Source organism: Nomascus leucogenys, chromosome 4, assembly GCF_006542625.1.
Source record: "Nomascus leucogenys isolate Asia chromosome 4, Asia_NLE_v1, whole genome shotgun sequence".
Classification (NCBI taxonomy): domain Eukaryota; kingdom Metazoa; phylum Chordata; class Mammalia; order Primates; family Hylobatidae; genus Nomascus; species Nomascus leucogenys.
Window position 1 is genome coordinate 85,149,262 of NC_044384.1, and position 60,948 is coordinate 85,210,209.

The 60,948-nt window shown below is 55.2% G+C and overlaps 3 protein-coding genes across 9 annotated transcripts; 1 reads left to right on the top strand and 2 right to left on the bottom strand.

Moving 5' to 3' along the window:
- Window positions 1-4,082: 4,082 nt before the first annotated feature.
- LOC115834773 (small nuclear ribonucleoprotein G-like) lies at window positions 4,083-4,597 on the bottom strand. The gene is made up of 2 exons (XM_030811193.1): window positions 4,578-4,597; window positions 4,083-4,245 (listed from the first exon to the last, which is right to left on the bottom strand). Exons 1-2 carry the CDS (start codon window positions 4,595-4,597, stop codon window positions 4,083-4,085), a joined length of 183 nt encoding a protein of 60 aa, XP_030667053.1.
- A 10,557-nt stretch (window positions 4,598-15,154) lies between these two features.
- On the top strand, window positions 15,155-28,782 carry SCYL1 (SCY1 like pseudokinase 1). 2 transcript variants are annotated; one of them, XM_030811200.1, is made up of 18 exons: window positions 15,155-15,353; window positions 15,663-15,803; window positions 16,010-16,132; window positions 16,213-16,439; window positions 16,872-16,962; window positions 17,051-17,206; window positions 20,721-20,879; window positions 21,660-21,767; window positions 22,794-22,907; window positions 25,319-25,474; window positions 26,046-26,234; window positions 26,355-26,430; window positions 26,682-26,846; window positions 27,083-27,225; window positions 27,889-27,960; window positions 28,047-28,262; window positions 28,350-28,404; window positions 28,522-28,782. In XM_030811200.1, the coding sequence occupies exons 1-18, from the start codon at window positions 15,243-15,245 to the stop codon at window positions 28,644-28,646; spliced, it is 2,427 nt and encodes an 808-aa protein (XP_030667060.1). In that variant the 5' UTR covers window positions 15,155-15,242; the 3' UTR covers window positions 28,647-28,782. The 2 variants fall into 2 exon arrangements, with proteins under 2 accessions (XP_030667060.1, XP_030667061.1); XM_030811201.1 differs by having other exon boundaries at window positions 27,892-27,960.
- On the bottom strand, window positions 28,639-48,756 carry LTBP3 (latent transforming growth factor beta binding protein 3). 6 transcript variants are annotated; one of them, XM_030811194.1, is made up of 28 exons: window positions 48,012-48,755; window positions 44,459-44,788; window positions 44,109-44,311; window positions 43,834-43,939; window positions 43,573-43,665; window positions 43,269-43,391; window positions 42,660-42,818; window positions 42,384-42,569; window positions 41,960-41,976; window positions 41,814-41,886; window positions 41,538-41,636; window positions 37,999-38,124; window positions 37,762-37,893; window positions 37,511-37,639; window positions 36,866-36,988; window positions 36,502-36,624; window positions 33,461-33,583; window positions 33,140-33,259; window positions 31,646-31,774; window positions 31,174-31,341; window positions 30,919-31,002; window positions 30,548-30,676; window positions 30,307-30,444; window positions 30,075-30,215; window positions 29,783-29,944; window positions 29,613-29,693; window positions 29,393-29,524; window positions 28,639-29,296 (listed from the first exon to the last, which is right to left on the bottom strand). In XM_030811194.1, the coding sequence occupies exons 1-28, from the start codon at window positions 48,328-48,330 to the stop codon at window positions 29,145-29,147; spliced, it is 3,900 nt and encodes a 1,299-aa protein (XP_030667054.1). In that variant the 5' UTR covers window positions 48,331-48,755; the 3' UTR covers window positions 28,639-29,144. The 6 variants fall into 6 exon arrangements, with proteins under 6 accessions (XP_030667054.1, XP_030667058.1, XP_030667057.1 ...); XM_030811198.1 differs by having other exon boundaries at window positions 48,016-48,284; XM_030811197.1 differs by lacking the exon at window positions 30,075-30,215 and having other exon boundaries at window positions 48,012-48,754.
- Between the last annotated feature and the right edge of the window lie 12,192 nt (window positions 48,757-60,948).

Consider the following 60,948-nt stretch of genomic DNA (forward strand, 5'->3'; position numbering starts at 1 on the left):
CTACAGGCACGCCACCACACCCAGCTAATTTTTGTATATTTAGTAGACGCGGGGTTTCACCATGTTGGCCAGGATGGTCTCGATCTATTGACGTCATGATCCGCCCGCCTTGGCCTCCCAAAGTGCTGGGATTACAGGGATGAGCCACTACGCCCGGCCGACTGCTGTTAATAATATGAACAAGCCCCAGGCATTCCCCATATGTACTCCTCCAGTTGTACACAGGGACCTCAGTTTTGGATTTCTTTTTTTTTTTTTTGAGACAGAGTCTCGCTCTGTCACCCAGGCTGGAGTGCAGTGGGGCAATCTCAGCTCACTGCAACCTCCACCTCCCAGTTCAAGTGATTCTCCTCCCTCGGCCTTCCGAGTAGCTGGGACTACAGGCACACGCCACAACGCCCAGCTAATTTTTGTATTTTTAATAGAGACAGAGTTTCACCATGTTGGCCAGGCCAGTCTGGAACTCCCGACCTCAAGTGATCTGCCTGCCTTGGCCTCCCAAAGTACTAAGATTACAGGTGTGAGCCACCGATCCTGGCCCACAGTTTTGGATTTCATCATCCTGATAATCCTGAGTTCAAGAGGCAGCTCCACCATTCCCCAACCCCTTCAGAACCTACCCTCTCAAGCCCCTCAGACCGAGGATCAGGGGCTGGTTGGTATGGACCTGTGTGAGATTTGGTTTGTTTTTGTTTTTGATACAGGGTCTCACTTCGTAGCTCAGGTTGGAATGCAGAGGCACAATCTCGGCTCGGCTCACTGCAACCTCTGCCTCTCAGGCTCAAATGATCCTCCCATCTCAGCCCCGGGGTTGCTGGGATTATAGGAACACCTACCGCCACACCTGGCTAATTTTTTTTTTTTTTTTTTTTTTTTTTGAGAAGCAGTCTTGCTCTGTCACCCAGGCTGGAGTGCAATGGTGCAATCTCGGCTCACTGCCACCTCCATCTCCTGGGTTCAAGCAATTCTTCTGCCTCAGCCTCCGGAGTAGCTGAGGCTACAGTTGTGCGCCACCACACCTGGCTAATTTTTTTGTATTTTTAGTACAGACAGGGTTTCACCATATTGCCCAGGCTGGTCCCAAACTCCTGACCTCATGATCCGCTGTTTTTTTGTTTTCGTCTTTTTTTTTTTTTGAGATGGAGTTTCTTTCTTTTTTTTTTTTTTTTTGAGATGGAGTCTGGCTCTGTCGCCCAGGCTGGAGTGCAGTGGCGTGATCTCGGCTCACTGCAAGCTCTGCCTCCCAGGTTCACGCCATTCTCCTGCCTCAGCCTCCCGAGTAGCTGGGACTACAGGCGCCTGCCACTACGCCTGGCTAATTTTTTTTTTGTATTTTTAGTAGAGACGGGGTTTCACCATGTTATCCAGGATGGTCTCAATCTCCTGACCTTGTGATCCGCCCGCCTCGGCCTCCCAAAGTGCTGGGATTACAGGCTTGAACCACTGCGCCCAGCGGAGTTGGAGTTTCGTTCTTGTTCCCCAGACTAGAGTGCAATGGCGCGATCTCCGCTCACCGCAACCTCTGCCTCCCGGGTGCAAGCAATTCTCCTGCCTCAGCCTCCTGAGCAGCTGGGATTACAGGCATGTGCCACCATACCTGGCTAGTTTTGTATTTTTAGTAGACACTGGGGTCTCTCCATATTGGTCAGGCTGGTCTGGAACTCCCGACCTCAGGTGATCCACCCGCCTCAGCCTCCCAAAGTGCTGGGATTACAGGTGTGAGCCACCACGCCTGGCCTAATTTTTGCATTTTTATTTATTTATTTATTTATTTATTTATTTATTTATTTATTTATTTATTTTTGAGACGGAGTCTCGTTCTGTCGCCCAGGCTGGAGTGCAATGGCGTGATCTCAGCTCACTGCAACCTCTACCTCCCAGGTTCAAGCGATTCTCCTGCCTCAGCCTCTTGAGTAGCTGGGATTACAGGCACTCACGATGGTGCCCAGCTAATTTTTGTATTTTTAGTAGAGACGGGGGTGTCCGCCATGTTGGCCAGGCTGGTTTTGAACTCCTGACCTCAGGTGATCGCCTGTCTCGGCTTTCCAAAGTGCTGGGATTACAGACTTGAGCCACTGCACCTGGCCCAGGCAGAGTACTTCTGACTTCAGGAAACGGATGAAATTACCAGAGAGAGGACTTAGGGGAAGGGGACAGTGTGGGGAAGAGATCTGGGAGGGTTCTCATTCATGGGTTGTTGATTTGGAAGACCAGAATCCTGGCTCTGACAAAGCAGTGTTCTTTACGCCTCTGTTTTCCTATCTTTAATTGGGGACAGTGCTCTGTCAGCTTACTGTGACAAGCAAGAGTAGCCACAGTAGATGCACCTGGAAGCAACTAGCAATGACTTGGCTCTTGCTGCCATCTAGTGAACAAATTGGGCATTGCATGCGTTATCTTTGGAATACATTGTAACACACTTGTTCAACAAGCTTTTTTTTTTTTTTTTTTTTTTTTTTTTTTGAGACGGAGTCTTGCTCTGTCACCCAGGCTGGAGTGCAGTGGCGCAATCTCGGCTCACTGCAAGCTCCGCCTCCCGGGTTCACGCCATTCTCCTGCTTCAGCCTCTCTGAGTAGCTAGGACTACAGGCGCCCGCCACCACGCCGGGCTAATTTTTTGTATTTTTAGTAGAGACGGGGTTTCACCATGGTCTCGATCTCCTGACCTCGTGATCCGCCCGCCTCGGCCTCCTAAAGTGCTGGGATTACAAGCGTGAGCCACCGCGCCCAGCCTCAACAAGCTTTTTTTAATCTTTTTTTTTTTTGAGACAGAGTCTCACTCTGTCACCCAGGCTGGAATGCAGCGGCGCCATCTTCACTCACTGCAACCTCCGCCTCCTGGGTTCAAGCAATTCTCCTGCCTCAGCCTCCCAAGTACCTGGGATTGAAGGAGTGCCCCACCACGCCTGGCTAATTTTTGTATTTTTAGTACAGACCGGGTTTCACCACGTTGGTCAGGCTGGTCTTGAACTCCTGACCTCAAATGATCCACCCACCACAGCCTCCCAAAGTGCTGGGATTACAGGCGTGAGCCACCGTACCCAGCCATTTTGTGTTTTTTTTTCCTTGCCATTGTTGTTGGCATTTTTATCTTTTGTTGAGTTGTAAGGGCTTTTACATATTCTAGATAGAAGTCCCTTGTCAGATTTTTTTTCTTTTTTTACTTCTGTTGTATGTTTATTGTTTATTTTGTATTTTTTGAGACAGAGTCTCGCTCTGTCACCCAGGCTGGAGTGCAGTGGTGCAATCTCAGCTCACTGCAACCTCTGCCTCCCGGGTTCAAGCAATTCTCCTGCCTCAGCCTCCGGAGTGGCTGGGATTACAGGCACGCACCACCACGCCCCATTAATTTTTGTATTTTTAGTAGAGACAGGGTTTCGCCATGTTTGCCAGGCTGGTCTCAAAGTCCTGACCTCAAGAGATCTGCCTGCCTTGGTCTCCCAAAGTGTTGGGATTACAGGCATGGGCCGCCGCCCATGCCTGTTTTATGTTTAGATATATGTTTTGCAAAAGTTTTATCGCAATATGTGTGTTTCTTTTCATTTTTTTGTAACAGTGTCTTTGAGGAGTAGAAGTTTTAAATATCTCTCTTTTTTTTAATTTTTATTATTACAAATGTTTACTTAACAAAAAGCTTAATTTAAAAATGTACGTGGCCCAGGCCGGGCGCGGTGGCTCATGCCTGTAATCCCAGCACTTTGGTAGGCCGAGGCGGGCTGATCACGAGGTCAGGAGATCGAGACCATCCTGGCTAACACGGTGAAACCTCGCCTCTACTAAAAATACAAAAAATTAGCCGGGCGTGGTGGTAGGCGCCTGTAGTCCCAGCTACTTGAGAGGCTGAGGCAGGAGAATGGCATAAACCCGGGAGGCAGAGCTTGCAGTGAGCTGAGATTGCACCACTGCATTCCAGCCTGAGCGACAAGGGGAGACTGTCTCAAAAAAAAAAAAAAAAAAAAGTACATGGCCCAATTTTTACATCACAGTGAAACAAGTCCTTTGGAGAAGGGACTTGGATTTCTCTGCAGAGCCGCCATTGCTTATAGTCGTTCCAAGGCTTCTAACATGAGGATGCTTCTCCCTCATCTTACCACTGTTCCAGGACTGCTCTGTTGTCCACTAGTTGCCATCTTCACGCTTTCATCTATCACAAGATTCATAAAGGGATCAAATCCCCAAAATATTCCTTGGACACATCTGCCATCATTTAATTTTTTTTTATTTTTTATTTTTTTGAGACAGAGTCTCACACTGTCACCAGGCTGGAATGCAGTGGCTCAATCTTGGCTCACAGCAACCTCTGACTCCCTGGTTCAAGCGATTCTCCTGCCTCAGCCTCCAGAGTAGCTGGGACTACAGGCATGCACCACCACACCCAGCTAATTTTTGTATTTTTAGTGAGATGGGGTTTCACCATGCTGGGCAGGATGGTCTCGATCTCTTGACCTGGTGATCCACCCGCCTCGGCCTCCCAAAGTGCTGGGATTACAAGTGTGAGCCACCGTGCCCAGGCATCATGTGATTCAAGTGTGAGCCACCGTGCCCAGGCATCATCTATAATTTTTATGCTGGAGGGCAGGGGGTGAGCTTTGCTCATAGCGTCTCAAGGTTTTAAATCTTGAACAAACTACTGATACACCAGTAATATATAAGAATTTCAAAAGATGTTGAGATTAAAGAAACCAGTTTTTAAAAACTATTAGTTTAGTGAAAAGTAATTGCAGGTTGGGTGTGGCAGCTCACGCCTATAATCCCAGCATTTTGGGAGGCCAAGGCAAGTGGATCACCTGAGGTCAGGAGTTCAAGACCAGCCTGACTAACGTGGTAAAACCCCGTCTCTACTAAAAATACAAAAATTAGCCGAGTGTGGTGGGGCACATCTGTAATCCCAGCTACCGGGGAGGCTGAGACATGAGAATCGCTTGAACCCGGGAGACAGAGGTTGCAGTGAGCCATGATTGCACCACTGCACTCAAGCCTGGGTGACAGAGTGAGACTCCGTCTCAAAAAAAAGTAATTGCAGTTTTTGCCATTAATACATACTGCATGATTCAATTTATATACAAATCTTTGTATTTTTAGTAGAGACGGGGTTTCACCCTGTTCGTCAGGCTGGTCACGAACTCCTGACCTCAAGTTATCCACCTGCCCTGGCCTACCAAAGTGCTGGGATTACAGGTGTGAGCCACCGCACATGGCCAAGAGCATTTTTTTTTTATAGAGACAGGATCTTGCTATGTTGCCCAGGCTGGTCTCAAACTCCCGGGCTCAAGAAATCCTCCTTCCTCAGCCTCCCAAAGTGCTGGAATTACAGGCATAAGCCACTGTGCCTGGTCTCTGAGAGCATTTCTTGTGAAGTGCACTGGAAAAGCACAGAAGCAATGCTTTTTAACAAATTAATTAAATTAATTTATTTATTTTTATTTCTTTATTTTGAGACAAGGTCTCACCCTGTTGCTCAGGCTGGAGTGCAGTGGTTGAATCACGGCTTACTGCAGCCTCAACCTCCTGGGCTCAAGCAATCCTTCTTCCTCGGCCTCCAAAGTAGCTGGGACTACAGGTGCACGCCACCATGCCTGGCTAATTTTTTGATATTTTGTTGAGATGAGTGTCCTACTCTATGGCCCAGGCTGGTCTTGAACTCCTGAGCTCAAGCGATCCTCCCACCTCAGCCTTCCGAAGTGCCAGGATTACAGGTGTGAGCCATCTTGCCAGGCTAGAAGCAATGCTTTCTGCCTGAGTAATTCAGGGAAGGCTAGACAGAGCAGGGGACATTTGGAGCGAGATTCAAAGAATGAATAGGAATTTGCTGGATAGAAAAGACCAGGGCAGCCTTCCTCCAGAGAGAACAGCTTGAAAGTGAGAAATGTGGGGCATTGCAACCTAGAGTGGCTGGAAGGGAGGCTGAGAGAGGAGTGGGAGAAGGGGAGAGAGGAGAGGAGAGGGGAGGGGAAGGGAGGGCAGGAGAGGAGAGGAGAGGGGAGGGGAGGGGAGGGCAGGAGAGGAGAGGGGAGGGGAGGGGAAGGGAGGGGAGGGGAGGACAGGGGAGGGGAGGGGAAGGAAGGGGAGGACAGGGGAGGGGAGACAGAGAGAGAGAGAGGCAGAAAGAGGAGAAGAGAGACAGATAGAAAGGAGAGAGAGAAACAGAGACAGAGAGGAAAGAGAGAGGAGAGTAGAGAGAGAGAGAGAGAGAGAGACAGAGGAGAGAGAGAGAGGAGAGAGTAGATAGAGAGAGAGGAGAGAGAGAGGAGACACAGGAGAGAGATAAAGGGAGAGAGAGGAGAAAGAGAGACAGAGAGGAGAGAGACAAAGGAGAGAGACAGGAGAGAGAGGAGAGTAGAGAGAGAGAGAGACAGAGGAGAGAGAGAGAGAGGAGAGAGAGTAGATAGAGGAGAGAGAGAGGAGACACAGGAGAGAGATAAAGGGAGAGAGAGGAGAAAGAGAGACAGAGAGGAGAGAGACAAAGGAGAGAGACAGGAGAGAGACAGAGCAGAGAGAGGAAAGAGAGAGAGATGGAGAGAGAGAGGAGAGAGAGAGAGATGGAGAGAGAGGAGAGAGAGAGAGATGGAGAGAGAGAGAGAGATGGAGAGAGAGAGGAGAGAGAAAGGAGAGAGAGAGACAGAGAGAGGAGAGAGAGACAGAGAGAGGAGAGAGAGAGAAGCTGGGGTATGTTGGAGGGTAGCTAGGCCCTGGGACAGCAGATGAGTTAGGGGCTTGCCCCTGGGGAACAGATGGTAAGACTGATGATTGTGGCTACAATGTGGGGGATGATCACACTCAGTTCTAGCCACGTGCAGTTTGAGGAGGCTGGGCTGGGCGGGGGTCTAGGCCATGATGGGGGTGTAGCTGATTTCTGAGTGGGAAATTCTGAGAGTCTTTGTTTGAAATATCTTTATTTTGCTCTCAGTTTTCATGACAGCTTAGCTGGGTATGGCATTTAGGTAGTGGTTGCCACTTGAAGATGTCTTTATGTTTAAAAAGTTATTGTTTTGTTTTGTTTTGGTTTTTTTGAGACAGAGTCTGGCTCTGTTGCCCAGGCTGGAGTGCAGTGGCATGATCTTGGCTCACTACAACATCAGCCTCCCAGGTTCAAGTGATTCTCCTGCCTCAGCCTCCTGAGTAGCTGGGATTACAGGCACCTGCCACCACGCACAGCTAATCTTTGTATTATTAGTAGAGATGAGGTTTCACCGTGTTGGCCAGGCTGGTCTCAAACTCCTGACCTCATGTGATCTGCCTGGCCTCAGCCTCCCAGAGTGCTGGGATTACAGGTGTGAGCCACCTCACCTGGCCAGTTTTGTTTTGTTTTGAGACAGGGTCTGGAATGGCTTGCTGTGTTGCCCAGGCTGGAATGCAGTACCGTAATCATAGCTCACTACAGCCTTGAGCTACTGGACTCGAGCAATACACCTGCCTTGGCCTCCCAAGGAAATGGGACTTTAGGCATGCGCCACCACAACTAGCCGATTTTTAATTTTTTTTTTTTTTTTTGTAGAGATAGGATCTCACTGTATTGCCCAGGGTGGTCCTGAACTCCTGGGCTCAAGCCATTCTCCTGCCTTGGCCCTCCAAACTGTCAGGGTTATAGGCGTAAGCCGCTGCACCTGGCCTGAACTTCTTTTCCTAGATTTATTCCTAGTAATTTATTCTTTCTTTATGTTATTAAAAATGGAGCCAGATGTGGTGGCTTACGTAAGTAAAACTTCACGGATGACATAATCTTGTATACAGAAAATCGTATGGAGTCTTTGAAAGCTATTAAAATTAATGAGTTCAGCAAGGTTGTAGGATACAAGATCAACATACAAAAATCAGTTGTATTTCTGTTCACTATAGCAGTGAACAATCTGAAAACATTCCTTTTTTTTTTTTGACCTGAAGACTCACTCTGTAGCCCATACTGGTGTGCAATGGCACGATCTTGGCTCACTGCAACCTTGCCTCCCAGGTTCAAGTGATTCTCCTGCCTCAGCTTCTGGGACTACAGGCACATGCCCCCACACGTGGCTAATTTTTTTTTTTTTTTTTTTTTAAGTAGAGATGGGATTTCTCCATGTTGGTTGGTCTTGAACTCCTGACCTCATGTGTTCTGCCCACTTTGGCCTCCCAAAGTGCTGGGATTGCAGGTGTGAGCCACTGTGCCTGGCCAGGTTCAGGTGACCTTCATGCCTCAGTTCAGACTACAGGAATGTGCCACCATGGCTGGCTGGTTTCTTTCTTCTTTTTACCATGAAAGACTGGTGGATTGGCCCGGGCCTAGTGGCTCATGTCTGTAATCCCAGCACTTTGGGACGCCAAGGCCAGCAGATTACCTGAGGTCAGGAGTTCAAGACCAGCCTGGCCAACATGGCGAAACCCCGTCTATACTAAAAATACAAAAATTAGCTGGATATGGTGGTGAATGCCTGTAATCCCAGCTACTCAGGAGGCTGAGGCAGGAGAATCGCTTGAAACTGGGAGGTGGAGGTTGCAGTGAGCTGAGATTGTGCCACTGCACTCCAGCCTGGGTGACAGGGTGAGACTCCCTCTAAAAAAAAAAAAGGAAAGGCTGGTGGATTTTGTTAATTGCTTTTTCTGCTTCTATTGAGATGATCAGGTATTTTTTTGTTTTGCTTTTTATTCTATTAATAGTATGTATTACATTAATTAATTTTCAGATGTTAAACCAACCTTGTATTTCCAGGATAAATCCTATTTAATCATGATATAGAATTTTTCTTTTCTTTTCTTTTCTTTTTTTTAAGACAGAGTTTCACTCTTGTTGCCCAGGCTGGAGTACAATGGCGCGATCTCAGCTCACCGCAACCTCCGCCTCCCAGGTTCAAGCAATTCTCCTGCCTCAGCCTTCCTGAGTAGCGGGATTACAGGCATGCGCCACCATGCCCAGCTAATTTTGTATTTTTAATAGAGACGGGGTTTCTCCATGTTGGTCAGGCTGGTCTTGAACTCCCAACCTCAGGTGATCCGCCTGCCTTGGCTCCCCAAAGTGCTAAGATTACAGGCATGAGCCACCACGCCCGGCCTTTTTTTTTTTTTTTTTTTAACACAGTTTCCTGCTCTGTTGCTCAGACTAGAGTGCAGTGGTGCAATCATGGCTCATGTCTCACGGCTCACTGCAACCTCAACCTCGTGGGTGGGCTCAAACAATCCTCCTGCCTTAGCCTCCTGAGTAGCTGGGACTACAAGCATGTGCCACCATGCTGGGGTAATTTTTTTCGTAGAGACTGAGTCTTGCTATGTTGTCCAGGCTGACCTCAAACTCCTGGCCTCAAGCAAGCTAACCACCTCAGCCTCCCAAGTGCTGGGACTACGGGTGTGAGCCACTGCACCGGCTAGAATTCTCCTGACTCAGCCTCCCGAGTAGCTGGGATTACAGGCACACCTGGCTAATTTTTTCTTTTTTTTTTTTTTTTTTAATTTTTAGTAGAGACAGGGTTTCACTGTGTTAGCCAGGATGGTCTGGATCTCCTGACCTATGATCCACCTGTCTCGGCCTCCCAAAGTGATGGGATTACAGGCGTGAGCCACCGCGCCTGGCCTGCTCTGTAGTTTCTTGTGATGTCTTTATCTGGTTTTGTTATCAGGGTAATATTGATATCAGCCTAATAGAATGAGTTGGGAAGTATTCCCTCTTCCTCTTCCATGTTTTGGAAGTGTTTGTGAAGAATTGGTATTCTTTAAATGTTTGGTAGAAGTTAGTAGTGAAGAAGTTACTAGTCATCTGGGCCTGGACTTTGTAAGTAGGTTTTTAATTTTTTTTTTGAGACAGAGTCTCACTCTGTCACCCAGGCTGGAGTGCAGTGGCATGATTTCGGCTCATTGCAACCTCCACCTACAGGGTTCAAGCTATTCTCTTGCCTCAGCCTCCCAAGGAGCTGGGACTACAGGTGTGTGCCACCATGCCTGGCTAATTTTGTATTTTTAGTAAAGACGGGGTTTCATCATGATGGCCAGGCTGATCTGAAACTTTTGACCTCATGTGATCCACCCGCCTTGGCCTCCCAAAGTGCTGGGATTACAGGTGTGAGCCACTGCACTTGGCCTATATTTACAGGTTCTGAGAGTTAGCTCATGGACATCTTTGAGGGGCTAGTATTCCGCAGACCACAATAGGCCAGAACCCTGAACAGTTTATTTTTTAGGCATCATATTTGCTAAAAACAAAACAAACGAAAAAACCAAACCAAACAAAGAAGTAAAAATCAAAACAAACAAAAAGCACAGAACCATTTTTTGGGAAGACAATAATAGGAAGTCAAAATAATGTTAATTTTGGAGTTATTTTTTTTATTTTATTTTATTTTTTTTTGAGATGGAGTCTTGCTCTGTCCCAGGCTGGAGTGCAGTGGCATGATCTCGGCTCACTGCAACCTCTGCCTCCCGGGTTCAAGTGATTCTCCTGCCTCAGGCTCCAGAGTAGCGAGGATTACAGGCGCGTGCCACCACGCCGGGCTAATTTTTGTATTTTTAGTAGAGACAGGCTTTCGGTATGTTGGCCAGGCTGGTCTCAAACTCCTGACCTCGTGATCCACCCGCCTCGGCCTCCCAAATTGGTGGGATTATAGGCGTGAGCCACCACACCCGGCAGCTTGAAGTTATTCTTACATGCTTTTGCAGATGTTAAAACGTTTGTTTTTTAAAATTCTCAACATTTAGATCTAGGACAGAGCACAATTTAAATACTTTCTAAAATTAAATTTGGCCAACTTGTTACATAAGATTCAGCATTGTTTACAGCAGCTTTTCTGTTTCATGCGTTATAATATAATATAAAATAGAAAGAACACCAAAGGTTTTCCTATGGTAAGTCATCAACAAACAAAGTGTGGGCCATTAGCAAGTACCTCTTGATAACTTACAGTGGGCTGAACAACAAATACTTTCCCTTGAAGCATTTGGATCCCTGTTAGCTAAGCTTAAAGTTCCCACTATTTTATTTTATTATTTTATTTTTTTGAGACGAAGTCTCACTCTTGTCCCCCAGGCTGGAGTGCAATGGCGCAATCTTGGCTCACTGCAACCTCCGCCTCCCAGGTTCAAGAAATTCTCCTGCCTCAGCCTCCTGAGTAGCTGGGATTACAGGCAGGCACCACCACGCCCGGCTAACTTTTTTTTTTTTTTTTTTTTTTTTTGAGACAGAGTCTCACTCTGTCGCCCAGGCTGGAGTGCAGTGGCGTGATCCCAGCTCACTGCAAGCTCCGCCTCCCAGGTTCACACCATTCTCCTGCCTCAGCCTCCGGAGTAGCTGGGACTACAGTCGCCCGCCACCATGCACGGCTAATTTTTTTGTATTTTTAGTAGAGACGGGGTTTCACTGTGTTAGCCAGGATGGTCTTGATCTCCTGACCTCTGGTCCGCCCGCCTCAGCCTCCCAAAGTGCTGGGATTACAGGCGTGAGCCACCGCGCCTATCCAAGTTCCCACTTTTTTTTTTTTTTTTTTTTGAGATGGAGTCTCGCTCTGTTGTCCAGGCTGGAGTGCAATAGTGTGATCTCGGCTCACTGCAACCTCCACCTCCCAGGTTCAGGCGATTCTCCTGCCTCAGCCTTCCCAGTAGCTGGGATTACAGGTGCCCACCACCACACCTGGTTAATTTTTGTGTTTTTAGTAGAGACGGGGTTTCAACATATGTGTAGGGTCCAGCCCTACAGGGCTTAGCAGGTGTTCTCCCCGTGTGGAGACTAGAGATTGTAATAAATAAAGACACAAAACAAAGAGATAAAGAGAAAACAGCTGGGCCCCAGGGACCACTACCATCAAGACACGGAGACCGGTAGTGGCCCCAAATGGCTGGGCTCGCTGATATTTATTGTATACAAGACAAGGGGGCAGGGTAAGGAGGGTGAATCTTCTAAGTGATTGACAAGGTGAAGCAGGTCACGTGATTACAGGATGGAGGCCATTCCCTTTTAGGTAGCTGAAGCAGAGAGAAGGCAGCATACATCAGCGTTTTCTTCTTTGCACTCATAAGAAAGATCAAAGACTTTAAGACTTTCACGGCCAGGCGCGGTGGCTCACGCTTGTAATCCCAGCACCTTGGGAGGCCGAGGCGGGCAGATCACGAGGTCAGGAGATCGAGACCACGGTGAAACCCCGTCTCTACTAAAAATACAAAAAAATTAGCCAGGCGTGGTGGCGGGCGCCTGTAGTCCCAGCTACTCAGAGAGGCTGAGGCAGGAGAATGGCGTGAACCCGGGAGGCGGAGCTTGCAGTGAGCCGAGATGGCGCCACTGCACTCCAGCCTGGGCGAAAGAGCGAGACTCCGTCTCAAAAAAAAAAAAAAAAAAAAGACTTTCACTATTCCTTCTACCGCTATCGACTTCGAACTTCAAAGAGGAACCAGGAGTATGGGAGGTGCATGAAAGTGGACAAGGAGTGTGAGCACTGAAGCACAGCACCACAGGGAGGGGTTTAGACCTCTGGATGACTGCGGGCAGGCCTGGATAATATCCAGCCTTCCACAAGAGGCTGGTGGAGCAGAGTGTTTCCTGACTCCTTCAAGGAAAGGACACTCCCTTTCGCGGTCTGCTAAGTAACAGATGCCTTCCCAGACACTGGCGTTACCACTTGTCCAAAGAGCCCTCAAGTGGCCCTTATGCGGGCATGACAGAAGGCTCACCTCTTGCCTTCTAGGTCACTTCTCACAATGTCCCTCCAGCATCTGACCCTATACCCATCGGTTATTCCTAGGTTATATTAGTAATGCAACAAAGAGTAATATTAAAAGCTAATGATTAATAATGTTTATAATAATGATTGATAATTGTCCATGATCATTTCTATATCTAATTTGTGTTATGACTATTCTTATTCTATTTTCTTTATTATACTGAAACAGTTTGTGCCTTCAGTCTCTTGCCTCGGCACCTAGGTAATCCTCCGCCCACACATACGTGGGGGAAAGGAAGACAGATCAGACTGTTACTGTGTCTACGTAGAAAAAAAGAAGACATAAGAAACTCCATTTTGATCTGTACTAAGAAAAATTGTTCTGCTTTGAGATGCGGTTAACCTGTAACTTTAGCTCCAACCCTGTGCTCACAGAAACGTGCTGTATTGAATCAAGGTTGAAAGGGATTTAGGGCTGTGCAGGATGTGCCTTGTTAACAATATGTTTGCAGGCAGTATGCTTGGTAAAAGTCATCGCCATTCTCCATTCTCTATTAACCAAGGACATGATGCACTGTGGAAAGCCACAGGGACCTCTGCCGGAGAAAGCCTGGGTATTGCCTCCCCGACTGAGACAGCCTGAGATATGGCCTTGTGGGAAGGGGAAAGACCTTACCGTCCCCCAGCCCGACACCTGTAAAGGTTCTGTGCTGAGAATTAGTAAAAGAGGAAGACCTCTTTGCCGTTGAGATAAGAGGAAGGCCTCTGTTTCCTGTATGTCCCTGGGAATGGAATGTCTTGGTGTAAAGCCGACCAGTCATTCTATTCTGAGATAGGAGAAAACTGCCCTATGGCTGGAGGCAGGATATACTAGCGGTGATACTGCTCTGTTACTCTTTGCTACACTGAGATGTTTGGGTAAGGAGAAACATAAATCTAGCCTACGTGCACATCCGGGCACAGTACCTTCCCTTGAACTTATTTATGACGCAGATTCCTTTACTCACATGTTTTCCTGCTGACCTTCTTCCCACCATCACCCTGTTCTCCTGCCGCAGTCCCCTTGCAGAGATAGTGAAAATAGTAATAAATACTGAGGCAACTGAGAGACCAGCGCCGGTGCAGGTCCTCGTATACTGAGTGTGCCGGTCCCCTGGGCCCACTCTTCTTTCTCTATACTTCGTCTCTGTGCCTTATTTCTTTTCTCAGTCTCCCGTCTCCACCTGACGAGAAATACCCACAGGTGTGGAGGGGGCAGGCCCCCTTCAAACATGTTGGTCAGGCTGACCTGGAACTCCTGACCTCAGGTGATCCGCCAGCCTCGGCCTCCCAAAGTGCTGAGATTACAAGCGTGAACCACTGTGCCTGGCCCTCACCCCAGTTTATAGATGGGGGACCTAATGCACCCAAAGGGAACTGTGTGAGTTCCCACATCCAATGAGGGGCTGAACCGTGATTGAAACCCAGCACTGTCTCACTGTGGCATCTCTGCCCTTGAGTTATCTCCCAAAGGCATCCCAACCAGACTTTCATAACCGGTCCCAGAATCTCACCAGTGCTCCATAGCTGTGGTTGAGGCACTGTCCCCAAGCCTGGGTCCTGAGACCCTACCTGCAGAGGAACCACTGCCTGTCCAGCCCCTCCTACACAGCTCAGGGTCTGGATCCCCACCAGTGTGATGTGCTGATTGAGCTACCACCACCCCATGGCTGTCTGCACAGGCACTGAGAGATGCAATCCGTTGGCTTGAGAGCTGGGCAGCTGAGCCCAGGAGAGCAGGGGCCCCTCCCAGCCCTTTGGCCTCTTCCGGACTTGCCCAGCTGCTCCTTCTCCATCCCTCCTTTCCTGGGGTCACTTCTTCTTCCCTCCTCAGTCTCTCCTTCCTCTATTCGCTGGGTGCCCGCCCCTGCCCCGGGGTTCTGGACCTCCTTGGAACCTGGGATTCACTCTCTGCCTCTCACCCACGCTCTTTCTCTGGGGCGTCTCCTCGTGCTTCTCTAATGGTCACTTCACCAGCACGGACTCCTCCCCGGAGCCTGGAGGCACCCACTTGCTGGTGGGAGAGAGTGTCTGGCGTGGGGCCAGTCTCCCTCCTTGGGTCTCTGCCTTACTCCTCACTGCACCCTCTCATGCCTGTCAGTCTCCCTACTTCTCCTTTTTGCCTCGGTTTCCCCATCCGTCTGTCCCTTCTTAAGCTCTCATCCTTACAATACGCTAGAAGGCAGGCTCTATTATCCTTTAGGATTTAGGCCCCTTTAGATATAAGGGCTCACAGGCTTGGAGGGTTTTAAGTGACTTACCCGGCGGCGGAGTACTGATCTTAGTACCGCCCACCGCCCCGGACTGGCCCCGCCCTCTCCCCGCCCCTCCCTAGCCCCCATCCCCGCCCCTCCCTAGCCCCCGTCCCCGCCTCTCTCCCGCCCCTCCCTTGGCCCCGCCCCTTCCCGCCCCAACTCAGGTTCTGCCCCACCCCGCCCCAATTCGGTTCCTGCTCCGCCCCGACGTAGGCCCCGCCCTGGCCTCGAGCCCCGCCCCCGTCCGACGCAGACCCCGCCCCCTCTCCGCCCCGCTCCGGCTCGGGCGGCCGGAGGACCCGGAGCTAAGGCGCCCGAGCCCGTGGCGGCGGTGGGGACGATGTGGTTCTTTGCCCGGGACCCGGTCCGGGACTTCCCGTTCGAGCTCATCCCGGAGCCCCCAGAGGGCGGCCCGCCCGGGCCCTGGGCCCTGCACCGCGGCCGCAAGAAGGTGAGTGCGGCCGAGCTCCGTAGGCCGCGGCCGACCTGGGCCTTGCCTAGTCCGCGCCGCCGGCCCCGTCGCGTCGCGCCCGGCCTGACGTGGCGGCGGAGCCATGGGGTAGCAGGCCGGGGAGGGGGCGGGCAGTGACTACGTGGCAGGCGGAGGGACCGAGGGACCGACAGGCGGACAGGGCCGGGGTCACGTGGGCCCGGCGAAGTGTCCCTAAGGCTGACCTGGGGAGAGAGCTGGCTGCCTGCCCTTGTCTTCCGGCCACACAACAGCTCTGGGACCATCTCAGGCCCCGCTGCCCTCCCCTAGGCCACAGGCAGCCCCGTGTCCATCTTCGTCTATGATGTGAAGCCTGGCACGGAAGAGCAGACCCAGGTGGCCAAAGCTGCCTTCAAGCGCCTCAAAACTCTAAGGCACCCCAACATCCTGGCTTACATCGATGGACTGGAGGTACCCGCTGCCTTGCCTGCTCGTCTCTGCCCCTCACTGTCTCCTGGTTACCCACTTCTGTCTCCCCTCCTGCCCTGTTTCCACCCTATGTGCCCCAGCACCCCCAAATTTGGTTTCCTCTTACCCATCTCTCCCCACTTCAAGTCACTTATCTCTCCTTCCTCTCTGCGCCTCCGCCCTTGATAACCCTGTGTCCCCTTCCCCAGACAGAAAAATGCCTCCACGTCGTAACAGAGGCTGTGACCCCGTTGGGAATATACCTCAAGGCGAGAGTGGAGGCTGGTGGCCTGAAGGAGCTGGAGATCTCCTGGGGGCTACACCAGATCGTGGTGAGGTGGGGGGCAGTGGTGATGACAGCAGGGATGGGGGGTTGCAGGTGCTGGGGCGTGATGGCTCCTTCTGCCCCCAGAAAGCCCTCAGCTTCCTGGTCAACGACTGCAGCCTCATCCACAACAATGTCTGCATGGCCGCTGTGTTCGTGGACCGAGCTGGCGAGTGGAAGCTTGGGGGCCTGGACTACATGTATTCAGCCCAGGGCAACGGTGGGGGACCTCCCCGCAAGGGGATCCCCGAGCTTGAGCAGTATGACCCCCCGGAGTTGGCTGACAGCAGTGGCAGAGTGGTCAGAGAGAAGTGGTGGGTGACTGGGGGCAGCGCGCCCCAACCTGCCCTGTCCTGGAGGCCCCTGCAGCCTCAGGACTCCTAGACTAGTTGGCACTCCCCTGTTCCCTGCTGCCTGGCTGGGGAGGGAATCAGTGTCCCAGGAGTGAGGGACACTCCTCTGCCCCCAGGGTCCTCAGGGCGGTAGGGTAGGATGGACACAGCATTCGGGGTTGGGTGATTCTGAACTTGAAAGCTCTGTGACCTGGACAGATGTGCCTAGTTCTCTGAGCCTTGGATTTTTTTATCTGTTAAGTGAGGCTAATGAAACCTGCCTCTTGGGACTGATGGCTCAGCTGAGGGACATAGCCAGGCCCTGGCATGCAGTGGGTGCCTGGTGCCCAAGGCAGGCTGGAGGCCTGTGCAGGTGGTTGGTGGGGCCCTAAGAGCTCTGGGTCACTGCCACAGGTCAGCAGACATGTGGCGCTTGGGCTGCCTCATCTGGGAAGTCTTCAATGGGCCCCTACCTCGAGCAGCAGCCCTACGCAACCCTGGGAAGGTAAGTTTCTTGCCCCTGGCTCTTTGCCTTGCCTCAGTCCCTCTGCCAGCTGGCTACCCCTGCCCTGACACTGACCCCTCCCCTACAGATCCCCAAATCGCTGGTGCCCCATTACTGTGAGCTGGTGGGAGCAAACCCCAAGATGCGTCCCAACCCAGCCCGCTTCCTGCAGAACTGCCGGGCACCTGGTGGCTTCATGAACAACCGCTTTGTAGAGACCAACCTCTTCCTGGAGGAGATTCAAGTGAGCCCCCAACCCACCCTGGGCTTCGACCCTACCTTTTTAATTCTGCCCCTACCCTGCTTTTCTGGGTACCTCACAATTGACCCTCAGGAGACAAGCATGGACTGTGGAGTTAGGCCAATCCAGGTTCAAACCCAGGCTCCAGCTCATACTCACTCTGTGACTTCCCTTGGCTGAAATTCAGTCCCAATAATAGTACAGGTTGAGCATCCCTAATCCGAAAATGAATGATCTAAGTACTCCAAAACTGGAAACTTTTTGACCACCAACATTACAGTCCAAGGAAATGCCCATTAGAGCATTTTGCATTTCAGATTTTTTGGATTACAGATGTTAAATTGGGGCCGGGCACAGTGGCTCACGCCTGTAATCCCAGCACCTTGGGAGGCTGAGGCAGGTGGATCACCTGAGGTCGGGAATTCGAGACCAGCCTGACCAACATGGAGAAACCCCATCTCTACTAAAAATACAAATAATCAGCTGGGCGGGCACCTGTAATCCCAGCTACTCAAGAGGCTGAGGTAGGAGGATCACTTGAACCCAGGAGACGGAGGTTGCAGTGAGCCGAGATCGCGCCACTGCACTCCAGCCCGGGCGACAGTGTGAGACTACATCTCAAAAAAGAAAAAAAAAAAAAAAGATGTTGAATTGGTATAACGCACATATTCCAAAATCTAAAAACATCTGAAATCTGAAACATTTCTGGTCCCAAACATTTTGGACAAGGGAGACTCAACCTATACCTACTTCAAAGGGACCCAGTGAGGAGTCAGAATTCAAAGTGCATGGTATAGTGTTCTGTGCCCAGCAGGCATTTAGGGCCAGCTCTGGTTATTCCAGTCACTCCACGTGCACATTCTGGCTGTGGTCCCCAGGGGTGTAACACCCTGTGCTGGCTGCAGGGGGTTGGGCAGCACGGTGTGGAGGAAGGTGAGGCAGACCTTGATCACTGCCCTCAAGGATCTAGCAAAAAGTAAACAGACCAGATCCCCACCCTTGGGAACTCTTGCTGGGGGAGAGACAGAAAACATAAAAACCATAAATAAGAGCCGGGTGCAGTGGCTTACGCCTGTAATCCCAGCAGTTTGGGAGGCTGAGGCGGGTGGATCACCTGAGGTCGAGAGTTCGATACCAGCTGACCAACATGGAGAAACCCCATCTCTACTAAAAGTACAAAAATTAGCCGGGCGTGGTGGCACATGCCCGTAATCCCAGCTACTCAGGAAGGCTGGGGCAGGAAAATCGCTGGAACCTGGGAGGTGGAGGTTGCAGTGAGCCAAAACTGCGCCATCGCGTTCTAGCCTGGGCAACGAGAGCAAATCTCCGTCTCAAAACAAACAGACAAACAAACAAACAAACACCATAAATAAGAAAACCAGCCAGTGCAGTGGCTCGCGCCTGTAATCCCAGCACTTTGGGAGGCCGGGGCTGGCGGATTATTTGAGGTCAGGAGTTTGAGACCAGCCTGACCAACATGGAGAAACCCCATCTCTACTAAAAATACAAAAAATTAGCCAGGCGTGGTGGCGCATACCTGTAATCCCAGCTACTCCGGAGGCTAAGGCGGGAGAATCGCTTGAACCTGGGAGGCAGGAGGTTGCAGTGAGCCGAGATCGCACCATTGCACTCCAGCCTGGGCAACAAGAGCAAAACTCAGTCTTAAAAAAAAAAAAGAAACAAAAAACCAGTGCAGGAAGGAAAGTACTGGAGTGGGTGTTCAGGGATGGGCTCTCTGAAGTGTGACATTGGAGCTGGGGCCTGAAGGACGTGATGGTGGGAGCCAGAGGGATGGCACCTGGAGGAAGAGTTCCAGGCAGAGGCGACAGCACACGGAGAGATACTGAGGAGGGTGCCCTCTGCTTTGCCTCTAAACGTTGGTTTCCACATGTGTATAGTGAGGAGCATCTGGGTGCACTGGCCTGCAGGGTTGCTGTAGGGAGGAGGGAGGGAGGCTCTGCTCTCTGCAATGCCCAGACCCAGCTGTGTATGGGGAAAACAGCGGGGGCTGAGAATCAGAATCAGGAGCAGGAGAGGAGAGTGGCAGACACTCCACAGACCCTGACCCAGCAGAGGTCATGGAATCTTGACTCAGATGCTGCGGGGCAGGGAGAGCCTTTGGAGGGTGGAAACCTGGAAGGAGAAGCTGCTGGAAACGCTGAGGCCCCATTGCCTCCTGGGCAGTGTCGGGGCAGCAGGAACTTTGTTACGTGGAGTTCTCCTCATACAGCTGGCTCTGCCAAGCTGCCCTTCTCCTTAAAGTGTACCCCATAGGAAATAGGGTTTCAGGAGCCTCCAGGAGAACATGGGAGGGCAGTGCGCAGGGGCCCCTCTTCCCATTGTTAGGTGGAGTGGTGGGGAGAACCCAGCTGCGACTCTCTTGATGTATGACCTTGGATGTGATTTAGCCTCTCTGGGCCTTGGCCCCGCTGAACCATGTGATCAGAGCACCAAGCCAGCCTCCCACGCTGTTCTGAGCTGCTCAAGGGCCATCTAGGTCCTCCTTGTCCCAAGCCAGAGATCACCTCTCCCAGGCCAAGCCGTGGCTATGGGGATGGTGGTACAGCAGAGAGCACAGGGACTTTGGAACACAACACTGGGTCATGGCCCCTGCCTGGCCACTCTTGGCTGCTGACCTTGACCCTCCATCTCCCCCTTTGTGAATGGGGGTAGTGACAGCATCTTTTGAAGGTACAGCACAGGAGAGGTGCCAAACCACTGAGTCAGACCCTCCTCTGACTGCTTCTTAGCTGTGTGACTTTGGACAAGCTCCTTGCCCTCTCTGTGCCTCAGCTTCCTTGTTGGTAAAATGTGGATTACATTAGCACCTACCTGGTAAAGTTGTGAAGAGGACTGAGATAATCTGTGTAAAGGTTTTAGCACATAATCTGTGCTCAAGAAATATGAATTGGGGGTATTATGGCCTCAAAGGGGGGTTAGGAGGACTAAAGGAGACCATTGAGCTTACAGGCTGGTCCATTTTGGCTCAGTGGGAGGATGAGGTCTGGGGGTAAAGTGTACCTAATCCCTGCCTTCCCACGGCATATCAGGAACTTCATGCCCAACCCAGCCAGGGCAAGGGAACCAGGTAAGCCCCTTCACCTCTTTGATCTTCAGTTTCCTCCTCTGTGCTCACATCCTGGGTGGCAAGCAGTAGAGGCAACACTGATAAAGGGCCTGATGCCCCTAGTGATGCCTCTGCTGCCCCTAGTGGCTGCTTTCCCAGGTCAGGTGGCCGCAATGGCAGCAACAGTCCCTAACCGACCGAGCATCTGCCGTGTGCCAGCCTATGCTGCAGCTTTTATATGCATTTTCTGGTTGAATCCCAGAACTATCCCGTAGATGGTAGTGCTATTATCCCATTTTACACGGCAGGTAAGTGGGACAGTTGGGCTTTGAAACCAGACAGCCAGGCTCCGGAGCCCATAAGCGTCACTTCTCCTTGTCCTCACCCATGGCTGGGTTTGGGCTGCAACCAGGCTGATCTCTTCCCCGGGTCCTGTCCTCACTCCCCCAGATCAAAGAGCCAGCCGAGAAGCAAAAGTTCTTCCAGGAGCTGAGCAAGAGCCTGGACGCATTCCCTGAGGATTTCTGTCGGCACAAGGTGCTGCCCCAGCTGCTGACCGCCTTTGAGTTCGGCAATGCTGGGGCCGTTGTCCTCACGCCCCTCTTCAAGGTGAGTGGAACTGTGGGGTCCAGAAGGCTGGCTGGGTGCACAGGAACTGCCAAAGAGAAGTCCCTGGGGTAGGGCAGCCTGGTTAGGGCAGACCCAAGCCCATATGAGCTCCTGCCAGTGTCTATAAACAGGTACCTGACCAGCTATCCCCTGGGGAGGAGAGACTCTGCCCCTAAAATCCTTTTTTCCACAAACCTCTGGCTTCACAACCCTCAGCCTTCCTCCATTTCCCTGGGTCTGACCTGTGCACCTTGGTTCCCAGGACCCAGGGGATTACCTACTCACCACCGCACTTTGCCATCCTCTCTCCTGACTGCTTAGCACTCAGCTCACCTGACTTCTGGGGGCTGGATCTTCCACCCCTTCCTCAGACCCCAGCCCGCCTTTTTATGGGCACCTGGCATTCCCTGCCCTCCTCACCTTGGGGAGAACTCTTTCATCTGAATGACTTGCCAGGAGGGGAGAAGACAACAAGCAAGTCCTGTATAGCTGAGAACCCCCAGAAATTGCAGGCAGAATTTCTGCATATGGCATAAAGGTACCTGTTTGTAGGGAGGGGCCCAGAGCTTTCATCAGCCTCCTGAAAGAGGCCTTGGCCCAGAAAGGTTAAGGGCAGGGCTGAGATGGAATATGGGTAGAGGGGCTGCTGAGGAAATGCCTGCCCCTCACTCTGCCATCACTTCATTCCCACCCTGGGATATCAGCCCCAGGAATTTAGATGAGCCCAGCAAAGTCAGCCCATTCCTGTGAGCGGCTGAACCCCTCTTCCTGCCCTTTCAGGTGGGCAAGTTCCTGAGTGCTGAGGAGTATCAGCAGAAGATCATCCCTGTGGTGGTCAAGATGTTCTCATCCACTGACCGGGCCATGCGCATCCGCCTCCTGCAGCAGGTGAGGCCTCTGTACCAGACTCCGTGGTGGTCCACCTCACCCAGACCCCACCCTGGTGGCTGGGGAGGCACCTGCCCTGGCTGCATAGGGACCCCAGAAACCCCACCCCTGAACACACACACAAGTAAGGACCCACTGAGGCCAGGCTGTCAGAAAGTTGGCCACATACAGGGCTCCTTGGCAGTTTTGGGAATGGCCAGCTTGCCCAGGCTACAGCGCTCTAATGCCCCCTCCTCTCCTGGCTCAGTCACTCTAGCCCTGTAGAGTGGGGATACAGTCTCTCTCCTGCCAACCCCAGGGCAGCTGGGAGCATCAGACAGGATGGATGGGATCTAGGAAGTACTAGTGGCTCCCAGTGCCATTCCCTCTGCAACCACCGAAACGTACCAGTCTTCCTCATGGCACTGTGGGCAGGCGGGGAGGAGCAGGGCAGGGGTGATACCCTCGTTTATAGAAGAGGCTCAGGCTGGGCGCAGTGGCTTATGCCTGTAATCCCAGCACTTTGAGAGGGCCGAGGCAGGCAGATCACCCGAGGTCAGGAGTTTAAGACCAGCCTGGCCAACATGGCGAAACCCCGTCTCTACTAAAAATACAAAAATTAGACACGTGTGGTGGTGGGTGCCTGTAATCTCAGCTGCTCAGGAGGCTGAGGCAGGAGAATCGCTTAAACCTGGGAGGCAGAGGCTGCAGTGAGCCGAGATCGTACCACTGCACTCCAGCCTCAGCCACAGAGCAAGACTCTGTCTCAAAAAAAAAAAAAAAAAAAAAAGAAAAGAAAATAGAAGAGGCCAGATGAGAGGGTGGCCAGATGAGCCGGACTATGAGCCAGGCCTTCCTAGCGCCCTCCTGGCCTTTCCTCACTCCTCTACCTGGGCCTGAGGCCAAACACCTGGGTGGTAGCTCAGGAGGTTGACCTGGCTGGCCAGTGCCTGCTGGGTGGAAAAGCTAAGCCAGGAGCGGTTCCATGGCTATGGGGAGAGAGTGGGAGGGGCTGACCATGTTGACACATCCCAACCTGGGCCACAGATGGAGCAGTTCATCCAGTACCTTGACGAGCCAACGGTCAACACCCAGATCTTCCCCCACGTTGTACATGGCTTCCTGGACACCAACCCTGCCATCCGGGAGCAGACAGTCAAGGTGGGTGTGGCCAGGCCCAGAGTGGCTACCCCTGGTTTTCCAAGGCTTGGAGGGGCTCACCCTAGACACAGAGGCCTTGGCTTTGGCCCATGGGTCCAAGCAGGCACTGTCTTTGCTGTGTGGGTTCAGGCCGTGGGTGCAGCTCGGCAGCTGGTGGGGGAGCACGTCCTCCATTCAGCAGACAACGAGCACCTGCCTGTTCCTGGCCCAAGGCCCATGCTGGGAGGCAGTGTGCATGAGGTACCCAGCCCCCTGCACTCATGGAGCTTCCTTTCCAGGGCACAGAGAGTGGGCTTGCCAGACAATACAACAGAATTAGAAAATATGTATTGTTGGCTGGTCGCAGTGGCTCACGCCCGTAATCCCTGCACTTTGGGAGGCTGAGGCAAGCGGATCACCTGAGGTCAGGAGCTCGAGACCAGCCTGACCAACATGGCGAAGCCCTGTCTCTACTAAAAAATACAAAAACCAGCTGGGCATGGTGGCGCATGCCTGTAATCCCAGCTACTCGGGAGGCTGAGGCAGGAGACTCAATTGAACCCAGGAGGCAGAGGTTGCAGTGAGCCGAGATCATGCCATTGCACTCCAGCCTGGGCAACAAGAGTGAAACTCCATTTCAAAAAAAAAAAAAAAAAAAAAAAAGGAAGAAAATATGCATTGTTGGAAAGTGTGGGGAGAAGAGTTTGTGGTTTTAAAAACAGTGGTCAGGGGCTGGGTGCAGTGGCTCACACCTGTGGTAGGCCGAGGTGGGAGGATCGCTTGAGCCCAGGAGTTGGAGACCAGCCTGGTCATCATGGCCAAACCCCATCTCTACAAAAAAATACAAAAGTTAGCCGCGTATGGTGATGCACGCCTGTAGTCCCAGCTACTCGGGAGGCTGAGGCGGGTAGGTAGCTTGAGCCCAGGAGGTTGAGGCTGCATTGAGCTATGATCGTGACACTGCATTCCAGCCTGGGCAACAGAGTGAGACCTCATCTCAAAATTTAAGAAATTATTTTAGACCGGGCGTGGTGGCCCATGCCTGTAATCCCAGCACTTTGGGAGGCCGAGGCGGGTGGATCACCTGAGATCAGGAGTTTGAGACCAGCCTGGCCAACATGGTAAAACCCCATCTCTACTAAAAATACAAAAAATGGCTGGGCGCGGTTGCTCACACCTGTAATCCCAGACTTTGGGAGGCTGAGGTGGGCGGATCACAAGGTCAGGAGATCGAGACCATCCTGGCTAACACGGTGAAACCCCGTCTCTACTAAAAGTACAAAAACAATCTAACTGGGCATGGTGGTGGGCGCCTGTGGTCCCAGCTACTCGGGAGGCTGAGGCAGGAGAATGGTGTGAACCTCAGAGATGGAGCTTGCAGTGAGCCAAGATCGCGCCACTGCACTCCAGCCTGGGTGACAGAGCAAGACTGCGTCTCAAAAAAATAAAATAAAAATACAAAAAATTAGCGGGGCATGGTGGTGGGCACCTGTAATCCCAGCCACTCAGGAGGCCGGGGCAGGAGAATTGCTTGAACCCAGGAGGCGGAGGTTGCAGTGAGTAGAGATCACACCACTGCACTCCAGCCTGGGTGACAGAGCGAGACTCCATCTCAAAACCAAAAATGATATGGAGATGAGGGTGGCTCTGAGGCTTGTGGCCTGAGCAACTGGAAGGTTAGGAGTTGCTATTTACTGAGAAGATGACGCAAGCATGTTGGGCCCCATCTTGGCTGTTTCTGTTAGGCAGCTGGATGGAGATGTCAAGTTGGCCACTGGTTATGCATGTGTGAAATTTAGGGAAGCCTGGGCTAGGGGTGTGTGCCTGGGGGTTGTCAGCTCACAAGATGGCATTTAAAGCCATGAAATGGCTGAGATCACCTAGGGCAAGAGTGTTAGATATAAAAGAGCCCTCTAGATTGGCTCCGAGTGTGTGAACGTTAGAATCTCAGCAAAAGCAGCAGCCAGCCAGGTCAGAGGAGAACCAGGAGGGGCTGGTGTCCTGGAAGACCAGAGACCAAAGTTTCAGGGAGGGAAAACTCAGGGGTGTCAGAACTGCTGAGGGTCAAGTTTGGTGAGGATGGAGAACTGGCTGTTGAAATTAGTACCATGGAGGGCATCAGTGACCTCACCCTGAGCCAGTTTGGCAGAGTGTGGGGCTGTTTGTGTGAGTCTAGGTGGGGTGCCATCAGGAGAGCAGAGCAGAAGAAATGGGAGACAGGAGTGCAGACGGACTTTGGAGGTTTTGCTGTAAAGGGGGACAGAAATGGGGTCCCTTTCCTCAACATGCTGGACAGGGCCAGGCCCAGGCTGGGAGGTGGCCTTGCAGGCTTTGATGGGTGTGCTCTGGGATGAGGGCTGCCAGGAGGCTGTTCCTGCACAAGGCCCTTTGCCCACCACAGCCCACAGTTCCCACTCATTTCTGCCCCACAGTCCATGCTGCTCCTGGCCCCAAAGCTGAACGAGGCCAACCTCAATGTGGAGCTGATGAAGCACTTTGCACGGCTACAGGCCAAGGATGAACAGGGCCCCATCCGCTGCAACACCACGGTCTGCCTGGGCAAAATCGGCTCCTACCTCAGTGCCAGTGTGAGTGTCCTGCACAACTGCTGGAGCCCGGTCCCTGTCGCAGGACCACAGCCTCCTCCAGGGCCAGGAGTCTTGTGTGTGGGGTCCTTCATTCTCCCAGAGGCGTAGGCCCTGCATGCTGCCGGCCCCATATCTGGGTTCCCAGAGGTGGAGTGAGTTGGCCGAGGTCACACAGCCAGGAGGGATCTGGGATCTGAATCCAGGCCTGCTTGGCCCCATGGCCTGTGTGCATCCCCTCAGCCAGGGTTTGTAAGTTCAGTTGCTTGCCATGCCCAGACAGTTAACAGGAATGAACGGTCAGCTGGGCAGGGAGGAAGGGAGCCTGTGTCCGAGCCCTGGGGACAGCTGCTGTTGTGGTCCCATGCCCTGAGGCAGTGTGGAGCCCAGTGATTTGGGAAGAGAAGCCCAGATCCAGAGTTTTAGGTAAACTCTTCCCCATTTAAGTGATTCATTCACATTTTTCAGATTCTGGGGGCCTATGGGTGGCCCCGTTCTGGGAAGTAAGGGCTGGTGGTTCTGGGTCCCAACATTGACCCTACACTCAGGAGCCCTCTTTCCTGCCCCATCGTAGACCAGACACAGGGTCCTTACCTCTGCCTTCAGCCGAGCCACTAAGGACCCGTTTGCACCGTCCCGGGTTGCGGGTGTCCTGGGCTTTGCTGCCACCCACAACCTCTACTCAATGAACGACTGTGCCCACAAGATCCTGCCTGTGCTCTGCGGTCTCACTGTAGATCCTGAGAAATCCGTGCGGGACCAGGTGAGGCACAGCTGGGCCTGGGCCCTGGGCTGGGGCTGTAGGGGATGTCAGGCCCTAGCTGTCCTGGTAGGTTCTTGAGAACCCCAGAGGCCCCAGCTCTGCCCCTTGTTACCCCCACAGGCCTTCAAGGCCATTCGGAGCTTCCTGTCCAAATTGGAGTCTGTGTCTGAGGACCCAACCCAGCTGGAGGAAGTGGGTGAGTGGCCTACACTCGTGTTCCCTCTTTCCCTGCCATGTCCTTAACTGTGACCTGTTTGTGTCCCACCCCCACTGGAGTTTCTGAAAGGCCCTAGTGAGCAGACTTGACTCAGCTCCCCCTTCACAGATGGGAGAACTCAGGCCTGGAGAAGGGAGGGGCGGCTGCAGGGCACTGTCAGTTCCTGCTGTCCTGTCACCCATGGGTGCCTGACGTGCCCATACCCACCTCTCTCTCATGCCACTGCCCAGAGAAGGATGTCCATGCAGCCTCCAGCCCTGGCATGGGAGGAGCCGCAGCCAGCTGGGCAGGCTGGGCCGTGACTGGGGTCTCCTCACTCACCTCCAAGCTGATCCGTTCGCACCCAACCACTGCCCCCACAGAGACCAACATTCCCCAAAGACCCACGCCTGAAGGTGAGTGTCCTGGCCTGGCTGCATCAGTGGCTGAGAGGGCTGGGAGCTGCAGGCACCCAGGAACTGTTACTGTCTGACTCCCCCGGGGGTGGTGAGGGGGCTATAGGAGCTGGGGTAGGCTCTAGTTACCCTGTGGGCTTCCTTGGTGCCCCTTCCCCCCGGTAGCCCCCTTCTCCTAGTAGCCTCTGCCCTGTCCCAAGACCCCCCTGAAAGCTCAGTGAGCCTCTGCTCCCCAGGAGTTCCTGCCCCGGCCCCCACCCCTGTTCCTGCCACCCCTACAACCTCAGGCCACTGGGAGACGCAGGAGGAGGACAAGGACACAGCAGAGGACAGCAGCGCTGCTGACAGATGGGACGACGAAGACTGGGGCAGCCTGGAGGTGTGTGGGGCTGAGGGAGCCTCCCCAGGGGACCCCAGCTCAAATCCACAGGCTGCCATTCAGGGAGCTTCTGTGGGGCCTGGCTGGAGTTGGCCTGTCCTCATCAGCACAGCATCCCTGGCACGTAGGCCTCATGGGAGTGGCCATTATAGGCCAGAGCCAGCAGCAGGCCCCATTCAAACCCAGCGGCCCCAGGGAGCAGGCCGGGCAGATGGTGCCTTGGGCATTCCCTGAACTTTCTCACTCTCACCCACACTGTCCCTCTTCCCCCTCCTCCAGTGCCCACCCAGCCGTGGGGGTCAGCAAGGAGAGGCCACTCCTGTGTCTAGAACCAGACCAGTTCTGCTTGGGGGATGGGCTCAGGATGGGCTGAGGGAGGATGGGGCAGAGCTGGGGGCCCAATTTCCCCATCTGGCTGACAGCAGCAGTTTCTGGCCCCCAGGGCTGTTGGAAGGGGCATCTAGATCTCATTCCCCAGCCTTAAAGAAGGGTGAGGGCAGCCCAGGGTCAGCGTTGATTTAATAGATGGGAAACAGAGCCTGAGGAGCAAATGAGGAGGAAGGCAAAAGACAGTGGTGGGGCCCGTGGCTGGGACGGTGCTGGGGCGGGCTCACCTGCCCTTTAGCATGGGGTGGGAGTCAGTGGTCCCTTCCCACACTGCAGCAGGAGGCCGAGTCTGTGCTGGCCCAGCAGGACGACTGGAGCACTGGGGGCCAAGTGAGCCGTGCTAGTCAGGTGAGCTGGGTCTGGCGGGGGTGTGTCTGTATGGGGCTCTTTCCTCCCTGGGCCCAGGGCTACTTCCCTCTCCCGCTCTTCTACAGGTCAGCAACTCCGACCACAAATCCTCCAAATCCCCAGAGTCCGACTGGAGCAGCTGGGAAGCTGAGGGCTCCTGGGAACAGGGCTGGCAGGAGCCAAGCTCCCAGGAGCCACCTCCCGAGGGTACACGGCTAGCCAGCGAGTATAACTGGGGTGGCCCAGAGTCCAGCGACAAGGGCGACCCCTTCGCTACCCTGTCTGCACGTCCCAGCACCCAGGTACCCAGCACGGGTCTGGCGAGAGGGTAAAGATGGTGGACCTCAGCCAGAAGTGGGCCCCACTGCAGCCCACACTTCTCTTTACAGCCCAGGCCGGACTCTTGGGGTCAGGACAACTGGGAGGGCCTGGAGACTGAGAGTCGTAAGTGCTTCCCCTGAGTGGGCTGAAGACTAGGGCTCCCCGACTAGCCCGCCCCTACAGGCCCCGGGCAGGCACTGGCTGGAGAGCTGAGACCGGGGCTCCTCTTCTTGACCCCAGGACAGGTCAAGGCTGAGCTGGCCCGGAAGAAGCGCGAGGAGCGGCGGCGGGAGATGGAGGCCAAACGCGCCGAGAGGAAGGTGGCCAAGGGCCCCATGAAGCTGGGAGCCCGGAAGCTGGACTGAATCGTGGCGATGACCCTTCCCGGCTGCGGAGAGCCCGCCCCGCAGATGTATTTATTGTACAAACCATGTGAGCCCGGCCGGCCCGGCCAGGCCATCTCACGTGTACATAATCAGAGCCACAATAAATTCTATTTCATACCCCTTGTGCTGGGCTCAGTCTAGCCCCTGGGAGGCGGTTGGGGTCTGGCGCCGCCCTGCGCAGCCCGCGCCCACGTCAGACGTGAATATCAATTTGCTTCGAAAGCCAAGGGTAAAGAGGCACGATCTGATTTATCAGTTTCTAGGAAACACCCTCTGGGAGGAAGGCAGGCGGCCGGAGACCTTACAGCCGCTCGCCAACCGGGGAGGGGGGCCGGTAGGGGCGCCTCGGGTCTCAAGGCGCCAGGAGGGTCTGCGGGCCCCGAAGGTCCGTGGGTCCGAGCCCCAAGTCGAGGCAGGAGTGAGGCGGAGCTCGCGGAAATCCCTCAGTGATCACCGAGGTCTGGGCCGAGGGCGGCGTCAGCGGCGGCGCTGGGGAACGCAGGCCCCGTGCGGGCGGCTGCGCGCGAAGCCGGCTTTGCAGACGCAGCGGAAGGAGCCGCTGGTGTTCACGCAGCGCTCGCTCTTGCACAGCAGCCCGCGCTGGTTCAGCTCTCGGCACTCGTCGATATCTGAAGGTGGGGGCGACAGATGCGGCTTCGCTGAGCCTCCAGGCGGCTCCTCACCACCGGCCCCGCCCCTGCCCCCACCCCCGAAGCCCGGCTCACCCACGCAGCGGGCGCGGGAGGCGTCGAGCTGGAAGCCGCCGGGACACTCGCACACGGCGCCGCCCGGCCGCGGCACGCAGCGGCCACTCACGCAGCGACACTCGTCCGAATCCTCCTCTGAACTATCCTCATCTGGGTGGCCCGGGACAATAAGGACTTCAACACTGAGCCCCGGCCAAAGGCTACCAACCCCGCCACCGCCCGACCCGGCAGCACTCACCTCTTGGGGGCTTCCCCAGCAGCAGGGGGCTCGTGTCCCAGAAGGAATTGCTCTCGCTCTGCGATGTCGGGCACTGGGACCCTGGGAGGAGCAGAGCTGGTCAGCGATGTCCGGGTCCCCGGGCCCTGACCCCCATCCTCGCACCCGGCAACTCCTCCCGACTGCCTTACCCGCGCCGCGCGGCGGGCACGGTCGGCATTGGGCGCCCCAGCCGCGGCCCTGGCGGCAGCAGCAGTCGTCGAAGGTGAGGGCAGGCCCGGCCAGGGGGCCAGCGCACATGCCGTCCTCTCCGCGCTGGCTCCAGCACACGTCGCGCCGCTCCGGGGCGCGCTCTGCGGAAGGCACCTGGCATCGGGGAAGGGCCCAAGGCAGGGACCGCCCGCCTCCGCCCCACCCCACCTGCGCGGGAGCCACGTGATGGACAGGGCCCCGGGGTCGGCCAAGGCCGACCCTCGCCCTCACCGGCCGGGCTCTCGGGGAGCTGGCAATCGCGGCCGGAGGGCCCGGGCACCCAGGGCGGGCGACACTCGCAGCGGTAGGAGCCCGGCAGGTTGACGCAGCGGCCAGGGCGGCAGGCTGCCGGGTCCTGGCACTCGTCCACGTCTAAGAACAGCGAGGGGGTGGGTGGGGGCCGTCACAGCTCGGCCCGGGCCCCGCCCCTCCCGCGTACCCCACTCCCCGGCCCGGGCCTCACCCATCTCTTCCGGGCTCAGGCACTGGCGCTGCGCGGGACTGTACTCGGCCGGGGGCGTGCAGGCACAGCGGTAGCCGCCGCGCGTGTTCTCACACACTCCGTTCCGGCAGTTGGACTCGTCCAGGCACTCGTCCACGTCTGCAAGGAGGAAAAGCGTGGGTGGCAGGGGCAGGCCCGGGATGGGCGCGGTGGCGCGTGTCTCCCTGCCGCTTCCCCACGGCCGCCGGGGGGCTGAGCTCACCCACGCATTCCAGCAGGTTCCCGTCATAGTAGAAGCCTTGCTTGCAGTAGCACTCGTAGCCAGGCTGCGTGTTCACGCACTTGCCCTCCTTGCAAATCTCCGCCCCGAACAACATGCACTCGTCGATGTCTGCGGGGTGACAAACACTGACCGCTCGGGTCCTGCAGCCGCAGCCCGGAGGCGTGGGCTGGGCGCACCACCGGAGCGAAGCCATCCCCGGGCGGGGCCTACAGGAGGGGCGGGGCCTGCGAGGAAGGTGCGGGCGGGGCTTACGCGGCGCGGTCTGCTGACCCAGCGAGCCCCGGCGGGATCCGGGCGAGCCCAACCCGGGGTGAGTGGGCGTGGGGTGGGCGGAGCCGCAGGGCGCTTACCACGGTGGGCTGGGATGCCGTAGTTGACGATGTTGTTGTCCTGGGTGTACCCCTTTCCGTCTGGGCAGAGGCTGTGGAACTCGGCTGCAGGGGCAGGGCGGCCGTGGGGAGGGAAGAGGCAGGACTGAGCGCGCGCGTGGGCTTAGGGCTGCAGCCCGCCGCCTATTTCCCAACTGCCAGGGGGCGCCATTTCCCACATTTGGCTTCCAGATGAAGAAACTGAAGATCTGGGAAGGGGCCTGCCCGGCTCCTGACCTGAGCTGTAGACTGGACAGGGGTAGATTTCGCAGTGGTCGCCCCAGCCGGCCCCCAGAGAGCAGCAGCACTCCTGCTGGGTCACGTTGGTGGCCAATACGCTGTCGCAGAACACTGTGTCATCGAAGTTCAGGTAGCACTCCTTCTTGTGGTGGGGCTGCTCCACCTCTGAGGGGCGAACGGCAGCTCAGGGTCGTGCACAGACCCCCTTGGCCCTGTCACCCTGCCCACCCACCACAGTTCTTTCCCCCCACCTTCCCTGGCTCCCCTTAGCCTCCTCCTGAGAGCTGGCTCTGTTCTCAACGTGGTGTTCTGGGCCCTTCATGGTCTGGCCCCACCAGACTCCCCCAGCCAAAAGGGATTTCTTCCGGTTCCCCAAATTTAGGAGGGTGGGGCCAGGACACATCTCTGAATCCCAGCTGCAGCTCAGGGGAGTTGTCCAGTCCGAGGGAGGAGCTGGGAGGACACTCACCCTCACAACCGTGCTGGTCCTGGGTGGGAGTGAAGCCCTCATCGCAGACACACACATAGGAGCCCTGAAGGTTCTTGCAGGCCCCATGGGGAAGGCACAGGCCCGGGTCCTGGCTGCACTCATCTATGTCTGGGGGGCAAGAGTAGCGCAGCTGGAAACCCAGCTCCTCTTTCCCTGGGGCTGCACCTCAAGGGCCTCACACAAGTTCAGAACCTGAATTTCCACTTTGGTTTCAAAGTATGTACAGCAGGAAGTCTGCTGTGTCTGTGCATGTGTCTGAATGTGCATGGGGACATTTCGCCGCTGTCCTTCTTAACACCTTCAGTGGCTCCCACTAAACTTACAAGACCTAAAGGTATCAGAAGCCCAGATGGAAAGGCCTCAAATGCCACTAAACTCAGCTTGGCATTTGAGGCCTTTAAAATTGAGCTTCCGATACCTTTAGGTCTCATCACGCCTTACTCTAGACCACCCTCCACTCCCCAACTCTGTGCTCAGGGCACCCTCCCCTCCTCTGTAAACATAACTAGCTCCTTCCAGATCTCTATGCTTTGCAATTACTGCTCTTTGGTCCTGGAATGACTTCTTGTGCCTTGCCTTTCCCATGCCTAGGGAACTCCTACTTACGTTTCAGTCCAGTTCAGTCCAGTTCAACATCCACCTCCCCTTTGCAATTAATCATTAGTTCATACCTTTCTTGGCACCCAGGACCCTGAACTGTCAGAATCAGTTTACATGTCGGCCTCCCCTAGCTGGGAGCCCTGGGTGACTGCTGATTACCTAGTACAAAGCACAGAACCTGGAAAATAGTAGGTGCTCAATAAACTTTTTTTTTTTTTTTTTTTGGAGATGGAATCTCACTCTGTTGCCCAGGCTGGAGTGCAGTGGCGTGATCTCGGCTCACTGCAACCTCCGCCTCCCATCTTCAAGCGATTCTTCTGCCTCAGCCTCCTGAGTAGCTGGGACTACAGGCGCACGCCATCACGCCCGGCTGATTTTTGTATTTTTAGTAGAGACAGGGTTTCACCGTATTGGCCAGGTTGGTCTCGAACTCCTAACCTCATGATCCGCCTGCCTCAGCCTCCCAAAGTGCTGGGATTACAGGCGTGAGCCACCGCCCCCAGCCTGAGCCACTGCACTCAGCCTAAACTTTTGTTGGATGAATGCATGTGTATGGGTGAGTTGATGGGGAAGACCAATACATTAATATCTGTAAAGAGCTTAACAGAGTGCCTGGCACATAGTAAGCACCACGATAGCACTAACTGTCATATTTACTGTGATCATTGTTATTCTATGTGAAAGACTGGGAGGCTGAGCAGATGGATGGGTGGGTGAGTGGAAGGACGAATGGAAGGATGGATGGATAGAAGGATGGATGGATGGATGGATGGATGGATGGATGGATGGATGGATGGAGAAAAGCCACAGTGTGTCTAGGGAATTACTGCTCCCTGCCATATCCCTCAGGAACCCTCAGCCAGTCCCTCATACCTTGGCATTTCCTGCCACCCACCAGCCGATGCCCCTGGGGGCAAAGACATCTGTAGGAGCCATTGGTATTGATGCAGTCACCTCCAATGCAGGCTGCAGGGAAGTCACACTCATCAATGTCTGTAGGGGATGGAAGGGATGGAGAACTCAGGGGCTGATCACCAACCCCAGCCTGAGGCAGCCAAAGCTTTCCCCCAGAGCCCTGGGTCAGTCCCACGCCCCTATGCCCCAACTGAGATCTGGATTAGGACTGGACCCTGGGGGGTGGGGGTCCTGGGGTAGGGAGGGACAGGTCAGCACCCCAGCTCTAAGATCCCTCACCCTCGCAGTGGCTTCGGTCCCTGGACAGATGGTAGCCAGAGCGGCACTGACACTGGAAAGATCCTGGCGTGTTGGTGCAGATGCCATTGTCACACACGTCCCCAGCCTCACACTCATCCACATCTGCAGGGCACAGGGGGTGTCAGAGGACCAGGCTGGGTGGTCTTGGGTTTCTACTACTCTTTTCTCACTTCTGCGCATGGCCTGGAGCACCAGAGCTGAGGCCAGCAGCACTCAGAAGCACAGGCCTCACCCCGCTTCTGGGTGGCACACAGTGCCCTGGCGACCAGGTCAGGTGCTGCCAGGGTCCCTAGGCCAGGTCTGATGCTAAAGAGCCTCCCCAGCCTCCCCCACCCTCTCTCCCTGCCCCAGCCGCTTTCACTGCTGTTCCCACCCTTCCCTCACCTGCCATGGCTCCCTTTTTCCCGGGTGGGTAAACTCCCTATCCTTGTCCTTCCCACTTTCTTCTGCTTATGCAGTAAAGGAACTTGACCCTCCCCCAGGACACACTTTCCTGAGGCCTCTCTGGTGGAGCCAGTTGTTGCCCACACCCCAGACCCCTCCAAGCCGCAGCTCTGCCTCTGAGGTGCCGCCGGCCTCCTGCAGCCTCAGCCCTCCTGTGGCTGTCAGCATCCACCTTCCTCATTCCTCCTGCTCTGTTTTTCTCTCCATCCTGGGAGTTTCAAACATCCGCGTGGACAACCAGGTCAGCCTCTGACCTCACATTCCTGGATCTCTCGGCTTCCGTGACCTTCCCCTCACTCTCAGGGTCCCAAGGGGATTTTCATCACTCAGATCTGCTCCAACCTGGGGCCCTCAGAGGCTGCCTTCTTTCTACTGTTCTCAAGTCCTCACCTCCACCTTCTCTCTCACAGGGCTTGGTGGCCTCCCTCTCAGTCCTCCGAGCTTGCTGACACCCCCAGACTCTGAGAGTTCCCAGTTGGAACCCAGGGCTCATCATCCCTAGGACTCCTGTCCTTGATCCATAAACACCTGTCCTTCCTTCTCACTGGTCTGGCAATGCCCAGTCTCTGGTCAGAGCTGTGGCCTGTGGATCCTGGGTGCAGGGTGGGACTGGAGCAGCCACCAAGCTGAGCATGCTGGGCCATAGCCACACACTTCAGCCTCAGTCCAGCAGAGCCTCATGTGGCTGGCACCTCCCTCTCTGACTCCTCTTCAAGCTTTGACTTCCATAAAGCCCCTAGGCAGCCCCATGCCCTGGGACACTTCCAAACAGCCACTGTTCTCCTGAGTCCCCTACTCAACCCAGGCCCTTCACTGTGTATTGAGAGAATTAAAGGTAATCACCCTTAACCCACTGAACATCATTATCTACATCCATTCCCCTCCTGCTCCTGTTACAGCAAGAGATGTCCCTTCCCCTGTCCACAGCCAGCTGCCCGCTGGCTCTCCTCCCTCCTCTCCTGACCCTGCTGCCCTCGTCTCCTGGTCCACTCTCCTGGCATCGCCTCCTCAGCCTATACCAAAGCCCCACTTAGGAAAAGCAAGAGTCCCCAGGTCTTGTTCTTCCTCACTTGCTGCCCACATATCCTGGCCTCTGTCCCCATCATATCCCAAAGCTACCCTGCCAAGGCCACCAGGGACCTTCTTGCCAAGGAAGGCATCACTAGGATTTCCATGTAGGATTAGGGGGCAGACCCCTAAGTCTTGTCCTAAGACTTATTGTCTCACCAGTTATTATTTTACAAGAACCTCTCTACTGCACTTGGCTCATCCTCCTCCTTCCCTGGAAATATGTCCTCCCCAGCTTCCCAGATGGTGCCCCTCAGGCGCCCCTACCATCCCTCCCCCACCATCTCCTCCAACGCCTTCCCCAGCCTGCCCCTGAACTGTCAGTGTCCACAAGCCTCTGCTAGATGCTCTGTTTACCCAACCCACCTTGGGTTGGCTAAGCAGGCCCACCCAAGACTCCACAGCTCCCCTGGTCCATGGTCCATCATTCCAGGTGGGTATGCTGGCATCTCCTGCTGAGAGGCTCACAGGCATGATCCACTCAATTTTTCCAATGTGGAGCTCAGCATTTTCCCTCCCAAACATGCCCACACCTGCGGACCCATTCCCAGTGAGCAGCACCATTCCCTCACTCACCCAAACTGGAAACGGGGAGGGGTCGTTAACACCCTCGCTTTCACTTGACATCCAGTTAAAAAACCCAGGAGGTCTAATATTTCTCCAGTATCATCGTCTCATGGCCATCCTGAGCCCACCACTCATCCTGTCCACCACTGTCTCCACCCTAAGTCTCTCCAACAGACCTCCCTCCACAATCAGCAGCAGGGAACGTTTTAAAACAAATGGCAAATCTTCTCACTCTTACACTTAAAATGCTTCAGGTGCCCTCTAACACCTTCTGGGTGAAGCACAACCTCCCAGGCAGGAATTAGGGGGCCCTCCAAGGGATGGAGATCTGCCCTTCCCCAGCCAGCCTCAGCCCCCATGCCCTGGTCATTCTTTACAGTTCCCCAACACCCCACCCCTGTCTCACCTCTGATCTGCCAGTGCCAGCCCCTGTGCCTGGCATGCTGTTCCTCTCCTCCTCCTCTCGTGCATAATTCCTAGTGATTCTTTAAGATGACCCAGGCCTCCTTCCTCCCATCCCGCTGTGTCTCCAGGAAGCAGCCCAGCTCCATCCAGGCCCAGCACTGCATGCTACAGTCTGTGTCTTGCCTTCTCCAGTTTTCTCTAAGTCCCAGCCCCCAGCCCCGCCTCTTGGTGTATAATAAACATGAGTGCAGGGGGGAGTACTATCGCCTGCCCCCATTTTTTGATATCTTTTTTCCTTCAAATTTAAGTAACATGCTTTGCAAACGCAGCTTCGAGCTCTGCCCCCTGAGACCCTTCCTACGTGGAAATTCTAGTGGTGCCTTCCTTGGCAAGGTTCGTTGAGAAAATGAGTGAGCAGAGTCACCTGGGGATGAATGAGCCACCTTCCACCCACTGTTTACAGACAGCGTGACCCGCTCCCACGCTTCAGCGCGTGGGGGGCGGCGGAGGCCCGGGGCGGGGGTGCTGGCGCTCACCCAAGCAACTGCGGCCGTCGGGCGCGGGCGCGTAGCCCTGGGCACAGGTGCAGCGGAAGGAGCCCGGGAGGTTCTCGCACCAGCCAGGCGAGCAGGGGCTGCCCTCGGCGCACTCGTTCACGTCTGCGGCGGAAAGACCTAGCCTCGGACTCTGCCCCACCGGAAGGCGGACCGCTGACCGCGCACCGCGCAAGGGTGTGGGTCGCCTCCCTGGAACGCGGGGTGGAGAGGGCAGCCTCTACTCCCGGAAGGCCCCGCCCCCAGACGCCAATCACCACCGCTAGCCCCGCCCCGCCCCCAGCGGAGCCAGACTGGGGGAGGCAACCGACGGCCCCACCCACTCGCCTCCTGGCCCCGCCCTCACCGCGACAGGCCCCGCCCCCCTGGCTGCGGTAGCCGGGCTGACAGGCGATGCACTTGAAGCTCCCGGGCTTGTTCTCGCATTTGCCATCCGGGCAGGAGCTCGGGTCCCGGCACTCGTCGATGTCTGCACGGGAGGGAGAAGGAAAAGGACCCATCTGCGGACAACGCGGGTGGCCCGGCTGCCAGCGTCCACAGCAGGGCCTTCCTCCTACACAGATCAACGAGGCTCCCGGACCCCAACCTCTGACAGGCCCAGAGCCGAGCATACAGGCCGGGTGCAGTGGCACACGCCTGTAATCCCAGCACTTTGGGAGGCCGAGGCGGGTGGATCACCTGAGGTCAGGAGTTCGAGACCAGCCTTGCCAACATGGCGAAACCCCGTCTCTACTAGAAATACAAAAATTAGGCGTGGTGGCAGGCGCCTGTAATCCCAGCTACTCGGGAAGCTGAGGCAGGAGAATCGCTTGAACCCGGGAGGCGGAGGTTGCAGTGAGCCAAAATCTCACCACCGCACTCCAGCCTGGGCGACAGAATGAGACTCCGTCTCAAAAAAAAAAAAAAAAAAAAATTGCAGGCCCCCTAGCCCCACCCTAGGTGGAGAGACAGCTAAGGAGCCCCTTCTTTGATCTGAATGAGGTCCCCTCACCTTCGCACACAGGAGGCCGGGAGGCTTTGAGCCGGTAGCCGGGGTAGCAGTTGCACTTGTAGTGACCGGGAAAGTTGATGCAGAAGCCGCCGTCGCCGCACAGGTGGGGCTTGGCGCATTCGTTCAGGTCTGTGCGGGAGGAAGGGGCCACGAAGGGGGTGTAGGAGGCGGCGGGCGAGGGGAGGGATTACACGGCGGTCTGGAGGAGAGCCCGTCTCACCCAGGGCCGCCCCCGCCCTGGCGGCGCTCACCCACGCACGAGCGCCCCCCGGCGCCCACGTGCAGGCGGTAGCCGCGGTTGCAGTGGCAATTGTAGGAGCCGCCGGTGTTCATGCAGATGCCCCTCCCCGGGCCACAGGGCTCTGCCTCGCACTCGTTCACATCTGAGAAGAACGGGTAGGCCGAGAAAAGTCAAAGGAATTGTCCTTATCTGGGGTCCCCCTCCCTCCACTACCCACCTGCACGCCCGCCGCCTGCCCTGCGCTCACCCACGCAGTAGCGGTGCTGCGGATGTGACCGGTAGCCGGGGTTGCAGTGGCAGGAGTAGTCTGGGGGGCCCGGCACGCACTCTCCGTGGCCACAGATGTTCTGGTTCAGTCGGCACTCATCAGTCTCTGCGGGCATGGCCAGGTCAAGGGGCGGAACAGGGAGCGCTCACCTTCTGTCATATCCCCAGGGCAGACCTCAACACCCCAGTCACACCATGACCTCAGGTTCCTGTATGCCCATACTCCAACTCCAGGATGTCCTATTTCTCTCTTTTAGATAACTCCAATATCAAGACCTCAGAAAGATCCAAACTAGAACTCCAGGCCCCTGACGTCCGTATCACCCCACACCCAGGCCCGGATACTTCCATTCCCGGTTCACTCCAAGACCCTGACCCCAGTCACCTCAAACCAAACCACATCCCCTCAGGGCCCCTCAGTCGTCCCAGTACTCCCACCCAAGGGACTAAAACCACCTTCTCCCCAGTCACCTCAATACCTTAAACTCTATAGCCTCAGTCACACCAGTGTCCCCTAGCCCAGTGATTCCATAAGCCCTTGCCCCAGGGACCTGACCGCCCTATTCCAGAAGGGTTGATTACCTCCTCCCAAGACTAGCAGGAGCTGGTTTCCTGGGAATCCTAACTAGTGCCAAAGCTGTGCACAGGCAGTCAGATCCAGGAACCGCCCCCCTCACTCTCTGTCACCAAGCCCAGGACTCCCTGACTCCAACCTCTCCCTCCTTTGGATCCTCACTGCTCACCAGTTTCATTTCCCACACCCCTTCCCCCCAACTCCTGCCATGCAGCCTGGGCCATGACAGTGAACTCTGCTCTGCCCCAAACTCACCTGGCCAGTGGGCTTTGCAGGCTGTTCCCTTTGCCTGGAGTACCTCTCTTTAGCCTTCCTTAACAGCCCCTCCTTTGAGGGGCCTTGTCCACATTCCCAAAGCCCCCAAGAACAGCCATCTCCCACCTGAGCCCTAACCCCAGGAGCTCATGGAGGATCAGGGTTTCAGTTGGGTTGGCAGTTCCCTTGTGCTTTTGAAGCCCACATGGGCATGGGCTTGAACGCGGCTCAGCTGTGTGACCTGGGGCAGGTTACTGAACCTCTTTGAGGCTCAACTTTCTCATCTGGAAAATGAGGCTAACAAAGCTCACTTTGCAGAGTATGAGAAGGTTAAATGCTCAAAAAAAATAAAAAAGAAAAAAAGAAGGCCGGGCGCGGTGGCTCACGCCTGTAATCCCAGCACTTTGGGAGGCCGAGGCGGGCGGATCACGAGGTCAGGAGATCGAGACCATCCTGGCTAACACAGTGAAACCCCGTCTCTACTAAAAATACAAAAAATTAGCTGGGCGAGGTGGCGGGTGCCTGTAGTGCCAGCTACTCGGGAGGCTGAGGCAAGAGAATGGCGTGAACCCCAGGGGGCAGAGCCTGCAGTGAGCCGAGATCGCGCCACTGCACTCCAGCCTGGGCGACAGCCAGACTCTGTCTCAAAAAAAAAAAAAAAAAAAAAAAAAAAAAAAAAAAAAAAGAGAAGGTTAAATGGTATTTAGAATGTAGAACTCTTCAGACAGTACCTGGCACAGAGGGACTGCTCAGTCTGAGCTAGCAATTTTGATGCTCAAAATCCTGCAGACACTGCCCATAGCCTCTGGCATTAAACTCAAGCCTCCTGACAAGGCTCTATGCACCGGACTTGCCCTGGTTCAGAGACATTGGCCTGTGTGTGGGTTCTCCCTCCTCCACCAGTGTTTCATGCTTCCATGCCTTTGCCCAACTTAACTTCCCTTGTGATATCCTTTTCCCAACCTGAATGCCCCTCCCTTCCTCACGTCTCTAGCATTTCTAACCATCTTTCTTTTTTTTTTTTTTGGATAGAGTCTCACTCTGTCCCCAGGCCAGAGCACAGTGGCACGATCTCAGCTCACTGCAGCCTCCATCTCCCAGGTTCCAGTGATTCTCCTGAGTAGCTGGGACTACAGGCGTGCACCACCACCCCCAGCTATTTTTTTCTTTTTTTGTATTTTTAGTAGAGACTGGGTTTCACTATGTTGGCCAGGATGGTCTCAATCTCTTGACCTCGTGATCCACCCACCTCAGCCTCCCAAAGTGCTGAGATTACAGCCGTGAGCCACTGCACCCTGCCACAGTTTCCCAGTTTTCACAGGAAAACTCCCCAGGCCAAAAAAAAAAAGAGCATGGTGGCACACACCTGTAATCCTGGCACTTTGGGAGGCCAAGGCTGGAGGATCACTTGAGCCCAGGAGGTCAAGGCTGCAGTGAGCCATGATTGTGCCACTGGATTCCAGCCTAGGTGACAAGGTGAGACCCTGTCTCAAAAAACAAACCAAACAAACAAAAAGAAAGAAAGGAACCCAAATATTTCTTGAGCACCTACTGTGTGCCAGGCACTGTTGAGGTGCTGGGGATACTGCAAGAACAAAAACAGACAAAAATTTCCTGTCCTTGCAGAGCAGACAGGCAATAAGCCGATCAATAAGCTGAATCTCCTATGTCTTATAAATGCTATGAAAAAATAAATCAGGGCCAGGCGTGGTGGCTCACGCCTGTAATCCCAGCACTTCAGGAGGCCGAGGAGGGCAGATCACAAGGTCAGGAGATCAAGACCATCCTGGCTAACATGGTGAAACCCCGTGTCTACTAAAAATATACAAAAAAATTAGCCGGGTGTGGTGGCGGGCGCCTGTAGTCCCAGCTACTCAGGAGGCTGAGGCAGGAGAATGGCGTGAACCCAGGAGGCGGAGCTTGCAATAAGCCAAGATCGCGCCACTGCACTCCAGCCTGGGCGACAGAGCGAGACTCCGTCTCAATCTCAAAAAAAAAAAAAAAAAAAAAAAAATCAGAGTAGAAGGAAGGAATTCTGAGAGTTGTGATAATAAGTAGGGTGGCAATGATAGAAGGCTTTCTGAACAGATTTTGAAAGACGGTTATGGGCTGGGAACAGTGGTTCATGCCTGTAATCCCAGCACTTTGGAAGGCCGACGCGGGCGCATCACGAGGTCAAGAGATCGAGACCATCCTGGCCAACATGGTGAAACCCCGTCTCTACTAAAAATACGAAAAAAAATCAGCTGGACGTGGTGGCGCATGCCTGTAATCCCAGCTACTCGGGAGGCTGAGGCAGGAGAATCGCTTGAAACCGGGAGGCGGAGGCTGCAGTGAGCCGAGATTGCGCCACTGCACTCCTGCCTGGCGACAGAGCAAGACTCTGTCTCAAAAAAAAAAAAAAAAAAAAAAAAAAACTGGGAAACCTGCTACACAAATTCTAAAAGACCTGTAACACTAATAAGTATTTGTTGAATGAATGAACTCCCTCAGAATGGGCTAACCACCATACTACCTGGATCGTTTAGGGCAGTGGGATCTCTGGTGCTCACCAGGCTTCCCCAGTGCTCAGCCCTGGATACGCGCTAGCCTATTAGCGCTGGGGAATGCCTGGGGGCGGGAGGGGAGGAAAGAAAACTAAACTGGGGGCGTGGCCTAGGCAGGGCGTGGCTGTGCTGGGCGGGCCTTACCTGTGACCTGAGTGGGAGCGATCTCCACGGCGCTGCGGGAAGGAGGCAAGTCCGGCAGGAACCAGCGCATGGTCGGGGGCGAGGGACGGGAGATCAGCTCTGCGGGCGGCAGTGCACTCTGGTCAGAGACGATATTGACTGAAGCCTCTCTTTCCACTTCAGTCTTGGTCCGGTGCCCCACCCCAGCTTGACTGTCCCCGAGTACTTAAACTGTGAACTCCCCGCCCACCCAGTGATTTAGCCCTTGAGGACTCATCCCTACAGTGCCCAGCTCACCGGGGTAGGGCCGGGCAGGAGACGTGGTGGCAGTTGGGTGGCTCTGCTGCACTGACCGCTGCTCACTCACTGGCTGCGGGTGACAGCAGCATAAGCCCTCCTGTCCCTCGCCTGCCCACCCCTCCCATCTGGGTTCTTATACTCACTGAGTCCGTGGTCACCCCTAAAAGGGAAGAAGATGGGGCCATGAAGTGTTGGGGTGGGAGAAGGGAGTCAGATCTGGGATCAGCAGCTGAGTATTTGTAGTTAGGGTCTCTGGGAGTTCAACAATCATGTCTCCAGGTCAAGGGTCAGGAGTTAGATTCTGGGGTTTGGGTGTGTTTGCATAGTAGTCACATGATCAGGTTGATGGGCCTTGGGTTACAGGTCAGGCTGTAGAAGGCTTAGGAGGTTATAGCTCAGGGTCAAATATCTGGGTCAGGGGTCAGAGGGTCAGGTGAGAGGTCAGTGGATGGGTCAGGGATAAGGAATTGGGGGTTAGACTGTGAGGTCAGATCTGTGGATCACGGGTCAAGGGGTCAGGCCTAGGGGCTCGGCATGGGTCAGGGATCAGAAGGGGTCAGGCTAGACCTCTCTCTTCCTCTGTGTCCTCAGGTGGTGGAGCCTGGCTAGGGCTCTCCGGAAGCTGCTGGGGCTTGGGTGGCCCGTCAGGGTGCAGGAAAAGGGAAAAGTCACTTTCGCCCTGAATGGTGAGCGTCTGGTGGGAGGTGAGAATGTGGTATCCCTTCCCAGCTGGGCAGATCTCCTTGAACGCAGCTGCAGTCAAGACAGCAGACACAAAAGTGAGCATTTCCTGGACAGGTGCATGGACCTATGAACCCCTACCCCTGGGTAACCCTGACTCACCGGTGCCATCTGCTGGGCAGCGCTGACACCGTGCGCCCCAGGCCTTGCCGACACTGCAGCAGCAGAGCTGGCGGGTCAGGCGGGTGGTCAGTGGGTGCTGGCACTGGTGCTCAGGGCTCACCAGGCGGAAACACAGGCTCTTCTCCTCCGATTTGTCTGCTGCAGGGGGCAGTGGGGGGCATGGGCATCTGAGCCTGCTCATTGCCCACGTCCCTCTGCCCAGCTGCTGCAGACCTTGCCTCTCCGGCCCAGACAACTTGATCCCCCATGTGGTCTCTGACCCCATATGACCCTGAACTCATGTGACCCCTGAAACTTATGTGACCACTGACCCCATTGACTCCTGATTCTAGCTATCCTGGACGTCACCACTCCTATTCATCAAGCCTGTGTTCTGCATGACTCTGACTCTATGTAATCTCTGACCCCATGTGACTGCTAATGGCAGATCTCATGTGACCCCGGACCCCGCAGATCCCTGATCCTATTGGCTCTGGGCCTTGTTCCTCCTGCAGTCAACCCTTAACCCTACTCTGATCTCTTGTGATCTCTGATCCTTGCTCCCATCCATGCCTTGTGACCTCCCAGGAACCTGAGCCCCAGTCTCACCAATGCACTGTGTACGGGACGGGCCTAAACTATGGCCAGGTGGGCAGACACAGCGATAGGAGCCAGGGTTGTTGAGGCAGTCACCATGGCGACACACGCCCGGCATTGCACACTCGTTGATGTCTGTGGTAAGTGGAAGTTTGGCCCCTCTGGTCTGGGGCCATGGGGTGACAGCAGGCTGCTACAAGAACCTTAGGGTCTTGCCCCAGCCCCACCTCCTCTCTCGCCCACCTTGGGACCCTCCCCACCCCCAGTGATTGTTGGCCTGCCCCTCCAGCCCGCAGAATCTCCTAGTTGGCCATACCCTGGCAGTGGGTGCTGTTGAGCCTCTTGTAGCCCTGCGGGCAGTCAGCGCCCACTTCCCCACGTACAGGCCCTGGCTTCTGCACTCCTGTGTCTGCAGAGAGAGGATAGCTTGGCAGGGGTGGGTGAGGAGGGAACTGGGGAGGAGCACAGCAGATGTAGAGAGGAATCTGGTGACCTGGGGACTCCCACTGCAGGGATGGGTGGGGCGGGTGGGGAGGGGCCACCAGATGGGGAACGCCCCCTGAGCCCAAGCACTCACACTGCAGCTGGGGGCACTTGTGGCACTTGCTCTGGCCCCAGGCAGTGCCGATGCTACCGCAGCAGTCTTCCTGCTTGGTGAGGCCGGGGAGGGGGTTGCTGCCACACTAGGGGAAGGAGGGGGAGGTGGGGTCACAGAGCACCCCGCCCCGGGGCCGCCTGTTAGGGTTGGGCCTTTTCCTCTTTCCCCCCCCTCAGTTTTCTGCTATCCGAGTGAGTTGGGGCAGAGCAACCCTGAGAGAAGGAAACACCGATCCCGACTGTGCATTCACTCACGGGCTGCTTGGGCAGAGTGTCCTGGAAGCAGCGGCCCAGGGGCTTCTGGGTGGGCGGCCGGGGGTGCGAGGGCTTGGGGTGCGGCAGCAGGTGCTGGGAGGGAGCCGCGCCCTCGGCGTTCGAGCTCTCAATGCGGTGCACCTGGACCGAGGCCTCGGGCGGGTGATGGACGCGCACATTCACCACGGGGGGCGGGGCCTGCACTGGGGGCGGGCGCGGTGGCCTCAGGGCTGCCCGCACCGCGCCGCGGGTCACCGCGCTGAGCTCCTCCAGGGCTGACCCTGCCCTGCCCTGGCCACCCTAGTGCCCACCCACTGGCGACCTTCCCGGGTTTGCCAGTTGCCTGGTACCTTCTGCTGAGATCTGTCCCGGGCCTAGGGGCACCAGGAAGGCTGCGTGCTGGGCAGGGGGCCCCTCCCCGGGCCCAGGAGGGTCAGCGATCACCTGGACGGCGTAGATGGCGTGCTTGCTGGCCACAGAGTCGCCCTCCGGAGCCAGGGGCGGCAGCGCCCCTGTGGACAGGGCCCCCGCCCTGCTCAGGCCGGGGCCTGAGCCGCCGGTACCCCCGCTGGCTCCTCCTGCGGGCACCTGGCAGAAGCGCCCGGTGAAGTCCGGGGGACACAGGCACTGGTTTCGCGAGGAGCACTGGCCGCCATTCATGCAGGGGAGAGGGCACACCACTGGGGAGAAGAGGGGGGTCAGGCCCTCACCCACATCCTGTCTCTTTCCCCTCCTCCCTACTTCCTTGCCACCCACTGGCTCTGTCCTCTTGGGAAGCCAGGTTTTGAGATACATCCTACATAGGGAAACTGCCCTCTCTAGGTTCCGCAACATCCTTACACTCATGTTAGGTTCTGGAGTCCCAAGTCCAGGATTTAAATCCTCGCTAAGCCATGTGCCAGCTGTGCGACCCTGAGCAACTCATGTCCCCTCCCTGTGCCCCAGAGTCCTCATCTGTAGAGATGTGTGGGTTAGATGAGGTAAGGGCAGTACAAATGCTTAACCCAGGGCCTGGTACACAAAGGGTGCTTAATAAGGTTAAGCAAATAATATGGTGATCTGGCTTTCCCCTTGGGCCTTCCAAAGGTATTGGCTCCCTCCCTGGCGCCTCCTCCTCTTCTCCCCTAAACTCTTCCCTCCTTCAGGCCTCAGTCCTCTCTGCCTGCTCTCCACCCTCTCCCTCTTCACCATCCTAGGGCCCCCACCTCACCACTGCCAGAGATGTCCACATCTCAAAACACAGACACAGCCCCCAGCCTTTCCAGGGCTCTCTCAGGCACTTCTGCCCAGGACATACTGTCAGAAGTCAGCATCCTGCCTCCCCACCTCCTCTTCACCTGGCCACCAGGCATCCACAGCTGAGCCCCCACGGCTCCATCCCTCCTGCTCTCCCCTGCCCAGTTACAGCCTCTAATGTCCCATGAACCTGCCTCACCTCCTCCCTAGGGCCACTGTTCCTGCCCTGGCTCAGGCCTGGCCACCCAGACCCCTCCTTGGCTTCCAGCCTCCCCTGCTGGTCCACAATCTCAGTGTCCCAGAGAAACTTGCCTCAGGCAGAAGCTCACTCCATGGACCAGAACCTTTTCAACCCATCCCCCTCTGCTCCTTCCCTGAGCACTGCACACCCCAGGACCCATCTCCTTCTTGCAAATGTGCCTGCCTCCTGGCCTCATTCATGCCCTTCCCTCCACAACAGGGCCCCATGTCCCCCCTCTCTACATATGCAGATCTCATCCTTCCTCGCTCAGTGTCTCCACCAGGAGGGAGCCTTTCCTCCTATCCGGCCCACCTGAGCTCCCTCTCCTGCCTTACCATCCGCTGGCCAGCTCTGCCTGGCACCTGCTTGGCTATGTTCTTGTCTGTCTGCCTCCTTATAGAGGGTACTCTGGAAGGCAGGGCCAGGCTGGCCTCAGCTCTGGGTCCCACAGGGGGTTCGGGGGAATGAATGAAAGAGTGACTGAGGGAGAGGATGGGACCTCTGTCTGTTTCTGTCCCATACTCACCTTCCACCTATGCTACTACCAGCCTTGGGGCTCTGACTCATCCCAAAGCCCCAGCCCTTCTCCTGCCCACCCCATGGCTGCCCTCACTTCCCAGGGCAGGAGGGCAGGGGTGCTGCTCTCCTGGATGCCAGAAGGGCCTCACAGGGACAGCCCACATTCATGGCCCTCAGGGTCAGGCTAAGCACATCCCAGCCCAGCCCATCCTGCCTGGCCTCTTGGGGCCAGGCCTCACAGAGCAGAGGGGTGTGTCCTGGGCTGGGGGAGGTAGGATTCTCTTTTTCCTGTCTCCCAGTGAGTCACTCATAGCGGTGAGAGTGACCTCCCAATGACACCCGCCCACTGTGGCCTGGGCACTGAGCCTGGGGGATGTGGGCAGCACAGATGGAGACAGCAGCCTGGGCAGGATGGCCAGCGAGCCTGGGAGATGGACACACATACACTCACACCCACAGTCCTCTTGTCACACACACAGAGACGCATCCTGACACCAACACAGGTTCACATAAACATTCCCTTACATTTGGCCAGGCGCAGTGGCTCACACCTGTAATCCCAGCACTTTGGGAGGCCGAGGAAGGTAGATCACTTGAGATCAGGAGTTTGAGACCAGGCTGACCAACATGGTGAAACTCCATCTCTACTAAGTACAAAAAATTGGCCAGGTGTGGTGGCGCATGCCTGTAATCCCAGCTACTTGGGAGGCTGAGGCAGGAGAATCACTTGAACCCGGGAGGTGGAGGTTGCAGTGAGCTGAGATTGCGCCACTGCACTCCAGCCTGGGCAACAAGAGCAAAACTCCATCTCAAAAACACAAAAAAACATTCCCACACACTCTCTAACAGCGACTAGAGACACACACCCAAGACGACAGAAAGACGGGTACTTCACAGTGTGCCACACCATGCCCATGGCATGACCCCAGACACAGAGGCAATACGCGCACAGACACACGCACGCACACCCCATCTCATGACAAATGTGAGCCACATGAGTGGGGTTCCTTAGCTCTGTGAGTGGGCGAGTGAATATAGGAATGTGTAAGAGGGGCTGTTTTGCTGGTGCCATCCTAGGCCTGGCCTAATTACCCTGTCCAGGAGGGTAATTACTGCTGGGACACCTCCCCAAGCCTGGCCCACGGGGCCTAGCAGGAGGATGACTGAGCCCCAGGCCTGACCCTTGAAGAGAGATGCTGGGGAGGGGGTGGACTCAAAGCTGAACTGGGGAGGGTGTAGGGGCTTGGGGGAGGATGAGGGGGGCCCTGAGGGCCTCTGAGGCAGGATGTCAGGAGCTTATGGGGAGGCATTGGAAAAGGAGAGGCTGAGAACCCCAAACTAGTCCCTACCTTCAGGCCAGCACCCTACTTTTAGGCCTCAACACCCTCCCTTCTCAGACCTTGCCAGTAACCGGCTCCCATCCCCAGCCCTGACCTTAGCTCCTCCTCCCAGGGAATGCAGGTGTCTACTCTGGCAGGCCCTACTTTAGACATTTTGTAAAGACTTTTCTTGTTTCTTCCAGCAAGTCTGCTTCTTGGGGGGAATATTTATCCCTTCTCTGAGGCTTCCTGTGCCCGGCTCACATTCCTCAAAAACCCTGTGTGCTCCTGCTCAGAACACAGCACCTTCTGGGAAGCCAGTGTCATCCAGGACCTCTACATTTCCCCACCCCTTAGGCCCCAACCCTAACGCAAAGCCTTAAAGTCCAGGCCTCCATGCAGCCCTCCAACTCTGGCCCCCAGAGTTCTAGCCTCCCAAGTTCCCTGAGGCCCCTGGTCCCCCAGGCCCTCAGATCTCTGCCCTTTATACCCTCAGCCCCCACTCTCTAAGGCCAAGACCCCACTAGCTCTCCCACCGGGCCTGGTGCCTGTCCTTCCCCTGCCCCCAGCCGTGCCCCCGGCCCTCACCCACGCGGAAGCCGGAGCCCGTGAGCGTGTCTGTGCTGTGGCCGTTCTCTCCGATGAGCGTCATGTTGGAGCCCTGCTGACAACTGTCCCGACACTGGCCCTTGAGACAGGTCCGCTTGCAGATCACCGGCGCAAAGACCACCTTGAAGCGCTCGCGGGCCAGCGCCCCGCCCCCGCCTGCGCCCCGCTCGCCGGCCGGCCCCCCCTCGACCCTGCTGCCCAGGCCCAGCAGCAGGAGCAGCAGCGCCAGCAGCCCCGCCGCCCCCGCCCCGCGCATCTCAGGGGCCAGGCCGCCAGCAGCCCCTCGGGGCCCGGGCATCCGGGGCCGTAGGACCCGGGGGAGGGGGGGCGCGCCCGGGCGGGGCGAGGGGCCCGCGCCCGAAGGGGGTAGAGGGCCGGGAGCCCCGGGAGAGGGTAGAGGGCAGCGAGGGAGGGCAGCGGGGGAAGCGGGCGAGAGGGGACCGCGGGGGCCCGGCGGAAGGCGCGGAGATGGAGACTGGACCGCGGGGAGCGCAGAAACTTCCCAGCCCCAGGACGAAGCCCAGCCCAGGCCCCGAACTCAGGCAGGAGCGAGGAGGCCGGAGCAAGTTGAGGCGGAGAGGAGGAGCGAGGGAGAGGAAGGCCGGGCGGCCGGCCCGCTCCGCGCCTCCCCCTGGCCGGGCTCCTCTCCCGCGGCCGCGGGAAGGCTGGGAGCGCGCGGGGAGGGCGCAGGGAGAAGTGAGCAGTTGTTTTCCCTGGCTGGAGCGCGGCGCGGCGGCGGCGAGGGGGGCTGGGACGCTGGCCCCGGGCCAGGGACAGAGTTGTTTTTTTTTTTTTTTTTTTTTTTTTTTTTGTTTAAAGCGTCGTCTCTGCCGCCTGGAGAAGCGAGGGTGTGCAGGCGGGCGGAGGCTGCGGGGAGGGGGGGGGCGCGGGGACGGTCCCCACTCCAGATGCCCGCCCCCGCCGGAACCCGCGGCCGCGCTGGGCCCTTTCCAGAGGGCCCTCACCTGGGACCGTCGGGTCGGCCGCGGATTCCTCCGGGCGGGGCGGGGAGGCCTGCGTAGAGCGAGATACCGAGACTGAGGGAGAGAGGTGGCCCTGCCGGGTCACACTGACGATGGAGGCCGGGTGGGGCCGGAGCCCAGGCCTTCCAGCTCTTTCCCAGCCTCCCTTGCAAACGTGGGGGTCTCAGGGCCCCAAAGTAACTTCTCGTTAGTGCTGGTCCAATCCCCTCTGAGGAAAGTGCTCAAGGGTGGGGACAGCCTTTGGCCAGGGCTCACGGAGGTCCCAGGAGGAAGTCTGTGGGGTCCAGAAGAGGAGCAGAAAGAACATAGCTAGAACCCAGCTTCCCTGCCAGTCCCCTCGGAATGGCTTCCTGGTGCCCACCCTGCCACCTCCCCCCTTTCCCTTCGTCTGGCCGTGCTGGCGGGGCTGGCTCTGGGCCTCAGACACTCTGGAATCGCCAAGGTCTGAGCTCAGGGCCTGGCCCCCTTCCCAGGCTAACAGCCGGGAGGAGGGGGGCGCTGTTCGAGGGCCCAAGGGCTGGAGAGAGGCACAGCAGGGCCGTAGGGCAGGGGCTGGCAGCGGCTGGGTGTGGGGGTCTTCAGGTTGGCCATGGCTGGAGAGGAGCATAGTTCCAGACCAGGCTTGTCCACTGGTCTGGAAGGAAAGGCTGCAACGTCCGGGGGCCAGGCCTTACTGTGGGGCCTGCCAGGAGACCCCAGGGTTCAGTCTCTGACTCACAGAACTCAGCAGGAGGTGGGGACGGCTAGGGCACATCTAGGAAAAGCACTGCCAAGTCAGGGCGGCACCAAACCCTCTCCCGGACAGCACCCGGGGCAGCAGTCTAACTGGGGAGAGGAGGTTCAGAGACTCACTTTCAGGCACACCTGTCCAAGGAACTCTCAGTTTTTACTTTGGGTGTAAGTTGATGTGGGTAGCTTTAGGGGGGCCCTTAGTAAGTACAGCTTGGCGGTGCAGGGCTGGGAGGGACAATCACATGTCCCCAGGGATCCCTGCTGCCGGAATCCAGGATGCGGTGCGAGGGGCAAGCCCCTGCTTCTTGGGGCCCTGGTCCACACTGAGGTAGGGAATAATGCTAGGTGCTGACCACCTGCCAGGCACAGGGCTGAGCATTGTATACTCGTTTTTTCCTAACACTCATCTGAACCTGTCCTGACCCTGCCTAGATCTGGCTGTGGCTCACCATGGAGCACAGCACAGTCAAACAGTCCAGGGTTGGATTCTTACTGTCTCTAAGCCAGTTTCCTTGCTTGTGAGATGGGGATCTATTCACTCAACATCTATGTTTAACTACTGGTAATAAAAATTAAAAATTAAAAAATAAATGTAAAAAATTCACCCAACAAACTGAGACTCCACCACGTCCTAAGCTCTTGGCCACAAATAGAACCAGTCCTGCCTTCCTGGAGCTGCTGTGCTAGGGGAGCTGGATATGTACCAGATCAATTCACACAGAACTGTGGCTACAACAGAGGCTGGTACCGTGACAGAGAAGGGCAGGGAAGCAGGACAGGAGAGGGCTGGGACTTGGGAGACAAAGAGAGTCTTCCACTGGAAGCTGGAAGATGAGTAGGAGTGAGTCACACCTGTGGGCATCTGACCTCGGGGGAGGCTGCAGGGGGAGGCTATCCAGAGAACTGAGGGAAGGCCAGTGGAACAACAGGGTGTGGCGGAGAGGGAGAGCTGAAGGTGTAGTGGTGGTGGGAGGGGCCAGCCATGGTGAGGAATTTGCTTTTATTCTCATTGCAGTGGGATTGTGTCAGGGCAAGAGCAGGCACCCTGCCTTCATCCCAGGAGAGGGATCTCACTTGGCCCCGGAAGAGATGTATTTGGGAGGGGAGATGTAAAGACTGGGTGAAGTGGGCGTGCTGGAGAGGTAGGTGGCATGAATGGTCCCCAGGTTCCTGGCCTGATCTCTGGATGGGCAAAGAAGAGGGGAGGCAGAGGAGCTGGAAACATGGGGCAGGGTCCACAGCTCTGTTCTGGTCCTGCTGAGTTTGAGATGCTTGTGAGTCATCCAAGTGGAGGCGCCCAAACCCGGGAGTCTGCAGCTCAGACAGGATGTCTGGTCTGGAGACAGAGGCTTGGGGTTATACGGGGGGCATCTACGACAGCGGGAAAGGGTGGGCTTACTATGGAGAGAAGAGAGCGCAGGGTGCCCCAGGGAGATCACCGTTCCCAGGTCAGGGAGAGGAGGCGGAGTCAGTCAGGGAGAGGAGGCGGAGTCAGGCGAAAGACCAGAAAGAGCAGCTGAAGGGAGCAGAGAGGAAAACCAGGAGTGTGGTGGGGAAGAGCCAGGAGGAGGGTGTGGCCCTCGGTGTCTAAAGCTGCTGCCAGTAGGATGGGGGGATGACAGGGGCTGATGAGGGGACTCAGTGAGAGGGATCAATGAAAGTGTCCAGCCCAGTAATGATGCCCAACTCAAATGATACCCAACCAAATTCCTTCAGCTCTCAGGGCCTCAGCAGGAAATAGCTCAAACCACTGGGGCTAGCTAGCAACAGAGGGACATCACTCCAGTGCACACTGCTCCACTGGCATAACCAGGGAGGGTGCCTGAGAGGTGTGGCCTGAAGCAGAGCAGCAGCCCCTGGCCCCCTGCAGCCTGCAGGGAGGGCGCTGGGGGAACAAATATCACCCTAATCTCTTCCTAGCCATGGGTCTCCAGCTGGGCCAACCGTGGGCTGAATCAGAAGAAAGCCTGTGGGCTGAGGGGCCTGGGGGTACAGCAGGTGGAGCTTAGCTTCCTGGCGCAGCAGGGAGGTCAGGAATGCAGAAGGGGTCTGCAGGGCAAGCTGACAAAGCCCGACACACATGGTCTCTTTGGCCTGAACATCTTTTCTAACCTCATCACTACATGTGGCACCTCATTTGCCTAGAATCTGCCAGCACATTTTTTTTTTTTTGAGACAGGGTCTCACTCCGTGCCAGGGCTGGAGTGCAGTGACACGATCTTGGCTCACTGCAGCCTCAACATCCCTTGAGCAGCCCCAAGGGATCCTCTAACCTAAACCCCCCCCTCCCACCCCCGCCTCAGCAGGTGGAACCATAGGTGCACAACCATGCTTCGCTAATTTTAGGATTTTTTGGGGTTTTTTTTTTTATTTTTTTGGAGACAAGCTCTTGCTCTGCTGGAGTGCAGTGGTATGATCTCGGCTCCACTCTGCAACCTCCATCTCCCGGGTTCAAGCGATTCTCATACCTCAGCATCCCCAATCAGCTGGACTACAGGCTCATACCACCATATCTGGCTAAATTCTTTTGTGTTTTTAGGGGAGAGAGGGTTTCACTATGTTGGCCAGACTGGACTCAAACTCCTGACCTCAAGTGAGCCACCTGCCTTGGCCTCCCAAAGTGCTGGGATTACAGGCGTGAGCTACCCCGCCCGGCTACCGGCACACTTTTATTCCTCCATGATGTACATTCTCCTGTAAGTCCAAGGAGACCATGATCTTCCTGATTACTTCAGATCATTCCTAGCAATAACAGGTCTTCCCACTGCTACTCTGCATCATCTGGTCCCTCCTCCTCCTGGTGCCGGAGTTACCTTTCAAAACCTAATTCCACCATGACTCTCCTCCTTAAAATACCTCCAGTGATTTCCCTTGCTCACCCGAGCCTGCCAGGTCCACTGTGCCTCAGAGCGGCTGAGCTCATTCCTCTGTCTGGGGATGCTCTTCTGCCAACTTCATGGTCCTCATGTCAGGGTTCCTGCAGATGCTTTTTTTTTTTTTTTTTTTTTTTGAACAGTCTCCTTGTCCCAGCTGGTCAGGGCCATCTCCTGCAGCTCCCCCCCCCCCCCCCCCCCCCCCCCCCCCCCCCCCCCCCCCCCCCCCCCCCCCCCCCCCCCCCCCCCCCCCCGCAGATGCTTTTCTCTAAAACAGCCATCCCTTGGCCAGGCGTGGTGGCTCACGCCTGTAATCCCAGCACTTTGAGAGGCCTAGATGGGCAGATCAGTTGAGGTCAGGAGTTTGAGACCAGCCCGGCGAACATGGTGAAAACCTATCTCTACTAAAAATACAAAAATTAGCCGGGCTTGGTGGCGGGCGCCTGTAATCCCAGCTACTTGGGAGGCCGAGGCAGGAGAATCACTTGAACCCGGGAGGCGGAGGCTGCAGTGAGCCGAGATCACACCACTGCACTCCTGCCTCAGTGACAGAGCAAGACTGTGTCTTAAACATAAATAAAATAAAAATTAAAAAATTTTTAAAAAAACGAAATAGCCATCCCTAGCCCTCTGGGTCACATCACCTGTGTTTTCCCCCGGTATTCCACAAAATCTGAAGCATTCTTCTTTGTGGATTTGTTGACTTGCTTATTGTCCATCTTACCGCCCTCTCAGGGAGGGACAACCTTGTCTCCAGATCCCAGAACAAGGCTTGGCACAGAGAGGGTGCTGAGGTTTGTTGATTGACTGCACAGAGAGGCCATGAGAGTGCCTGCCATCTACCATGCACTTTACACTGTGGAGTCACATCATCCTCCCAGTGACCCTGCAAAGGGGAAACCAAGACTCTGAAAGATGAAACAACTAGACTCAGCTGGGCGCGGTGGCTTACGCCTGGAATCCCAGCACTTTGGGAGGCCGAGGCAGGCGAATCACGAGGTGAGGAGATCAAGACCATCCTGGCGAATACAGTGAAACCCCGTCTCTACTAAAAAAAAAAAAAAATACAAAAAAATTAGCTGGGCATGTTGGCGGGCGCCTGTAGTCCCAGCTACTCGGGAGGCTAAGGCAGGAGAATGGCATGAACCCTGGAGGCGGAGCTTGCAGTGAGCCGAGATAGCGCCACTGCACTCCAGCCTGGGCAACAGAGTGAGACTCTGTCTCAAAAAACAAAAACAAAAACAAACGAGGTCAGGGGTTCGAGACCAGCTTGGCCAACATGGGAAACCTTGTCTCTGCTAAAAGTACAAAAACTAGCCAGGCGTGATGGTGGGCGCCTGTAATCCCAGCTACTTGGGAGGCTGAAGCAGGAGAATTGCTTGAACCTAGGAGGCGGAAGCTGCAGTGAGCCAAGATAGCTGCTACTGCCCTCCAGTCTGGGCGACAGAGCGAGGCTCCATCTCAAAAAAACAAACAAACAAACCAACTAGACTCAGGTCACCTGGTGATTGAACCCAGGCCTGCCTGATCCAGAACCTATATATACAATGATCCTGGGGAGAGGAATGGGAGGTGTCCTGAAGGCATCAGGAGCCCTGACATTTGTTCACAAATGTCCTGAAGATAGGTGGGTAAGACCCTGAGGGCAATGAGGGGCTTTGCTGGAATGGGACAAGGAGGAGGAATGGGACAAGGAGGAGGAATGGGACCCAGGCCCAGGGAATGTTCGGGCTGCTCAAATGTTCTTGAGGTTCTTGGGTTCTTGAAGCCCAGAGAAGATATGGGACTTGACTAAGGTTACACAGCCAGCCATCAGCAGAGCCAGAACCTGAACTCAGGGCTCCTGATGCCATGTTAAGGGATTGGCTGGACAGGGTGACAGCAGCTGCATGATGAAAGTTCTGTCTCAGGAGGCAGCGTTGCGGTGGTTGTTTTCTAGCATTAGATCATACTGGCTGTGTCATGCACCAGCTAAGTGAATTGGGAAAATTCTTCAACTTCTCTATGCCTCAGTCCTCGACCCCCTACCCTTCCTTTTTTTTTTAGCGACAGTCTGTCTATACTGCCCAGTCAATATAGAGTCAAACTCTTGGCCTCAGTGATCCTCCCCGCTCAGCCTCCTGAGTAGCTGAGATTACAGGCACACGACCCTGCACCTGGCTTTCCTCATTTTTAAACAGGGAATGAGGCCAGTCTCAGTGGCTCATGCCTGTAATCTCAGCACTTTGGGAGACCGAGGTGAGCAGACTGCTTGAGGCCAGGAGTTCAAGACCGGCCTGGCCAACATGGCGAAACTCTGTCTCTGCTAAAAATACAAAAAATTAGCTGGGTGTGATGGTGCACACCTGTATTCCAGCTGCTTGGGAGGCTGAGGCACAAGAATTGCTTAAACCCAGGAGGCAGAGGCTGCAGTGAGCCGAGATGGCGCCACTGCACTCCAGCCTGGGTGACAGAGTGGGACTCTGTCTCAAAAAAAAAAAAAAAAAAAAAAAAAATTGGCCGGGCACGGTGGCTCACGCCTGTAATCCCAGCACTTCGGGAGGCCGAGGTGGATGGATCACAAGGTCAGGAGATTGAGACCATCCTGGCCAACATGGTGAAACCCCACCTCTACTAAAAATGCAAAAATTAGTCGGACGTGGTGGTACGCGTCTTATTCCTCAGGAGGCTGAGGCAGGAGAATCGCTTGAACCCGGGAGGCAGAGGTTGCAGTGAGCGGAGATTGTGCCACTGCACTCCAGCCTGGCAACAGAGCAAGACCCCATCCCCCCCCCCAAAAAAAAAAAAATTAACAGGGAAGTCCGGGTGTGGTAGCTCACATCTGTAATCCCAGCACTTTGGGAGGCCGAGGTGAGTGGATCACTTGAGGTCAGGAGTTCAAGACTAGCCTGGCCAAGATGGTGAAACTCCATCTGCCAAAAATACAAAAATTAGCTGGATGTGGTGGTGCACGCCTGTAATCCCAGCTACTCAGGAGGTAGAGGTTGCAGTGAACCGAGATTGTGCCACTGCACTCCAGCCTGGGTGACAGAATGAGACTCTGTCTCAAAAATAAAAATAGCCGGGCGCGGTGGCTCATGCTTGTAATCCCAGCACTTTGGGAGGCCGAGGCGGGCAGATCACGAGGTCAGGAGATCGAGACCATCCTGGCTAACACGGTGAAACCCCATCTCTACTAAAAATACAAAAAATTAGCCAGGCGTGGTGACGGGCGCCTGTAGTCCCAGCTACTCAGGAGGCTGAGGCAGGAGAATGGCATGAACCCGGGAGGCAGAGCTTGCAGTGAACCGAGATCACGCCACTGCACTCCAGCCTGGGTGACAGAGCAAGACTCCGTCTCAAAAAAATAAATAAATAAAAAATAAAAATAAAAATAAGCAGGGAATCAGTGGGCTGATATTTATGAAGCCCTTAGCAGATGCCTGCCACATAGTAAGCACCCAGGATATGTGAGACCGTTTCATCGTCTGGATCTGCAAGCCAAGATGGGCAGGGTGGCGAGAGACGGGCTGCTGGTAGGGAGGAGAGCCACCATGCTATGAGGGCTGACTGTGTGTCAGGTGCTGTGCCGCCTCCATGTGTTGTCCCTCTGAGTTCTGAATGTCTTTGGGAAGCTTCTAGGCTCTGAAGAAAGAAATGGCTCTTGGCGAGGGGGTGGGTAGGTAGAAGGGAAGGGGGCCACACTCATCAGTTTCATTTATTTTTTTGAGACAGAGTCTCAGTCTGTTGCCAGGCTGGAGTGCAGTGGCACAATCTCAGCTCACTGCAACCTCCACTTCCTGGGTTCAATCGATTCTTGTGTCACAGCTTCCTGAGTAGCTGGGATTATAGGCAGCCACCACCACCACTCTCAGCTAATTTTTGTATTTTTAGTAGAGATGGGTTTTCACCATGTTGGTCAGGCTGATCTCGAACTCCTGGCCTCAGGTGATCTGCCCGCCTCGGCCTCCCAAAGTGTGGGATTACAGGCATGAACCACTGTGCCCGGCCTTGCTCATCAGTTTTAAAGATGAGGGATGGAAGTGATGAAGGCCTGGAGGGGACAATGTTGCCCTAAAGCATTTCTCTCCAAAGACACTTTACTGAAAGTGGCTGTTATTAAACCCCTCTAATGTGCCACTTACTGTGGGTAGTAAAACGATGGACACTGAGAGTTGGGATTGGAAATGAAATGAAACTACCTTCACACTTGATAAATCAGGGGGCCCTTCTGCCCTGCCACTCTTCCCCGCCTTTTGAGCACAGGAGAAATCTACTGGTAAGAGCTCAGGCTCAAGAGGTGCACTGGCTGCCAGCCGGGAGCCCCAGCCCTGCTACTCCCAACTGGGTGACTGTGGATACATCTCTTACTACTCCAGGCCTCAGCCTCCTCATTTGCAAATTGGGAATGATGATAAGACCTAGCTGCCAGTGTTGTCCTAAGGAATAAGTGAAATACTTCATAAAGAGCTCTTAACACAGTGCCTGGCCCAAAGAAAACACACACACCAAGTTGAGTGTGATTATTTTTATTGTTGTATCATCCAGCCACTTCCTGTTTCACAGAAATGTCAAGGTGATTCACATTGCAGTGAAAACCAAAAAAAAAAAAAAGAAAAAAAAGAATAGCTGACCCCTTTTCAGTGCCAGTGTGAAAATGCAAATGATGTGAGTTACGTTTTTCAGAGGCACAGCAATGTGGCATAGGCCACTTGTTGCCATGTGAACCATCCCCACCAAATCAGCCAGCCCAGGGGGAGCTGTAATTGAGCTGTGCATGACTGAGCTGCTGTGGTGTGCTCTATCACCCAGAAAAGAGCCTAACTACAGCCGTGTCATCAGTGCCACAAGGAGGGACCAGTTTGGACTGGCTCACATGAAACTGTGATTCCCTTCCCTCCCCCTCCCCCTCCTCCTTTCCCTCCTTTCTCTTCCCTGACTCCATGCTCTGTTGCCCAGGCTGGAGTGCAGTGGCAGGATCTCCACTCACTGCAACCACCTCCCAGTTCAAGCGATTCTCCTGTCTCAGCCTCACGAGTAGCTGGAACTACAGGCTCGCACCACCATGCCCAGCTAGTTTTTGTATTTTTAGTAGAGACAGGGTTTCACCATGTTGGCCAGGCTGGTCTCAAACTCCTGACCTCAAGTGATCTGCCCATCTTGACCTCCCAAAGTGCTGGGATTAAAGTTGTGAGCCACCATGCCTGGCTGAAGGTGTGATACATTCTGTTGGCAAGGGAAGGGTGTGAAAGAGCCCAAGCCCACTGCTCCACAGACACTGGCCTGTCCACTGTGACTGCTGCAAATAGGTTTTACCACCAACACCTGTGAACACCTTCTATGTCAAGGACTGTGAAGCATCTGAGATCTTACCCACTTGCAAGCTACCAAGGTAGCCCGTCAGGTTCAAGGATGCTGGCAGAATACAGGAGAGTCCTGGGTCAGAGACAAAGGACTTGATCGCTGTGCAGCAAATAGCATGAGCACCACATATTTCTGTCCCATGGGGGTGATGCTGATGGGCTCAGGCAAGTGCGGGCACACAGAGTGAATTACATTGTGGGAGAGGACCCTAACCTTAGGAAACTCAAAGCCAGTAAGCATGGCTGTCCTTTGCTCTGGAGGGAGACACTATCTCCATCTTCCATGGCTGTTCCCTAGATAAACATCTTTGAAGCTGGCACAGTGGCTACGCCTGTAATCCTACCACTTTGGGAGGCTGAGGCGGGCAGATCACCTGAAGTCGGGAGCTTGAGACCAGTCTGGCCAACATGGTGAAACCCCGTCTCTACTAAAAATAAAAATAAAAACAAAAATAAAAATAAAAAAAATTGGCTGGGCGCGGTGGCTCACGCCTGTAATCCCAGCACTTTGGGAGGCCGAGACGGGCGGAGCATGAGGTCAGGAGATTGAGACCATCCTGGCTAACACGGTGAAACCCTGTCTGTACTAAAAATGCAAAAAAAATTAATCGGGCGTGGTGGTGGGCTGTAGTCCCAGCTACTCGGGAGGCTGAGGCAGGAGAATGGCGTGAACCCAGGAGGCAGAGCTTGCAGTGAGCCGAGATCGCAACATTGCACTCCAGCCTGGGCAACAGAGCAAGATTCTGTCTCAAAAAAAAAAAAAAAAATTAGCCAGGTGTGGTGGCGCATGCCTGTAATCCCACTCCAGTGGATGAGGCATAAGAATCACTTGAACCTGGAAGGTGGAGGTGGCAGTGAGCCGAGATCACGCCACTTCACTCCAGGTTGGGTGACAGAGACTTCCATCTCAAAAAACAAACAAGCACCAAATAGGCATAAGTGGCCCCATTTTTATTTTGAGTCAGGGTCTCGCTGTCACCCAGGTTGCAATGCAGAAGCCTGATCATGGCCCACTGCAGCCTGGATCTCCTGGGCTGGGAGCAATCCTCCCACTCAGCCTCCTGAGTAGCTGGGACTATAAGTGCATGCTACCGCACCAGCTAATTTAAAAAATACATATATTTTTTAGAGTTGGGTTCTTAACTATGCTGTCCAGGCTGGTCTCAAGCAATCCTCTTGTATGTCCTCCCAGAGTGCTGGGATTATAGGTGTGAGCCACCGCACCTGGTCTACTGGCCTTGTTTTACAGATGAGAAATTGAAGTCCAGAGCGATGAAGTAAATTACTCCAGGTGATACAGTAAATAGCAGATCCAGGATCAAACCCAGGCCTGTCTCATTCCAGTTCTGTGTCTTGTCCACCCTACAGTGGAACTTAAGATGGTGAGGGGCCCTGAGAGGAGAAAAGGGACAAGAGTCCTCTTGAGCAGTGGGAGAAGAGGGATGCAGGGAGGATGGGAGATGTGTGTGCATCTCTATATGTGTTGTCTGGATGTGGTGGGTCAAGGACCAGATTTATAGGACCTTGGAGACCATAACAAGGACTTTGGATTTTTGTCTAAGTGTGATGAGGAGATGCCAAATGGGGTTTTTTTTTTAGACAGAGTCTCACTCTGTCGCCCAGGCTGGAGTGCAGTGGTGTGATCTCGGCTCACTGCAACTTATGCCTCCCGGTTCAAGCAATTCTTCTGGTTCAGCCTCCCGAGTAGCTGGGATTACAGGTGCCCGCCACCATGCCTGGCTAATTTTTGTATTTTTAGTAGAGAAAGGGTTTCACTATGTTGGCCAGGCTGGTCTCAAACTCCTGAACTCAAGTGATCTGCCCGCCTCAGCCTCCCAAAGTGCTAGGGTTACAGGCGTGAGCCACCGTGCCCAGCCGCCAGATGGTTTTTAGTACAAGAACGACACTGTATTTTAACAGAATTATTCGCCGGGTGTGGTGGCTCACGCCTGTAATCTCAGCACTTTAGGAGGCCGAGACGGGCAGATCACGAGGTCAGGAGATCAAGACCATCCTGGCTAACACGGTGAAACCGTCTCTACTAAAAATACAAAAAAAAATTAGCCGGGCGTAGTGGCGGGTGCCTGTAGTCCAGCTACTCGGGAGGCTGAGGCAGGAGAATGGCGTGGAACCAGGAGGAGGAGCTTGCAGTGAGCTGAGATGGCGCCACTGCACTCCAGCCTGGGCGACAGAGCGAGACTCCATCTCAAAAAAAAAAATAATAAAAGAATTATTCAGTTTCCTGCTTATATGGGTATATATAAGGTTGTCATGAGGAGTAAATTGGAGAGATTAAGTGAGAGGACTCACGTAAGGGTCTTTGTAGGTGCCAGGTAGAATAGACAGTTGAGTGGATATCGGCCATGATGGTGACATAGTCGGCGCACTGAGGAATTCAGGGTAGGGGTGGGAGCTGGAGACGGTAATAACCTGGGGGATCTCTGCATACAGGCTGGAGTCCAAGAGATGGTTCAGAGACAGTTCCTCTAGTCAGCCTAAGGCTGGGTGCCGTGGCTCTTCGCTGTAATCCCAGCACTTTGGGAGGCTGAGGTGTGAGGATCACTTGAGTCCAGGAGTTAGAGACTAGCCTGGGCAACATGGCCCCATCTCTACAAAAAATACAAACAAAACAAAACAAACACACAAAAAACGATGGCTCTAGTCAGCCTGACAGAAACGACTTATGGTACAGGCCCTAAGTCAGGTACGCTGCTGCCCAAGAGCCTGACTGGTAGATGGAGATGTGAAAGGGACACAGGGCTCTCCAGGTAAGCAGGAGGCAGCAAGAATGACAGTTCCAGGGGTTCTACGTGGAAGGAAGAGGGGACCAGGAGGAAGGGACTTCAGGTCAGATTGAGGGGGCTTGTGCCATCCGGAGGAGGAGAATGTCGATGTAATTATGAAAGTCCAAGTCCTAGCTGCTTTTCCACTCCCCTGGTGTACAACCTCAGGCCCTGCAGACTGCACATCTGAGGACCCGTGCCTG

What these genes read in the sequence shown, in the direction of transcription:
- LOC115834773 (XM_030811193.1), bottom strand. Translation starts at nt 4,597, where the DNA reads ATGAGCAAAGCTCACCCCCT. An exon ending in ATGAGCAAAGCTCACCCCCT is followed by an intron (nt 4,246 to 4,577) that starts GCCCTCCAGCAT and finishes TGACAGTGTGAG; the next exon opens with ACTCTGTCTCAAAAAAATAA.
- SCYL1 (XM_030811200.1), top strand. Translation starts at nt 15,243, where the DNA reads ATGTGGTTCTTTGCCCGGGACCCGGTCCGGGACTTCCCGTTCGAGCTC. An exon ending in TCCTCACGCCCCTCTTCAAG is followed by an intron (nt 20,880 to 21,659) that starts GTGAGTGGAACT and finishes CTGCCCTTTCAG; the next exon opens with GTGGGCAAGTTCCTGAGTGC. An exon ending in AAGACTGGGGCAGCCTGGAG is followed by an intron (nt 27,226 to 27,888) that starts GTGTGTGGGGCT and finishes CCCACACTGCAG; the next exon opens with CAGGAGGCCGAGTCTGTGCT.
- LTBP3 (XM_030811194.1), bottom strand. Translation starts at nt 48,330, where the DNA reads ATGCCCGGGCCCCGAGGGGCTGCTGGCGGCCTGGCCCCTGAGATGCGC. An exon ending in GCTCCCCGAGAGCCCGGCCG is followed by an intron (nt 29,945 to 30,074) that starts GTGAGGGCGAGG and finishes TGCCTTCCGCAG; the next exon opens with AGCGCGCCCCGGAGCGGCGC. An exon ending in CTCCCGCGCCCGCTGCGTGG is followed by an intron (nt 29,297 to 29,392) that starts GTGAGCCGGGCT and finishes CCCCACCTTCAG; the next exon opens with ATATCGACGAGTGCCGAGAG.